Source organism: Trichinella spiralis (genome assembly GCF_000181795.1).
Source record: "Trichinella spiralis strain ISS 195 chromosome Unknown Scfld4, whole genome shotgun sequence".
In the NCBI taxonomy this organism is placed as follows: domain Eukaryota; kingdom Metazoa; phylum Nematoda; class Enoplea; order Trichinellida; family Trichinellidae; genus Trichinella; species Trichinella spiralis.
This window is the reverse complement of record NW_003526943.1, coordinates 8,351,547-8,417,876: the sequence shown is the minus strand read 5'-3', so window position 1 is coordinate 8,417,876 and position 66,330 is coordinate 8,351,547. Positions and strand designations below refer to the sequence as shown.

The 66,330-nt window shown below is 32.4% G+C and overlaps 17 protein-coding genes across 17 annotated transcripts in view; 11 read left to right on the top strand and 6 right to left on the bottom strand.

Moving 5' to 3' along the window:
- Tsp_02046 (conserved hypothetical protein) overlaps positions 1–2,227 on the bottom strand; it is a 2,247-nt gene extending 20 nt beyond the window's left edge. Inside the window, 5 exon segments of the mRNA XM_003377820.1 lie at positions 1–633; positions 851–1,324; positions 1,338–1,531; positions 1,855–1,917; positions 2,208–2,227. The exon segment at positions 1–633 is cut by the window's left edge and continues 20 nt beyond it. Of these exon segments, the coding sequence (XP_003377868.1) occupies positions 1–633; positions 851–1,324; positions 1,338–1,531; positions 1,855–1,917; positions 2,208–2,227 (1,384 nt within the window).
- A 226-nt stretch (positions 2,228–2,453) lies between these two features.
- Tsp_02047 (formin 2 Domain protein) lies at positions 2,454–8,343 on the bottom strand. Its single transcript, XM_003377819.1, has 17 exons — positions 8,269–8,343; positions 7,685–7,792; positions 7,521–7,625; positions 6,632–6,734; positions 6,139–6,361; positions 5,959–6,077; positions 5,706–5,896; positions 4,940–5,054; positions 4,795–4,884; positions 4,250–4,446; positions 4,083–4,169; positions 3,852–4,004; positions 3,545–3,730; positions 3,232–3,462; positions 3,035–3,170; positions 2,847–2,948; positions 2,454–2,713 (listed from the first exon to the last, which is right to left on the bottom strand). The coding sequence occupies exons 1-17, from the start codon at positions 8,341–8,343 to the stop codon at positions 2,454–2,456; spliced, it is 2,481 nt and encodes an 826-aa protein (XP_003377867.1).
- Positions 8,344–13,668: 5,325 nt separating this feature from the next.
- On the bottom strand, positions 13,669–15,276 carry Tsp_02048 (putative 3'-5' exonuclease). The gene has a single exon (XM_003377818.1). It carries the CDS (start codon positions 15,274–15,276, stop codon positions 13,669–13,671), a length of 1,608 nt encoding a protein of 535 aa, XP_003377866.1.
- Positions 15,277–16,079: 803 nt separating this feature from the next.
- Tsp_02049 (cAMP-specific 3',5'-cyclic phosphodiesterase) lies at positions 16,080–16,540 on the bottom strand. Its single transcript, XM_003377817.1, has 2 exons — positions 16,316–16,540; positions 16,080–16,250 (listed from the first exon to the last, which is right to left on the bottom strand). Exons 1-2 carry the CDS (start codon positions 16,538–16,540, stop codon positions 16,080–16,082), a joined length of 396 nt encoding a protein of 131 aa, XP_003377865.1.
- Positions 16,541–23,028: 6,488 nt separating this feature from the next.
- On the top strand, positions 23,029–23,938 carry Tsp_02050 (hypothetical protein). The gene is made up of 2 exons (XM_003377816.1): positions 23,029–23,083; positions 23,463–23,938. Exons 1-2 carry the CDS (start codon positions 23,029–23,031, stop codon positions 23,936–23,938), a joined length of 531 nt encoding a protein of 176 aa, XP_003377864.1.
- A 696-nt stretch (positions 23,939–24,634) lies between these two features.
- Tsp_02051 (Tau-tubulin kinase 2) lies at positions 24,635–26,384 on the top strand. The gene is made up of 5 exons (XM_003377815.1): positions 24,635–24,790; positions 24,869–25,125; positions 25,192–25,477; positions 25,542–25,728; positions 26,359–26,384. Exons 1-5 carry the CDS (start codon positions 24,635–24,637, stop codon positions 26,382–26,384), a joined length of 912 nt encoding a protein of 303 aa, XP_003377863.1.
- Positions 26,385–28,693: 2,309 nt separating this feature from the next.
- Positions 28,694–29,011, top strand: Tsp_02052 (putative chromo' (CHRromatin Organization MOdifier) domain protein). Its single transcript, XM_003377814.1, has one exon. It carries the CDS (start codon positions 28,694–28,696, stop codon positions 29,009–29,011), a length of 318 nt encoding a protein of 105 aa, XP_003377862.1.
- A 3,475-nt stretch (positions 29,012–32,486) lies between these two features.
- Tsp_02053 (putative chromo' (CHRromatin Organization MOdifier) domain protein) lies at positions 32,487–35,306 on the top strand. Its single transcript, XM_003377813.1, has 8 exons — positions 32,487–32,516; positions 32,602–32,694; positions 32,814–32,897; positions 32,966–33,166; positions 33,260–33,415; positions 33,681–33,710; positions 34,354–34,890; positions 35,058–35,306. The coding sequence occupies exons 1-8, from the start codon at positions 32,487–32,489 to the stop codon at positions 35,304–35,306; spliced, it is 1,380 nt and encodes a 459-aa protein (XP_003377861.1).
- Positions 35,307–35,561: 255 nt separating this feature from the next.
- On the top strand, positions 35,562–41,341 carry Tsp_02054 (putative chromo' (CHRromatin Organization MOdifier) domain protein). Its single transcript, XM_003377812.1, has 14 exons — positions 35,562–36,746; positions 37,187–37,213; positions 37,408–37,545; positions 38,010–38,192; positions 38,252–38,422; positions 38,624–38,746; positions 38,820–39,039; positions 39,298–39,372; positions 39,661–39,764; positions 40,491–40,577; positions 40,645–40,696; positions 40,761–40,938; positions 41,027–41,230; positions 41,287–41,341. The coding sequence occupies exons 1-14, from the start codon at positions 35,562–35,564 to the stop codon at positions 41,339–41,341; spliced, it is 2,802 nt and encodes a 933-aa protein (XP_003377860.1).
- A 1,075-nt stretch (positions 41,342–42,416) lies between these two features.
- Positions 42,417–43,874, top strand: Tsp_02055 (x-box-binding protein 1). The gene is made up of 5 exons (XM_003377811.1): positions 42,417–42,595; positions 42,667–42,854; positions 42,927–43,138; positions 43,198–43,634; positions 43,790–43,874. Exons 1-5 carry the CDS (start codon positions 42,417–42,419, stop codon positions 43,872–43,874), a joined length of 1,101 nt encoding a protein of 366 aa, XP_003377859.1.
- Positions 43,875–44,771: 897 nt separating this feature from the next.
- On the top strand, positions 44,772–46,489 carry Tsp_02056 (transmembrane protein 106B). Its single transcript, XM_003377810.1, has 6 exons — positions 44,772–44,883; positions 44,947–45,010; positions 45,308–45,392; positions 45,435–45,473; positions 46,087–46,286; positions 46,348–46,489. The coding sequence occupies exons 1-6, from the start codon at positions 44,772–44,774 to the stop codon at positions 46,487–46,489; spliced, it is 642 nt and encodes a 213-aa protein (XP_003377858.1).
- Positions 46,490–46,842: 353 nt separating this feature from the next.
- On the top strand, positions 46,843–49,692 carry Tsp_02057 (SAC domain-containing protein 3). The gene is made up of 7 exons (XM_003377809.1): positions 46,843–47,010; positions 47,108–47,317; positions 47,401–47,744; positions 47,782–47,908; positions 47,986–48,457; positions 48,504–49,121; positions 49,184–49,692. Exons 1-7 carry the CDS (start codon positions 46,843–46,845, stop codon positions 49,690–49,692), a joined length of 2,448 nt encoding a protein of 815 aa, XP_003377857.1.
- Positions 49,693–50,783: 1,091 nt separating this feature from the next.
- Positions 50,784–51,394, top strand: Tsp_02058 (hypothetical protein). The gene is made up of 2 exons (XM_003377808.1): positions 50,784–50,863; positions 51,058–51,394. Exons 1-2 carry the CDS (start codon positions 50,784–50,786, stop codon positions 51,392–51,394), a joined length of 417 nt encoding a protein of 138 aa, XP_003377856.1.
- A 964-nt stretch (positions 51,395–52,358) lies between these two features.
- On the bottom strand, positions 52,359–53,470 carry Tsp_02059 (putative chromo' (CHRromatin Organization MOdifier) domain protein). The gene is made up of 4 exons (XM_003377807.1): positions 53,351–53,470; positions 52,849–52,910; positions 52,582–52,632; positions 52,359–52,476 (listed from the first exon to the last, which is right to left on the bottom strand). Exons 1-4 carry the CDS (start codon positions 53,468–53,470, stop codon positions 52,359–52,361), a joined length of 351 nt encoding a protein of 116 aa, XP_003377855.1.
- Positions 53,471–55,158: 1,688 nt separating this feature from the next.
- On the top strand, positions 55,159–58,299 carry Tsp_02060 (hypothetical protein). The gene is made up of 17 exons (XM_003377806.1): positions 55,159–55,218; positions 55,567–55,646; positions 55,710–55,781; positions 55,874–56,060; positions 56,119–56,268; positions 56,328–56,506; positions 56,564–56,704; positions 56,776–56,914; positions 56,976–57,104; positions 57,170–57,313; positions 57,396–57,460; positions 57,534–57,652; positions 57,709–57,753; positions 57,848–57,943; positions 58,000–58,036; positions 58,133–58,173; positions 58,256–58,299. The coding sequence occupies exons 1-17, from the start codon at positions 55,159–55,161 to the stop codon at positions 58,297–58,299; spliced, it is 1,728 nt and encodes a 575-aa protein (XP_003377854.1).
- A 501-nt stretch (positions 58,300–58,800) lies between these two features.
- Positions 58,801–62,695, bottom strand: Tsp_02061 (hypothetical protein). Its single transcript, XM_003377805.1, has 5 exons — positions 62,399–62,695; positions 60,635–62,218; positions 60,334–60,581; positions 59,825–60,243; positions 58,801–59,258 (listed from the first exon to the last, which is right to left on the bottom strand). The coding sequence occupies exons 1-5, from the start codon at positions 62,693–62,695 to the stop codon at positions 58,801–58,803; spliced, it is 3,006 nt and encodes a 1,001-aa protein (XP_003377853.1).
- A 3,583-nt stretch (positions 62,696–66,278) lies between these two features.
- The window catches only part of Tsp_02062 (amyloid A4 extracellular domain protein), a 2,861-nt gene continuing 2,809 nt past the window's right edge, over positions 66,279–66,330 (top strand). Inside the window, exon 1 of the mRNA XM_003377804.1 lies at positions 66,279–66,287. Within this exon, the coding sequence (XP_003377852.1) occupies positions 66,279–66,287 (9 nt within the window). The remainder of the gene's footprint in view (positions 66,288–66,330) is intronic.

Below are 66,330 nucleotides of genomic sequence, written 5' to 3'. Positions count from 1 at the left end.
GTTCAGCACAAACTTTTCTAAAACGATGTACAAGTTGCTGTTGGAAAGCGGCTAAATTGTAATCCATGATCGAATCGTTCATCAATTTATCGCACTTGTCATCGGTCAACTCTTTCGGACAAGCATCTTTGTAGTGATTTTTCAACGCCACTTCAGCCGCAAAGAACAACGTCGGCTCCAGTGCAGTTCGGATTTTGTGGAATGGGAAATGGTTGAACGCCGTCTCGACATTGTCGACACGCATGAAGCATTTACTGTAATAGCCGGCATTGCTGATTTGACTGGACCGAAATCGATGCCTGAGCATGTGCATTCTTCTTGGGACGGATATATGCAAATTTCCACGCCCAGACGACAATTGGTCAAAATAGAAAGCATTACGCGCGCACAGTGCGCTGAGGTTGGATTCAGTTTTGTGAAGTTTAAAAGTGGTGAATTTTACAATTTCATCCCAATTACGATAACCACCAATTGGCACCAACAGTTCGTCCAAGTCGATCGGCAAGACGTAAATGTGCGAATTCAGGTGTCGATACAAGCAGTCGTTGTAAAGCAGAATTTCATTTCGTCGCTTCTGTTGCGAATTCAGAGCAATAAACCGACTTCTCTGCCAAGCGGAATGTGGTTGATTACCTTGAAAAATAGTAAAATGAAAAGTGTGATAAATTGAAAAAAAATCAAACAAATTATATTTCAATAATTGCAATTTCGAAAACTTGGTGCTTCTACTATAAAGTTACAAATTTATGAAATATTTCAAAATTGAATTCTTAAAATAAGTCAATTTCGAACCGTTTTAAACAAACTTACTTTTCTGAAAAGAAAAACCGTAAAATCACTCCATGCTCACCTGGCAAACTGGACGACACATGTAACACATAGCCTTTATTCTGATAATAGTGCAAAACTTTTTCCATATTTGGATGCACGTTGTAAGTGTAAACTGCTAGTTTGTCAGCACCGAGAAGCAAATTCGCTTCAATCCATTCTATTAGTCTCGCCGAACGGTCGTCACTGTAGTCGAGACCTTTGACACAAACAACAGTATGCCGCTTTGGGTCTACCGAAGCTGGCAGCACGACTGGAAGAAGGTTGGAATATCCATGTGGACACTGAGCATTTTCAATGGTCACGTATTTGGGGAAAACTTTTCCATTTTCCAAAGGACAACTGATCAAATAGGGAAAGTAAAAATTCGGTCTAGGATCCCAAGCTTTCTGCCAGATTTGCATTACCCGAGCTCTCACAACTATGGGATAAGTATCATTAACGGACATCCACAGAAAACAGAACGGAGTGGATCTTACATCATTTTCGCCCATTGCTAAAATTTGTACCACTGCTTTGATATTCTCTGAACGCAGTCGACTGTCCAGATAAGCATTGAGAAGAAAAAGTCCAACATGAAGACTGTTCACTGATTGCCAGTTGAAGTGATTCATCTGAGAAAGAATCCAAACTGGGAAAGAAGGCAGCTTCCAGCACCATCGTTTCGTCGGATTCAGATAGCAATATCCGACGCAAGTGTTTTCTAAATTTAAATTTTTAAACTTGTCTTTTTGTTGAATCTTTTCGTAAAGCTCGATGTGATTTTGTATCAGTAGCTGGTAAGTGGATTCATACGTTCTTTCCGAAAAATATATTTTATTAAAGTAACAATTCGAAATTAATACCAATAATATAACATTCAAAATTATTAATATTTTCAAATGCCTTCTTTGAACAAACTTCCATCGGATTAAATGCATTTTAAGCAATTTTATCAGGATTTATTGAATTTTTCCAAAATTACAGTAAGCTACATTCAAGTACAAAAATGTGTACAAGTACAACAAAATAGCTGTAAAAAATAACGGGTAGTTGCTTTGCGTATGTGGTGATGCAATTTTATTATCTTTCTTTGTTTCAAAAAGCATTCTACAATAAGCAGTACAAATTGAAAAAAGATAGATATTCTTTAACTTGCTTTGACTTTTTTACTGCATCACAGCAAATCATTTCTTGTGTATGTCAACTTTTACATTTTTATTCCTAGACTTTGTTACATCAATTTTATCAACGTTTAACAATTACATTAACTGTTTTAAATTTACTGTGTTTCTTGAATGAAAAAATTATCTTTTTCTTTTTATTCTGTTACTTTCATAATGAATGCAATAAGTCTGTAATTTAGCTAACTTTTGCACACCAATAAATATTACAATTACAACTGCTGTGAACTATGCATTTAATAATGAAAGCAGTTATCTAGTCGTTGTTACACTGCAACCATTGTAAAAAAATGCACATCATCGCTGATATTAAAACCAAAAAAATTATAATCAAAAAATTGTAATGAAGTTTTATTTTTACAAACCAGAAATAGCTTATATTATTTAAAAGTTATAAACAAAATCTCTCCTTGAAAAAGAAAGAAAATATCGTTTCCAATGAGAAGAAGAATAATAGTTCATTTAAAAATCACATTTCAGTCTTCTCAACAAATCTTCCAAGTCAGATGCATCCTGGTAATGAACTTCACTGTTATGACCATTGGATGCGTTAAATTTTTGCCCATCTGACAGAGGATCAACAGTCTTTTTTCCTTTTCGACGTATTCGCATTTTGGGCGCATCATTAGAATTCATCTTCGGTGTTCTTTCACGATCAGAAGATACTGTATCACCAGAAACATTCACTATTGTGACGTGATTGAATTGAGAATTACGTCGTCCTGAAAAATTCAAATTTTTTAAACTTATTTATCATTAAAAATACAAACAAATCAATGTGCAAAAAGTAAAGCATCATATTAATTTTTTCAAATGCATAAAGTTATTAATTAATCTATGAAGACAACAACATACGCATTCGACTTTTCTCTCTTGCCGGAGTTTTCGCTCTCTGCGGAAACGCTTTGCCACTACTCAAAGCTTCGAGTAAACTGTCCATCACTCCTTCTTGATCGCCTAAACGTGCAAATTATTAGAATTAAATTCAACAAAGAAAAAGAAATTATTGCACTCCAAACAAACAAACAAATAAACAACAATACCCCGAGTCATTTCAATCAGCTTCATTTTCTGCTGTTTACGTTCTTGCATTTCTTTCTCTTTCAACGCACGCGCTTCTTCGGCAAGACGAATACGATTTTCTTTTTCTTTCGCAAAAGCAATCTCTTTTGCCGTTTTCTAAATTACATCCCATTACGTGTACATGCATCATCTTGCTTAGAAATTAGCATAAATTCACCTCATAAGCAACTTTGAAATCACGCAAATCAGCCAAGCACTGATCAACTGGATACGTTTTCGAGTCAAAGGAGAAATATTTCAACAAAGATCTGCAAACGTCTTGCATCTTTTTGTGCATCGTTTCCAACAGTTGAAACTGTTCCCGGGCTACGGTCAAAAATGAACTCATCACTTCTACGTAATTATCATTCTCAGCCTGGCGATTGTAATTTTTCAAACTGTTTTCAAGCTAAAGCAAATTTGATTACAAAATTTAAATAGCACAATTGCAATTAAAAAAAGGGAGGGAAAACCAAACAAACCATTCTTACCACTGTGATATTGTTTTTCATTTGATTAATTCCTTGTTGAACAATTTCAGTTTTCACTTCTGCCGCTTTGTTGAGATGAATAAAATCATCAGTAAATTTTGCATATTCTGGGAAACTTTTCGAAAATATTTCATATAACACATGCATGAGCGTTACGTCCTGACGTATTGACTTCACTTCGCGTAGCTGAAGTAGAGTAACGAAGCATTAGCATGTTATAGGGGTAATGATCTTTTTTTAAAAAATATTAACCATTATAATAAAAAATTAGCATAAATTTCGATGAATTTTAAAATAAAAACATTACCTTAGATAAAATAGAGAACAGAAACCCGTAAGCAAGAGTGTTTTTCCCACATGAATTCATATAATTTCCTGCCAAAAGTACATATTCTAGAAATAGTCCAAAACCTTTGCTGGTTTTAATTTCATCGCACGCAGCAGTCACCGCAACTATACTCTGCAAAACAGGAGCAATACAAATAAATAAATTAATGTATAAAATTGTATGAAAAAATGAAATTGCAAATTGACATACTGGCTTTATATCTGCAATTAATTCAGAAAATTTTTTCTTAAAACACATGCACTGCAAACGAACGGACAAAGCCCGAATCGATGTCAGCTAAAATTATCATTAAAACAACAAATAAATTCAATTTCCATGTAAATTAAAACAAAAAACTTTTCTTCAAGCTAATATACCGTAATAGCGAACTGCTCAACCCCTGCCAAATCGTTGAATTCTCCTTGTATTGATTTCAAATTGGATACAAGTTCAGGTTCGGAAAATATTTTCCAGAACCGTTCAAGTATATTTTCTGTCAGCTTACTTTCGTCCAACTCAAGCAATGCATCACGAAATTCCGCGGCCGACATTTTCGTTGATCCATGAATTATTTCTACAAATGGCAATTTATGATGAGCACTTCTTGATTAGCATAACGTTTGAAATTCTCGAACGCATGCAATACAATTTTCTTAATTAAAAAAATTAAAAATAATGTAACAAATTTCATTTGAATTTAGTTTATTTCGAAATTAATTCTTACTTGTATTTCTAACAGCCATCGCATATCTACGAAGACTGTTAAGCAGTATCTAATAAAATAGTTGTTCAAACAACTACAATAATCGTACCTTTCAAATTATTAATTTATTACAACTCTCCATTGCTTTTACAATAAATACGGTAAAAATAATATACATTAAAGATGAATTTCTCTTTTTCAATTATCAGTTCAACTTACCCAGCGTTTTCACAGCATTCGGAGGTAAAACTTTCGCTTCTTTCACTTTTTTAATAGTTTTCTTTTGAAAACTGGTTAAATTCCCGTTAGCTGGAATATACAAAATACAATATAGAAAATATATAACGCAAAAATTTTCAAAAACCTGTGCTAGCTGTAGAAAAATGCTCTTCCAAATGATGAAAAAACGTTTTTGATTTAAAACGCTCTTCTTCTGCCTTAGCCCAGAATGATGATTCAATCATTTGGCTCGGATCGACCTGTAAAAATGAATAAATTTCAATTTTGAAAAAGTATGAAATATGAAATTTTAAAAATTAACAACTGCCAACCGCTTTCCAGTTAATTTTTCGCAAAGTTCCTTCTGTTCTGTAGGGTTTTTTCTCTTTCAAAAACAATGGCAACGTTTTAGCAGCTACTGGGGCGGCGGCCTTTTTTCCAAAAAATAACGGCGGAGGTGGTGCCGTAGGTGCGTTGGGGACAGGAAACGGTGGCGGTGGAGGAATAGCTGCAGAAAATCCATTCGGCATAGGTGGTGGTGGAGGGGGAGGAGGTGGTGGGGGTATCGTTGAACCAGGTAACGGTGGCGGCGGAGGAATACCCGAATCATTTGTCACTTCATTCGCTAAATAACATCGTAGAAGATGCATGAACAAATTGTAATACAACCCTTTTATATCAATTACGTACGATTGTACAAAGATATTCATTTTTACCTGATTTGGCGGAAAGTATGCTTCGCAGACTTTTCATCGAATCACTTCTGCTTAGAAACTGAGTAGTGGATGGCGATAACGGTTTCGTTTGGGCAGGCAGTGGACCCGACGTTTTCCCTTCAATCTAAAAGGCTTCTCTTTGCTCATTTTGAAATAAATAATAAACAAATAAATAAACAATATGCAAATACTCACGTGTTGCCTTAAAACGAATGTCTCGTTTTTGTATTCTTCAATTTTTGAAGCCAGTTGAGTCAATTTTGCTTCCAATTCTTGATTTTCTGTCACAACAGCTTCGAATTTCACCTTCATATCTTCTGAAGCCAGACGATCAGATGAACTACCGATACTGTCCAGATCGTGTTTTTGATGTTCCGTTACTTTTTCTACAATACAAGCCATTTGCACAATATTATTTGCACAGTATGTGTGTGAAATATTTATTTACCAAGAAGATCTTCAATATTGAGCGCCAACCGTTTCTGATTGTGGGCGTCCACTTCGTATCCACTTTTGTGCAACACAACTGATGATATCACATCATCCAACAATTTGTAGTATGATGTTCTAAATTAATCGACAACTGAAATTAAAAATTATCCAGCATAAATGCTCACTGAGTCACCACCTCAGTTCAACATCGTCGTCGCGTATGAACAACAAATGCTGCAATATGGACAAAAAATAATATGAAGTTGGACTATTTCTAAGCGAATGTTCCAGTGCTTCGTAACATTTGCGTGGACTATCCATCTCGATACGTAAGTTCTCATGACGTTGGAAGAGTTCATCTAAATCTGCATCTCGATTTTCTGTAAAAATTTTCACTTGCAATTTCAAGTCCTCATTTTCTGAACATTCCATTATCTATAATTTCAAATAACTGAATAAAAATAAACAACAACAAAAATGCATACTTCCAAAACATCTGTCATGCCTGTACGCATAAACTCATTGCGTAAGTGCATGCGATAATCCAAATCATCAGCAATGGTGATGATTGCATTAACCAGTTGCATGAACGCATTCTGCAGTAGAGAAAAAAATTATAAAAATACAAAAAGTTAATCTTTTATTTTCTTAATTTACTTGCAAGGCAGGATTCGCCGCAACACCAAGACCTTGAACAATGGGCACAAACCGTCTAATTTCTGAATGTTCTGCATAAGAACTCAATGCATTTAACACTTTTTCATGCCTCAAATAAAACTTCAATAAATAACGCTGAAAATTTATTTCAATAAATATATACAACTTTTTCTGAACGTATGCATTGTAAAACAGAAAAAATATACATAATGATAATGAAAAACAATTACCCGCTTTGAACGGTGCTATTTGGAGAAGGCATCACGCAAATAGCAGCAAGCAATTTCACAGCATCGATGGTGGAACTTTGGTTCACAACATTCAACGATTGTACTAATATTTCACAAGATTGACTGTGTTCCATAATTTGCCTCAAACCATACTGAAAAAATAAAATTATAATAAAATGACGTCAGTTTCTGTGAAACTAAAGAAAAATATTTACGTTGTTGTTCATAAATGCTCTTAAACATTTTATGCATTCGTGCTGAATACGCATTGACGATGCTTCAACAAGAGGACTGAAAAATAAAAAATTAAATATTAAATTCAAAAGAACACAAAATAACTTGCGAGAATTACTTACTTTTCAGATACCCATTGCAAAATGTTCAGCAACAAATTCAAACCACGCGTACCGAACTTTTCTATCCAGCTAAACAAACAAAGTAGGAACTGTTAGGTAAGTTTGATGATCTTCCTTTTTTAGAATTTTTCCATTCAAAATACCTAACAGGGTTGTTAGAAAGTGAAACTCGCAATGATTGCAATATTCGCACCAGTTTAGGAGAATTATCTTCCGATGCTGACAAAATACGAATATAATCACCCGGATCATCGCATTTAACTTTAGCGCCACGCTTAAACATCCAATGCCAAGTATTATATATCATGTACGAAAAATGAAAATATCAGCTTTACAAGAGTTTGATCGGTCCGAATCTTCTGCAAAATCATCACTCTTTTCTGTTCGATAGATGCCGTTCGAAGAGGCGCTTTTTTCGCTTCACTCAAATTCATATCATTCTGAAAATTGAAAATATAAATAAATTACACAATTGCAAATTATTTCAAATATAACTAACCAGCATATCTTCGAAAATCAAGTCCAACTCTTTCGAACTGAGACTGTCAATGTCATATTCACTGACAGCAGTTGAAGTGTTCGGTAGCCCGTGTAAAGTATTGTGCTCCTGGATGAGAAAAAAAATTATTACAATTTCAAATAAACAAATATACAGCATGACAGACATAGGCCGGCCGTTGTGAATCCGTTACAGTCCAGCTATCATCACCGTTTCCATCACACTTCGACGAATCTTTACCGTGCTTGTTTGTATGGCGGAAGGAATTACCAACTTTTCCCAGCTAAAGTGAATAAAAAACAACTGATGAGAAAAAAATATTAAAATTGACAAAAATAAAAATTGAAACAAATAATAAATTCATGTTTAAATTGCAGAATCTCAAAGAAAAGAAAAGATAAGCGTTGTTAAATGTAAAAAGGTGGTTGCAAGAATTGAAAAAAGATGCTGCTGCACAGAAAGCTACAAATGTATTCATTGTTCAAACATAACAAGTGAGTATATATGTTACAAATTGATGACAAACAAATAAATAATTTTTAAAATTAAAATTACGAAAATCACATTTGCACAAATTTACTTACCAAAAATCTTTTTCGCCTACGAAATACAAAACGAAAAAGCAATTCGGTCTCGTTCAACGAAAGACTAATACGCATGTTTCATAGAAATTGGCTTGTGTGAAATCAAGAAAATTAATTCAAATTTTTCAATTCAATTTAAACTTGCATAAGTTTGGTCAAAAGAGAATAAGATGAAGAAGAAAAAGAAGCAAATCTACGAAATTGCAAAATTCATGTCAATGACATTGGAGAAAACAAAAAGTAAAAAACAGAAAGTAAAAAAAATAACTTGATAACAACAAACGGTCACGCATCTCAATAGTGACAAATTGCTGAGATGCAGAAATTGAACAAACACTGATGATGCCTTGGTTAATAGAGAGAAAGAGGCCTGATGAACTGCAACATAGTGTGCCATACGGTGAAAATATCAAAGCATCAAAAAAAATACAAAAAATAAAGGATACGCCCCAAACAATACCGGATAATCAAAATAAAAACAAAACAAAAGGTATGTTTTCTCTCTATATATATATTTTTTCCAAGATTATTAAATAATGGTTCAGTTCAGCAGAACCTCGCACCTGAAGCAGCTAGCTAGTTAGCTAGCTAACAAGAGAAGCATGCATTGGTATGAGAGAATCGAACTGGACTAGCTTAAAATAGCCAATCATTGGAAACAAACAAATCACCATCGGTATGCTTGTGAATAATTTCAACAAAAGATCCGGGCAAAATTTGCACAATTATTATCGATTTTTATGAAATGTGCAAACGTTTCGCAAGAGTTGTTCCGTTAGATCCAACAGAACCAGACACAAGAAGACCATTTCGACATTTCACAAATGCAGAACAAATCTGGACAATTTTAATTTCTAATAATTCAACAATTATTTTATGATAAAATGAAATAAACTTTTAATTGACGACACACAAAAAAATTTACCGAAATTCACATTACATGAATTAATATGTTGTGAAAAGCTGAAACAATTCGGATATTTTTAAAATAACAACAACAACAACAACAACAACAGTTCATATTACAATAATTCATAAACGTTGTATCAAATTGCACGTGGAAATTTCATATGCGAGGAAAAAAAAGAATTAATAATAATTTGAGATAAATGTAAAAATAGATAATTTCTAGGATATTTGAAATTTCCTACTGATCTGATTTATCGATTCACGCACACGCTTCCACAATTTGTGCATGGCAATCAAACCGAAAATACACAAAGCACATATCGAATAAAAATTATTCACATAATAATTGGTGATAAAAATTCTTGAGAAATATCAATTTCAATTCAACGATATTCATTTTGTAACGGCTCCTATTTCCAATTGTCCAAATAAACGGACATTTCCGCTCAATAGTTATTTTTAACATTTCCATCTTATAAATAACAACAGCAACAACAACAATATTAATAATAATGATAACAATATTAATTCATTGTAATAATTTATTCAAATTGTTTGTATTAAATATAAAATAGAAAAAAAGAATTAAAAAACAAAATGTTCAACCCTGATTTGAAATATCATTAAATAATCAATATATCATTCATTCATTCATTCATTGCCTATCAGAAGTATTTAATATAAATAGAATTACACGGGATAAAATTAGTAACATCATTAGTAATAATGAAATTTTTAAATTAATAATTGACTATTATAAATAAATCAAGGGAAAATGTATTTATATCATTAAGCATTTCAATTATAAATAAAACAAAAAATTATTCCTTTCAAAAAATTTCTTTTCATTTTCATCATTTATCAATTAATTGTATCTATTGTCTGCCAATTTACGAAATACTAATCAAATATTAGAATTATAAGTATAATAAATTTTTTTTAATTTGTGTATTGATCATGAAAAATTGAAGTAAGAATACAGCAACCCTAAGCTTGAACAATAATGAACTGCTGCACTGTGCTTAGATAAAATTTTTTTCGATATTTAAGAAAAAGTAAGCAATGCAATCAACAAGAAAGTATGCAAAAGGTCAACAAAACATGTGCTGTCAAAAAGCGCACATTCACAAAAAGTAGTTCTTTCGGTCAAATAATGTCATGCACACACGCGCACACGCACATATATATATATATATATTTATTTATTCATTTAAATTGTGGATTAACAATAAATAACGAGATTCATTAAATTCTTAAATAAAGTTATAATCAATGGTCATGTGTTAATGTCAAATGAAAATTCTGTTTTAAAGGTTTCATGCTAAATTGAATTTAAACATCCACCATTCAACAAAATTGGACAGCAACTGACAAGATTTTATAAAATAATTTCCACTTTGAATTGAATTGATTTTACAAAAATCAGCCAAAATTAGTTAAAAATCAAATTCATAAATCAAAAGTGCAACATTACAATTCAAACTAAATGTAAAGAGATAATTGATTACAAAACAATTGTATTTATGAAAATTAATTTATTTATTTGCTAATAAAACGTATAAAAAAATTTGAAACAACTGAACTATTTGGTTAAAGTATATAACAAGCATAAAGGTATTTCATTCACACTTGTATTTTCAATAAAATTGCTGTTGCTATCATTATAAATAATAATTATTATTATTATATTGTATAAAATTATAAAAAGAAAATTATATTAATGCATTAATGAGCAGTGACGACAAAGTTAACAAAAAAGGAATGAAGCGAAATTGTATCTACTAACCTTGTGCCATTCAACTGTGATAACAATGCAGATCAACGCAAAATCACCAGTTCACAACGTGAACAATCAACCACAAATACAACATAATACAAGTAGACACACATAGCTACACAATACAAATATGATAGTAATAATCTTCAGTTAAAACTGGAAAATAAAAATTAAAAAAAAAGAAGCAAAACTTTTCACTATTACTACATATTTTTTTTCCAAATTTATCATAAAAATTCATTATTACATATATATAACAATTTATGGGATTTAATAAGTCCATAAATCAAAATGATGTGCTCTGATTTCAAAGTTTTAATAAAATCAGTAAAATTACTCGAAAACTGAATTCATTCACTGTTCACAATGGACGCTTTTTCCCTTTGCAATATCAAATAAAACCATAAAATACAAAATGTATAGATATATATATACTCATCATTTTATATTTCTATTTTGGAGATAAAAACGTTCTATAAAATTTCCAATGAAATGAAATGCTTGCATTATTGCACCTTGTGCTATATAATAATGAGCTAATATATCATCCATTCGCTGCATACAAAAACTTTTTTATGCGCCTACGGCATAAAACAGGAATAATTAGAATTTTTATGGATTCGCCTTTTCTGTCCATTTCTCTTTGCTCGTTAATGAATATCAAGTGCATTACAAAATCACGTCACTCAGCACTTTTGATTTTACTAAAAAATATTAATGAGCCCATTAGCTTTCAAATTAACAATTCGCCTTAGGATAAATAGAAAAGCCATAAATAACTGCGTTCTCATCTGATATTGCAAAATGCTTCCTGTCATCCAAAGCAGTCAATTAATTTGCTTTGAAAAATATTTACAGCTCTAGAATGATTTCAAAATGCCAATAATGCACAGCTGATGTTTAAAAATAAAAAAAATACATTGCAAATTGCAAATATTTTTCATTCATTAATTAGAAATTTACCATATACATAAATTTTGCAAACTGTCGGAAAAAGGCACATCTTCCTTTGTAAAAAAACAAGTTTATTTATTAACGTGCAACACTGAATTTTTTTATTTTTTAATTATTAATTTCCAAAAATACATAGATACATTTCTTTTCTATTATTCATTCAAATAGCTTTCGCCACCTACAGAAAATGGTAGTAGAAAATTATCAAGCGTAATTAAAATGAAAAATAAAATTTTAAGCTAGAATGTTGCTTAAACAAGTTCCACCAAAACAGCTATCATATGACACACCTTGCCGGAAGACTACTGATTAACAATAAGCGAACCTGTCTCGAAGAAAAAGCAAATTAAAATACAAGGAACTAGTGATCGTCAACTGAATGCTATGTGTAAACAAAACGATTTCAAAAGAAAAATAAACAATCAATAGCTCAGTGCTATGGACTGTACCAAGCTGAAATATAAACATCGACATTTGTGGCTAATTGTTGCTCTTTACGCGAAATTACATACACACGCACATTCAAGCTATCAAAATTGCCACCATAAATTCCTGACAAAATACTAGTGAATCATTAATTATTAATCATACGGAAAAATACACTATTGATCAGAACTTGAACTTCAATAAACAACCATTGGAAGACAAATATATACACATATGCAAATAAAATACAAACAATGTACGCATAAATAAACTACAAATAATGAGAAAAATAATTTAACTTACAATTGACCAATTTTTTTCACGTCTTTGATTCATCTCTTGTCAATAAAGTCACCGTCACAGCGAATGGTCAATTTTTCAAAATAATAAAATGTCAACGAAAGCAATGACCGTAATCGTTGCAGACAAGTGTCATTTCGAAAAATTCACCCAGAAATTTGAAGTTACAGTAATAAAAAAAGATGTGCATGGTTAATAAAAATAGTTCTTAGTAAAATTTTCAAATTGTTGAAGCGATAGCAATCATCATAAAGAAATAAAGCAAATGTGGAAAATTATTTTTCTGTTTAAATTATTTTGCATGATGAAATTGTTTTCTGCAAAGCATGACCTACTTCTTTGGGTACAATTAAGTTTTCAAAGAATTTTTCAAGAAAATTAATTCTTGACGATCATTTTTAAAAAAATTTAGCTCTTTTAGCTGATTTTATTTGTATTTTTCAATATTACACTTCTGAATAAATAAATATTAGTGTAAAAAACAATTTTCCGCGATTGATGTATTGATATTTTTAAAGAATATTGCTAAAATAATGTTCTTCTGCTGTTCGTGCGCAGTTTGTTTTTTTCAAATTGTTACACATTATACATTAATAGTTGAATTGTTCAAACGCAGCTGATACGTGCGCAAAGCGTATCGTAGATTCAACATTGTAAATAAAGCTTGTTGTCGTTGAAAAATGAACAATAAATTTGAAACTAATTTTTATCAACAGTAGTTGAAATTTGTTAAAGCAGATTAAAATAAAAAACACATTGATAACAATGAATAAGAAGTAAAAAATGCTAACTTGATTTGTTTAATGTGGTTGTAAGTAGGGTTGGCATAAAAGTTGCAAAATACGACGTTTACGACCTTACTTAGTCGTGTGCAACGGTAGAATTCCAGCATTCCTAGAATGTCAGAGATGTAGCAGAATAATTTCCTCGGCCTTGTAATTCATTTTCACCGTCAACTCTTGTCAACAACAAATACAACCGACAACATACAGTCAGCTAATTAAAAAAAATGAAAACAACAAAAAAATTCATGTTCAGTAAATGAATGACGCGTCGACAGACCAAAGAGAGGGAAGAAATTTCGGTTTCATCAGATCGACAAACCGTTTACGCCACAATTTTTCAAAACCGCTGAGGCCAATTTCTGAATTTGCATAATAATTCACAACACACTCCGCGTGCGTGTCGTAAATATTATTCCTATGCGTGGCGTTTGGTTTTTCCATTTCGATAGCTTTTTCAATCAAATCCAACTGGAATTTGTCTTGTTGAAAAAATAACGCCAACTGCTTTTGCAAGTATTCTCTTCGGTCGTCTGGCAATTGGTCGAAGTGAAATTTCAAAGTACGGGCGTAGCCGCGAATTTTGAATGCATCTTTGGAAAATTTGTCCTCTTGTTGCTCCGCCAGGCGCAGTGGAGCGTCGCATTGTTCGGCAAGTGACCGTTGGAAAAGCGTATCATAATATTCAGCTTTTCGATGGCAGTCGAAGCATAGAAGCAAAATGTCATGACTGCGGAAGGATTTCAATTCTTCAGGAAAAAGTCGTCGGTACAAATGGGGAATGATCCGCTTGCGCATCAGCAAATCCAACCGACCACAAACAACGCATTGATTTTCCTTTTCTTTGATGTAATAGCTTTCCTTGGAAGCGACCACTTTCGGCTGAAATCGCAGTTGCACCACAAACGGTGGATCTTCTTCAGCACATGAAAATAATTTCCAATGTTCATCCGACAACTGAGATACAACATCGCCCAAATTGTTTTTCACATACCACATCAGCTTCTTCTTCGGCAATCGGGACAACAAATCCCCGTCTGGTCCAATCAGAATGCAGTTCTGATAATGGGGACCTTTCAGAGCGAATCTCGAAGGAGATGTGCTTGCAATTTTTGGTTTCAACTGTTTGGAGCATGTCTTGCTGAAATTCTTCTGCCTGACAGGACGGTGATCGTAATCATCCAAGGCTTTCTGTGCAGCAGTCTGCGCGCATGAGCACCACATTGTCCAACTGTGATCCAAAAGTTTGTTGGAAAGAGATTTCAAAAAGCAATCCAATGAATACTGAGCATCTGAACTAGCATACTGAATCTGCGCTTCGGTCAATTCTGTTGCATCCCAATTGCTACAAGCAACTTTAGTCAGTTTCACTAGCACATGATCGAAACAATTTTTCACCAATGTTTGCAAAGATATATTGCGCTGATCCACATCCAACAAATACCGTACATCAAATTTACCTCGGACAACAATTCCATGATCGAGATAAAGACGTTTCACATCCTGTTCAATGCCTAAACCAACTTTCATCACTTTTGAATTTTCGAGAACCGTGACAAAACTCGACGTCGGTGTATTCATTTGAGACAGACGAACCAGAATGCAAACACCAAACGCGGTGGCAAACTGAACTAAGCTCACATTTCTACCGGTGGCATTCGAAGAGCAATCTGCCGACCACTCGCAATCCAATCCAAGTACAGGAACCTTATCGATGTCCAATTGCAAATCATTCAACACATTTTCCCATTCATCCCAACTTTTTACAATGTAAATATTTCTAACATTTCCCGGATTTCTATTCCATTTACAATATACATCGCAGCTTTCGTCTCGCAAATTATCACTTTCTTCGGCCATATATCATTTTCATCTTTTTTCCAATAAAAAGAAAATCAAGTTTAAAATACTGTAATCCATCATGATCATCCTCAGTTCAACCAGCTTGATGTTATAAATAATATTTCAAACTTTAAAAAAACCTACTAACTTTTTACATCATTTAATTTTAATTAAATTACTTTTAATTAAAATTTTTTGTAGAAAATATAAAATAAATCAATAGAAAGGCCTTTATAAAACTACACCTCACTTTTAATTAACTCTTTAAAAGTATCAGCAAAGATTTAAATTCAAAACATGAGTTTCACTCGTGAAGCACAGAAGCATTTTTTATTAAACAGTTTTTTATTACTTATGTAACGGTTACGGTTGCGCTACCAATTAAAAGAAAGTCAAGATCAAAAGGAAGAAAGTAACGTAGGCGCCAAATCAAGAATGATAATTACGTTGACCGATTAAAAAAGGGGAACAGCGTTTATCCAGCGGCACAAACATTTTCCTATATATATAGCGTGATTGTGGCGCTTAGAGTTCGTTAGAGCAGCAAGTGTGAGTGAAAGTGTGTGGTCAGTTTGTGTGTCTGGCGTTCGCGTATAAGCATTTCCAATACAGTCACCTCTTAATCCCGTTGACGAGGAGGATCTGCTGAGAAGAAGGTGACATGGCGAAATGAAAAAACTAAGCCAGATACGCAAGGCTACTGCTATTGCTACATTTCGCTGCTTTTCAATTTCGTACTGCAGTTTGTTGTGTAGCATCGTTGTCGGCAAACGACAGAACAAAACAAAGATACCATGTAAAAGATGTGAGACGATGGGCACTCATTCTTGGTCTTCGGCAGGCGGAAGTGCTTCGCGTTTAGTTGCAGAGAGTTTTTTGAAAAGCCAATCACGATTCTCTTCCAACTGATCTAGCACTGACTGCCCTTCGAGATAGACCGAATCGGCCCACGTCTCCATCAGCGGATGCACAATGTAATCAATAAATCCCACCTGAGATTTTTCCCGTGAAACGTTGCGCCTATCGCACATTGGACTGATTTCCAAACCGAGCTCACGTTCCCGATCACTATGCTTCCAGTATTTTTCAAGGAGACGATCAATCCACTGTTGGTAGAGTTGATCGGTTTTGCCGGATTGGATAAATCAGCAATGTGGATCATATTCTGAAGTACCTGTATCCGATCGCTGTACTTTTCCAGCAAGGGCATACCTGGACCGGATACTTTTTTCGTTTCAACCATAGTTTTCAAATCGGCTAATAGACTCATGTGCTTCGACATGTCCGTAACCAGTACCGTATCAATGACAATTCGTCGAAACAGTTGGCGATGCTTTTTACTGAAACCCGTCAGTGTGTCTGTTATGTATTACAAAAGATGTAGGCGATCTAAGGCGTACAAGATCGAAATGAAGAAATAATGTAGGCGCCAATTCAAGAATGATAATTACGTTGGCCGTTTTAAAAAAGGAGACGGTGTCTATCCAGCGGCACAAACATTTTCATTATATATATATGTATATATAGCTTGATTATGGTGCTTAGAGTGCGTTAGATTGAGTGCGTCTGTGGTTAGCTTGTGTGTGCCTATTGTTACTGTTTGTATCTGTGAATAAACGTTAAACACCTGAAATATGCCTCGCATGAATGACCGACAGAAGTTTACAGTAGCCCCGGATGTTGCACTTACAAGAGAGGCAAATTTGATTGACCTTTTTAAAAATATAGTAAGGCAAGAATTTTACGTCATTTGAACAAGTTTTACATAAATAAAGCCAATTTGCAAAGTGCATCACTTCAATAGTAGTAGTGGACTGAACATAACAATGGTTTCTTACGTATAAAATTCTTTGCATAGATAGCCAACCAATAAAGTATTGGCTAATCTACTGTTCGCAACTCATCGTAAAAACAAAGATGAACAATTGCCACTTACGCATCCATCACACTAACAGTTGTATAATTTTATATCTGAAATCAGTTGCCAATCTTTTACATTTTTAATGCATTTTGAATAATTATTTTATAAAATATTTTCAAGTATTTTTTGCTTAACAATTTTTCATTGAAACACTGGAATCATTTTACATTGATTAAATGGGAGAAAAGTTATTACTTTTTTGAAATTAAATATGACAATGAGAAGTGCAGAAAAGATAAATTTATAGCTGTGATTGCGACAGTTAAAAGGAGAAATCAATATTTCAAGTTGTTTACATTTATTTGAGCAATTTTGACTTTCGAAATTGTTTCCTTCAGTGTTTTCAATAGCTGTAATATTTTGGAAAAAATAACACGTTGCTATTTCTTTTTTTAAATTTGTGCATTTTATTGAAACTCAGAAAACATTGTTCGTGTATTTTTGTTGATAAATTTTCTAATATTTTTTAAAGCTTAATGCCATAATGTTTAAAATTTTATGCAGTTGTTTATTATGTGTGTTGCTTTTTTGTCTGTTCTCTTTGAAAGTAGTTAATTTACGCATTTTTAAAATTAATTTTCATAAATTAAACTGACTATGAATAAAATATGGTTATAAACTGTATTAACTGCTTTTCAAATAAGTTTAAACTAAGGTGAAACTGAAGGAAATTTAAAATGTTTTTAATGCATCATGCATAAAAATATAATATACTTATAATATGTAACTGATATTTATAAATTGCAATCTTTACGGCGATATTTTTTCAGTTTTATTAAAATAAGTCAAGATGATTGGAGGGTCAATAATTTCAAGAAAATCGTTTTATTATAATATGTAAATGTTAAAAAATTGGTGATACTTCTCATGATAAATACTAACTGTAAATAAATTATTGTTATACTTAAATAAACATAATTTTATATAGTTCCAAAATTTCTAATTATATTGACAAAAAAAGGAAATATATGAAATATTATGGCGCTCATTTTGATGGAAAATAAATGAATAAATATAATTAATCAGATAGAATGTAATTTTAACTTATTTTATGAATGCTTTTTTCTAAAAGTCTTTTACTTCGTTAAATAATTATTAACTAATTTTTACTTTTTCTATTGTTCCATCACAAAAGTAAATTTCCGTTTTGTTGAATAAGTAATAAACTTTGTTGCTTCTTTTCTTTTCATTTATTAAAAAGACATTTGCTAAAAGAAATTATTTGCTATTAATTATATGCAGTCATTTTAAAGCGGGATTTATTAAAATGCATTTAGCATACAAGTTTTTTTGTTGTCCTTTTGAAAGAATCATAATTACAATCAGATTGGAAGAAATCTTGCAAAATACTCATTATCATTAGCATTAGCTATTTGATGACATACTTGGCTTATTGTTAAGCAGAACCGCAAGAATGGGTTGTTAAGTGATGATCAAAAACGCGTTCAATAATCCAACAACTAGTTGCTCAGAGCAAAATGAACGAATGAGAAATGAAAGTTAAGTTTGCGGGTTAGAAGTCGATTAAATCTCTGGCAATCATCCTCTGGCTCATTCTGAAAGACGTCATTCTCCGCATCGAAGAATGTTCATTACGTGCCCTTTGCAAGGCCAAAAGCCTCTCTGTCTGAGACATTTGTAAAAGCACTTCCAAATTTCACTCGCCTACAAGCAACGGCTTCATTTGTGCAACCATAATTTATTAAAATTTTTTGGAATAAAGATCTGAGGTAAAAAATTACATTCATTATTACTTTTGTAATAATTACCCAATTATATAAAACTGTTTTTTTGAAATAGCAATGTATTTATTTAAATCATTATGAGATAATATTAAAATTATTCAATAATTAGAAGATGTATACGATGTGAAAAATTTTATTGAAATGTTTATTGTATCTAATGAATGCTGCATGTCAATTTTTGAAGAAATACTAACAGTATGACTTATTTTTGTTTTGTATTCAAATATCATACATTTAGTAAAATTAGCTTCATGAAAAAACCTTCATCAAACTCAATATCAACTTTAATATACGTTAATTGCAATAATAAAATTATTATGCTGAGTGAAATTGACTACTGCTAAAATTTTTATCAAAGACATTTCAAGAAAAATTCAACGACAAATTGAAATTATATTAGTGTTTATTGCTTTAATAAAACATAAACAACCTTTATAAGGTTATTATAAAGAGTTATTATCTGCTGACATAAAATATTTACAAAATCGTGAAATTTTTTGAATTAATAAATTCACTTAACAGATGCTCATAAAATAAATAAATTATAGCAATAATTATTCATTTTAAGAACATAAATGTAACTGAAGCATCATGATACTGCCCGTTAGTTTGAAATTAATTACATAAAAATTGCTATGAATATTGGAATAAAAAATGTGCTAAAAAAGACAATTTAGTATGAATATGCACAAACTTTAAATTCAGTGAAGAACCATTTAAATTATGTTTATGTTGAAATGTTATAAATATTCCAGCTTCATTTTTCACTTTATTCAGAGTCTCTGTTCTCCTTTATTATTGTATTATCTTTAATTCAAAATATATTAGTATATATTTAAATTATAAGATTATATTTTATATATTATAATGTATTATATTGTATTATTATATTACATTACGTTATTTTATTTTATTTTATATTTCAAATTCACTTTCAGAGCAGAAACCAGACATGGGGCTTTGTTCGTGGCTCATCATTGTAAATAGTAAGTCAATTCAGGCTTTCTTTGCTAGGAAAATTTCATAAATTACGCAATTGTTTTTCAAAAAAATATTTTCAACTCTGAAAAATTAAATCGAAAATCTTAACTTGCAAAACACAATAACAAGGCAATTTTATTAAAAAAATAACACAAAAACAACCACGCAAAGCAAAATATTGATTATATATTTACTATGAATTGTAGTGAAATTATTTGGAATTCAATTTCTATAGTTTAACATTTGTAATTAAGATTGCCCACACTATCAGTTATTAGCATATTAAATTATACGCTATCCAGTTAGTCCAGCTTTTTCGATTGCTTTCTGATTTCAAAGTCAATTATGATGAAGTGAAAGTTAAGAACCTAATTCAAAATTTACGTTTATCACATTAACGTCTTTTCTCGTTTGTAGAAGAGGGATATTCAATAAAGATGCTAATTGAATGCGTTAAAAATTATCCCTTGTCGCATGCCATCGCACAGCTTGCAACTGTAATTCAGACAAAGAGCATGGACCCTCAGTTTTACTTCTATTAATTCATTATTAGATGATTGCAATTTTTTATGATTCCCTAAAATTTACGAAAGTTCTGTGGTATTTTATAAATGGCATTTCAATTTCAAATATTATTTCTATAATATTAAAAGAAATTGCTTTATTCAAATTTATGTTAAAATTCAATTTTACTATGATGTTGCTCAATTGTCAATTTTTGAAGCGAAATTTTGTAAAAAAAATTACATTTTAAATAAATACTTCAAATACACATTCAAAAATATCTTTAAATCTGATTTAATCAAAAATAAATGTCTAATATGAAAAACAACATGATAATTTTTTACAAATAATTGTTTAATTTAAAATGAAAAGTAAGGACATATAAATAGATAAATAAACAAATTATCTTGTTTTTTATGAATGTGAAAATAAAATTTATTGTTGCTTTAACTATTAATATCAATTTTTACCATTTTGACAAAAAACATTAAAACAATATTTTGGAATGGTTCTTTACATTTGATTTTCATTTTTGCACACTATATATTTTTTATATAAAAATAGCAATTCAGTATTGTGTGTCAAAAATTGCAAATTCATAAAATGGATATCAAATTTTCATACTGTTCAGTTTGGTTATGCTTTTCAATAGATATAAATAAATTTTACTGCTGTACGAAAATTACCCCATTCAAAAACTCCTATTTTTATCCAGCTTAAAGTGAATTTATGAAATTCCAAATTGAACTGAATTCAAATCAATCTCTTTGTATTTTCATCATTAATGCAAATTTTATTGATAAAAATTTCACCCAAACTAGATTTAAAATTTTCATTAGATAATATCATTCATCTTAACAAAGGGAGTGTAACAAAGATTTACATACTTGATTCTGAAACTTTTTTGAATATGATCGTCTCTTAACATGGAAAACGCTTTTCTGAAAATAATTTTTATCAATAAATACATCAAGCTTGCATTAAAATAACTATTTAAAAAATGGATTGAATAAATTACTTAATTAATTGAATCGATTAAATTGACGTGTCCAGTTAAAATTGGCGTACAATGAGAATTTGAACAATAAGATGTAGTTATCATTTTGCTCCAGGAAAGAAGAAGATTGTGCGTAATTCATCATGCTTTAGACAGATTTTAATGACAAGCTGTTTTTCACTTCTTTTCAGGGTTTTGTTACTTGCTTGAGTTGCTGCTGGCATGCAATTATTGCATCTCTCAAAGGACCATTGCTTTCAGTTTCTTTTGCTTTTCCGCTTTCACTGATGCACATTCAGTAAAAATCTTGAAGCCAGCAAAATTTGGATGCAAGTTTCTAGCGATGTTTTGAATTGCAATAATCAATGAAACAATTATTTCATCTATATCTATAAGACATCTTTTATTTTTCTCATAAATCACTGGCTGATGTATATTTTTCGTCGAAAATAAAAAAATCAATGCAGATTTTCAATTTTCACTGCATCTCAACAATCCGAACAACATTTATGGTTCACTTAAACAGCTGTGATTTAAAATTTTAACAAGTATTATAATTTTATGAATTTTCAATGATTTTATTTAATTTTATGAAATTTCAGTTTACTGATTCATGAATTTTGAAAGATTTAAACTTATCTTTAAGTAATTTTTAAGATGCAGTTCAGTTTTATGATTAATGGTTTCAGAATGTCTTTATTTTGCTCATCTAAAAAAGGAGTAAACTTATTAGGAAATTGATATGATAATAAATTTTACCTATTCAAATTATGGACATAGATCATTTTTAACTATACTTTTATTTCTTTTTTAGTCCACTAAATTATCAGTGCATATTTCAGCAAAAGTTAAAATTTTGGAATTTTTCTACAGAATAATTGTTGCAACCATCGTCTGATTTTAAACAAAGAAAATTGATTTTTGAAATTTACATTATTGTTAAAATAGCATAACATGTCAATAATGCAATTAGCATTCTTTAAGCTAATCACAAATCAAATCATTTAAAGCATCAGTAGAAAATTGATCAAATTTTAAATTTTAAACTAAACAAATAAACAAATAATGATTTTTTTATTAAGAAATGAAACATCTCGGGTATTATTGCTATTATTTGTTCGGTTGCTTTTGCAGTAGTATTTATAAAAATAATGTTGGCAATGAAGCTATTATTGCAGTTTAATAATTCACGGTAATAAATTTTAATAAACGTTTCATTACTTGCTATTCACATAAATAACTAGGCATAAACAAGCGTGCATAAATTTGAAATTTGAAATTCATATTACTGTTTATTATTAGTTATTGAATCGAGTGATATTCATAAATATCACATTTTCAGCTTCATGCATTATCATTTGTGTTTTGACATTTATATGCATAGCTTTTTATTTTGTACATGCAACATGCAAAACAACAGCAAAAGATTAGCGGCATATATTAAAATGATTTGATGTTTTAATAAAATTTGCAAAATCTAAAATACTGTGACGCTGATATTGAAATTTTATTACAAATTAATCTATGTTGAAAGTGGAAAAATAAAATATTGTTAGACTAAGTTTTCATTCTGACCATTTCAATATTGTGATTGATAAATTGGCGCTTGTTAACTTCTGTGCATGGCCAATTGCAAGCCTCTTCAACACTTCAAAATGAGAAGCGATATTTCAAGGGGTAATTTTGGAATTTTTATTGCATTCTTTGGATAAAGCGACCAAATTTCCTGGGGAATTGGAGAATCAGAACTTTGAAGTAAATCAAAAAATCAAACCACTGCAGGAAAAAAGAAATGAATGAAATGTAAATTGCAAACGCACAGACACTAATACTAATACATTAAGGAAATTTTAATAAATTTTACTTCTTTTTAACTTTGCATTCTTACAGTATACTTAATTATTTCAACTTCATTTTGTTGTTTTTTTACAAAGTGATTGCTTTTTTTATAATCTTAAGTACTTGCACTTGTTAATATCTAATTAATTATAAAATTTGCATTGATTTTTTTCAGATTTCTTTTTCAATATTCGTATAATTGTGAAATGATGTTTAGTTGCTCTGTTTCCATACTTTTCTGCAACGGCAGACGAGATCGATGCAGCTCCGTCAGATTTTTTCATTCACACGCTTTTCTCTAAAGCAGCTACCCAAAAACGTCTCGGTGGACGCAGTTCTCCGGTGGTGTCGTTGGATTTGCAGCCGTTGATCCGAGCAGCAATAGCCCAGCCGGATGTTTACGTGCCGACGCCTGTGAAACGTCCCGGAGCTCGTTTTCGTGCTCTACCGCCCCAGCCGTGGCGTTTCTATTGGAAGAAGAATCGTCTGGTGAAACGTCAGCCGAACAGTTCACTAGTTTGGATTGATATTGATGACGACCAGGACAGCGTGGAAATGAAGAATGAACAAAAAAGGGGCGGTGGTCGTTATGTAAATTGGCACTTTGCCAATGATGCAGACTGGAAACGTGGTGGTGGTCGCTATTTTCCATGGTACGACGGACCTTGGTCCCACTACTGGAAAACAGTTTGAACCGTATCATCATTATTTGAAGCATTCATTTATTTTAAAAATTATCAATTTACTCTGTAATGATGCTGCGCATTGAATTTTAATTTACACAACAACAACAAAACAAATCACAAATTAATAAGTTTAACTTTTATTTATAAATAAAATTATGAACATATTAAAAATTTTAATTTCACGTAAAATATTTGCAAAGAAAAGTAAAAAAGATTTCAAAAAATCTTAAAAATGTATAAAAATTTACGACATTAAATGCATTAAGATTTAATATTTCTTAAATCCGCACTTTTCATCACTTTTTACGCTAAAAAGTGTATTAATTTATATGCTATATTCAATTTGCTATATAAAGCTGAAAATGAACAAATTGAATTTCATTATGTAAACCATGCTGCATAAAACAGTGCAAAATGCATTTGTATGCGTCGATGAAATAAATAATTTTTCATATGCATCTATGAAAATTGTCCCTACTTTATGATTATCAAAAATAACTAATAAATATAAAATTAAGAAATGTAAACATTATATAAAATCAGTACATTAAAGTTTAATGTTTGAAAACTAGATTGCGCAATTGTTTAAAATTAAAAAACAGTTTAATGCAGTTTAAAGCGTTTAAAATAGATAGTAACAGTTGCTTTGTAAATTGTATTCACAACAAGTGCCGTGCCTTGTTCAACGGTGCACTTTATCGCCATGCAAAATACTATACCGAATATTGTAGAAATTAATGAAGTGCTGGTGGGAATTAATGGAACCCCATGGCACGTGAAGAGTTACTTGGGTAAGGGTTGTTTTGGTGCAATAGTTGTAGCTGTAAATACGGAAACTGGGCAAGAAGTAGCATTGAAAGTAAGCAAAGAAAATTTTGATAAGCATAATAATTTGTTTTTGATTAGCAAGTAATTTGTTTTTTTCCAAAAGCTTGAGGATGCAAATCAAGAAGTACGAACACTTCGACTCGAAGTCGAAGTTCTCCAAAAATTATCCGAAATAAATTCAACACACTGTTGTGCTGTCTTCGACCGTGGTAGGAAAGGTGACAGATACAACTGGGTAGCGATGAGTCTGGTCGGCAAGAGTTTAATGAAGCTGCAAATGGAAGTGAAAAAAAAATTTACACTCCGCACAGCTTTACACCTTGCCAATGGGACATTGGAAGGTATTTCCGACCTTCACAGAGCCGGGTCAGTTGTACCATTCTATATCTTTATCCATATTTTATTAAACAAAATTTTTAAATATTATTTAAGATTTTTACATCGCGATATTAAGCCGGCTAATTTTGCCATCGGTCTTCCACCAAACTGCAAGCAAATATATATTCTCGACTTTGGTATGGCTCGTAAATATTTGAAAGATGACGGCCGTCATCGTCGGGCAAGAGAAACTACCGGATTTCGAGGCACTCCTTTTTATGCATCTCCAGTTGCACTCCAAGGAGGTGAACAAGGACGACGAGACGATGTCTGGGCTTGGTTTTTTATGATTATCGAATTTACCGTTGAAAAATTGCCTTGGGCTAAAACTATTTATAGAGTATTTTTCTTTCTTTATTTATTTACTTATTTCAAATTTTCAAAATGTTGTAATTTTCTTTCAGGGAGCAACCACAAGAGAAAGGTTGAAAGATATGGCAGAAGATCGTCAGTTTTACGTTGAAAACGGCGATAAACTTTTAATTGGCTGTCCAAAGCAATTTTCTTTAATCCATGAACATCTTAACAAGCTGCAATTTTCAGATGCTCCAGATTATGAAGCAATTATTAAAGCAATTCAAGATGTCTACAGTGATCAAAACATTGACATAAATTCACCACTGCAATATGAAAATGAGATACAATCTAATTAGATTTTTCATTATTCTTTTAAATATTTCAATTTAAATATGCTCACATTTCAAATAATAGTTTATTTTAACGTCTATTAAAATTTTTATAATAATTATGCACAATTATTTTCTGCTTGGAAAGAAAACAAAATCTTTTACTTTTAATTTGTCCAACAAATGTAACCTGAGCATTGTTGATGATACAGTATCAGAAAGGTTCCAAGGAAACAGAATGCATAATTTTGTTTCCTTGGAAATTTAGTTATCATTATTTTAACTTTATTACTCTTAAAATAGCAGCAAAGAATAAAGGTTGTCATGCAAAAAGTTCATGCATAAGTATTTTAGTTTATTACAAAAAAGTCAAGTAACGTTACACTGAAAGCATTTTTACATAATTGCTAGATAATTTAATGTAATCAGTTAAAAGTTGTTTCTTTTTTCTTTTAAAAAATTTAAAACAAAATTAGTATATAAATACTTTTGCCAATAGCGATAGGAATTGGTTGAAATATGAAAATTATTTAAAATTAAATTAATGCCGATAGTTAAATAAGTTCTAATAAAATGATAATTTATTTTTATTTAGTAAGGATACTCAAGCATGAAAGTTGACTTTCAAAAAATTCAATTTATTTATATAATAATTTTCTTCAATTCTGTTTATAAAATGTGAATGGCGCTTTTGGTTTCATGTACCTAATACTGGCAAATACTGAAACACTTTGATTGAATTGATCATTCACTTAACACACAAATAATTCAAATATCTTACAACTAATGTGTAACAGAACACAACATATTTTGGAACATTCCCATAATTCAGCTGTTCGAATGAATTTAGTATATTGTTCAATTATTACATGTTAGTCAAGTTGATTTATCAATTTCAAATTAATCATATGTTTTCTTCATTATACTTTTCAAATATGATTGATGAAATTATGTCAAGTAATTTACCATAAACATGAAATGTTTGCAACTTTAGTAATTTGTTACATATCTATCTATGTGCTTTATTGTCTGCTCATATAATCTTTTTATACAATTTATCCGTTTTTAATATTAACCGTTCAATAATTAAAAAGAACTTTGTTGCATTCTTATTTAATTTATGTCTAGTTATTAGATTCTCATTTTCTACAATTCGTATATTAATTGTTTTGCTTGTTCCTATAATGTGCGCCTTTGTCTGTGCTACAATAACAATAATACATGAGACATGCTTTCTAGAACAGTTCCTCTACAACACTACACTTTTGATAATAACAATAACAGTAATTTATTAATAATACTGAGTAAGATGAATGCAGAATAATATTTAAATACAATTAATGTTGTATGTTGTATTAATGATCACGGCAATGATAAAAAATTATATGAATAACACTGAGCGAGGATTAACAGAAAGCACTTGTAACTCTTAACCAGTAAAGTTATAGCTAGTAGATTCTAGGAAAAAAACATCTTTCACATTACATATCTAGCAAGAGTTTAACGAAATTGAAACCTGCTTTGTAACTATAATAACATAATTTATGATTAATTAAGTTAATAAAAATGACATAATCAATTGATTGAAAAATTAATTAATTTAATAATATTTAAATTATGAACCTCAGTTTAAACTTTCATTAGCTTATCTTTGAAACATTTTTCCAGTATCAAAATTGAACTCTGCTTTTATGCTATTTTATTTTTGTGCAATATAAAATATTAGTGCACTTTTAATTTGATTGAGAACAATATATTATGGCAGTATAGGAAACAATTAATTATGCACATTACAAAATAAAGGTGTAATATTTAAAAAATTATAATTAATATGTCAGTTATTATAAGAAATATAAATGTTGAGCAATTCAAAGTATTTAGTTGTTGTTTCATATGAGAGATTTGAAAATGCTTTGATTTAAATAGTTTTTTGATTGAATTGAAAAGCTTTTCATTTTGGTTTGTTGAACAATTTCAGCTTTTACAAATGTCACAAATGGAATAATAGTCAATGCAAGCATTTTTCGAGTATTTGATTTCTAATATAACTTCATAATTGATAACTGTAATTTTACTGTCCTTCAAACAGAATTAAGAGATTAATCACCCTTTTTCCATACAATAGAATGGACATACCATAATAAGCCGTACTGTCAATATTGTTTCGATTTTGAAGTGTAAACAATTAGCAGAGCAAACCAACTATTTTCAAGACCAACAAAAGTGCTGATTTGAAAATATTAATATAAACAATAAATTAGAAATTACTAAAAAAAAGAAACGAAAAAAGAGAATGTTAATTTATCATTGTTATTGTGATTTGAAGCTTTTATGTTTGTATTAAATGTTTTATGATTCAATTTACAATGAACATTGGTGATTTGATTTGAAATGAAAATGTGTTTTAATTAATTGATATAAGTTTCGCTTTTTCGATGTACATCAATCATTTTGGAAGGGAAGTATTCTTTGTTTTGTCGCTTAATTAGCCAAGAGTTTCCAATTGAAGAAATATAAAAATGGCTTGTCTGTATATATATGCATATTTACTTGTTGCATGGAGTTGATAAATTTGCTTGAAGAAGTAAGTAAGTGGTCGATTGGTCGGCCGCTAAAGTAGGTTTCTCGTTGACAACGTTGTCGGGAAGTAAACTGTTAGCAGAGCTGTTCAATGCAAACATTCTTGTCAAAAGTGTGCATTGATGGCAAAGTGTGCATTTCTGCTTTCTAGATTTCTCACAATCCAATTCGGCAAAACTACTAACTTGTCAAAATGACGTATTTGTAAGGGGTAAACAAGGGGAAAAAATAGGCATTCAGCATGTTGTTTACAACCGCTTCAAAAAGCAACCTCCTCCTGTGCATTTTGCAGTGAATATGGAAAAAATCCCACTACAAATAAACGTATCGTATATTTTGCAAATGAATCGATGAATGTGGGGAAAAGTCGAGCTGGTTGTCGTGGAATTGTCTGTTCAAATAGAAGAAACACGCGTTTCGTTAGCGTGACAACAAAAAAGCCAACCACACCATTACCACCACCACCACCACCAGCAGCAGCATCTGGTGATATATATATATGTATATGCTGGCTGGTAAAAGTGATACATGAGAAAAATATGAAAATGCTTCGGCTGATTGATGAACCGATGTGGCCAGTGGGCGTTGTCGAATTTCGGTCAAAGGTGAATCAGGCTCGTGCAAGTTCCCCAATTATAAGTACTGCTATTATAATGCCGCCATGTTGATGAAGTTGTACTTGAAGTTCGGTTGGTGAATTGATTTTATTGTTCACTTAACCTTGGCAAGATTACTCATGCGACAGCTATGGCACAATTCAAAAGCTCCAAACCGGACCAACGTCACGGGAACTGGTAACATGCGGTTGTCAGATGAATGTGTCACTTGAGGACAGTCTACATTCCTGTTCTCTTCTTGGAGATAAGCATCCGAAAAGCGGGCGCCAACGCCTGCCAAGCCTGCCTGTGATTTTTGCAGCCAGTCCATGCATCATCGCTTTCCGGCTGTATTTATCGTTCACTTACAGTGATCGTCAAGTTCCATCGAGCGAATTCCCATTTTCCACGTACAAAACGTTCCACACTGGCGACGTCTGTCGGCTGTCAGCTGGCCAGTTTATGTCTATTTATTTTTGTCATTTATTATTATTCTTTGTATAAAATTCCAATTCGCATCGCTTTTTCTCCACACATCAGCATCCAATTCACCCCCTCACCGGCTAAAATTCTCTCTCTCTCTCTTTTATCCTACCACGAACGTGTCGCGTAGTTTTCTTGTTTTTCTTTTCTTTTTTATTAACAAACTCATATTCATAATCAAAAAATATTAATATTATGGAATTTATTTGTTTATTTTTTCTTCTCCTCAAAATATAGAAAAAACTGCATCATTTCTGCTTCACTACAAACCTAGCAATTACTAAACCAAATTACAACGTGTTATTGGAAAACATCCTAATTTTTGATTATTTTGTCAACTGATGACCCAACAACCCATTTTCACCATGCAAGCAGCATTCTTACCAATACAGACAATCATCTTCCACTTTGGAGCAGCATTTGTCGATGAATTTGTGTTGCAGAATTGCCGTCTGTCGTCGTTGATGAAAGCATACTACTAAACGGTCCTATTAACTGGAAGAACAAGAAGCGGAAGAATTGTCTGTCTCAAACGTGTATTATTATTATTATTATAATTATTATTATTAATATTTTTATTATTATTCTTCTTGTCTGTTGTTGTTTGTTCAAATTTCGACACTTTCTTGTCAATTGCTGGTTATATTCTAATCTAAATCGTTTCCTCAAGTGCATTTCAACTTGTTCTTTGTTCAATTCAATTTCAGCTTCAATTTGTTCAACACATCTTTGCTAGCTGGTTTGCTTGTTGAAAAGCTGAAAAAAAAACATTCTTCTTCCTCTACTACTTCTTTCAACATTATAATTCTTCGTATATTTTAAGCCTATTTTTCTACACTTTAAATAATTTCCTTCTTTACATACAGTACTCTCTGTCCGTACAATTGTTCTCCAACGCGTTCGTTGTTCATATCGATATATGTATATACAGAGCTTGGAAATTATTTCAGAAATGGAAAGCGGTGGTTTTACAAAAGAATGGAGCACTGAACCGAAGACTATTATCACTGGACAACCGCCGGATGAGGTAATTTTCTCATTTCTAATTTGGTTTTATTTGAAAATTGCATATGATCGAGATCACATTTTATCGGATACTTTATTCACCACTTTTTCTACCTTGTCTGTAATAAGAAAACAAATCGATCAAAAGTTCACATTTGAAAATTTTTTTGATATTATTTAATACAAATTGAAATTCAATTCACACTAAAGTTCACCTCTGTTCAATTACACTTATTATCATAACTATTAACCTCGTGTTCTCTTCACATATTAAACTAAATTTGCAGAATTCGACAATGTTAACAGGTCGTGTTTTGCACATTTGTACTCGAGTTTCTACTGTCGAAATGGAACAATATATTTATCAAAGAAAATTATCATTTCCAAAAATTTATGTAAAAAATTTTTATAATAGAAAAAAACAATTAAAAAAATTTTTTTCGATTTTTTTACAGTCATGCAATAAAATTTAGATGTACTGTTAATGAAGAGGCAATCAAGTTCGACGAATCTAGTTTACAGATGTGTTGAATTGATGGTTGACTTTTGTATGATAATTTTAAAAATTTTCTCATCTTCTTACTGATATTCTATTTGAAAATTCACCTGGTAATCTTTCTGTTAACTTTTCAAGTATTATTTCATTTTTTCTATTTACAATCGCGCAGTTCATAAATTTGATTATTATCTTTTCACTTTACTGACTACGTGGTTGATTTGATTTGTCTCTTTTATTTACTAGTTTTTTTAATGTTTTATGAAAAAAAATAATTTTTGTAATATTAATTAATTAATTAATATTTTTTGAAAAAATTATCAATATTTATGTTGTTGGAAATATTTGTTTTTGTTGTATTGTTGCGTAAAAATACAAACTCGGTACAATTTTTATATACTTCAGATCTTACCAAAATGCTAAGTAAATTTTTTGTTTGGTAAAAGGAAATTGATTTTGTTTAAAAAAAACAAAAAGTGCAATATAGAACACTTTATTTGTGGAATTAAAATTTAATTGTAAGAATAAAAACTTCTTTGGCTAAATTGAGTAGTTTAAACAGAAAACTTGTTTACACTTATTCAACTTGAAATGGGTTTTCGAATTCAAGTTCGAACGCTTCAAAAAGTGGTTAACTTGTCCAACCGTTAATTTTTATTACAGCCCAATTCGAAACTGCAAAACTGAATCATCGGCTTAATTATTAATATTATTCTACCGTGAGAAAGCGATTTATTTGTAATTTTTTTTGTTTTTTCATCAAAGCACATACTGTGTGACAAAGTTTCGTAGCATCTAAAAGCGCATACCACTTTTTCTGTTCCACTTACCTAGAATAAAAGCGGACATTTTCAAATGTTAAGCAGTTTGAAATTGCCTACTTGACTGCTTTTCAGAAAATTAAAGTAGTGCAGCTTTTAGAAATTGGCCGCGAATGCATTTTTCAAAGCTTTTCTAATAAATAAAACGGACCACAGTTTGAAATTTGTTTTTGAATGAAAATTAAGTACCAATCAATTTTGCATATAATGGTAAATAAGAAAATTAATTTAATTTTTACATTTTATTGCGTGCGATTGTTGTAGTTCAGGTGCAAAGATGAATTTGGCTTTTTGAATATTTTTGCCAATTGTGGGGAGAATTTTTTCATTCTCTGGAGGCCACGCCCAAAGAGCATGGACGTCCGGATTGAACGGCATAACTGAAAAGAAATGAACAATGGCGGGTTCAAGGATAAAGTAAAATGCAACTAATGAAAGTGCCATAATTTCTTTCAACGCGCATTGTCGTCAAACTTCCACTTTTATTTATCGAATGTCTCATCGCTGCATAATTGATTTTCAAAATGAATTTCACCTTAAAAAACAGCATTCGCGATATCAATTATTCATACATAAGCAACACTGTTTAGCACGTTCTATTTATGACCAAGCGTTGAGACATAATTGTGTGTATATTTTTTTTAATTTACACGTTTAAATTTGTAATTTAATTTTGTTTATAATATATTGTGAAAACTTATCTACAGTAATTTGAAACAGAATACAAGTAAAGTGTTATTTGATGAAAGTTGTTTCACAAGCATGTTACAAGGTATGCGTAGAATGAGATTAATAATATTTTATTTAAATTGTAATAAGAACTTTCAATTTTTGAATGTTGTTCTTTGTAAAAGCAGAATGCAACAGAAAAGGAAACGACCACGTCTGAAGTGCGGCGCCACGATATGCGGTTCATTACGCCATTTTATAAAACAAAACAAAGCTCAGAGGTATGACTTTTTTTAATTTTATTAGTTTATTATTTTAAAGCCATCAATAAATTGAACTGTTCATTTCATGTTATTAATTTTTTTAAAAATGTTCTTTTACAAAGTTGAATCTACTTCAGAAACCAGGCATTGATTCGGAACTGAAAAGAGAAACAACTATGCAAACGAATTATGACCAGATGGATCGTCCGGCTGATTATAAAGTAATATTTTTGAATAAAAAAATTTTTTTTAATATTTACAAAGTTAAAACAAATAATTTAAATTCAAGGTGGAAAAGCAGGCGGAATATTACAAGCTGAGAATGATTGATCCAAAAGCTGAACCGCCGAAAACAAGCATCACTTCAAGTCAGACGTTGCCAGCTGAATTTTTAAGAAAAAAGAAAAACACCGATTTTCCGTCAAGTCACAGCAAACGTTCATTTGTCAAGCTGAATCCTTTGGAACGTCCGCAACGGCAACGACTTCGGGTACCATTTCACAATGATCAATTTCATAATTGATGATAATTCTATTATTATTATGTTTTCTCACACATTTCACATTTTATTAATTTTTAATAGAGTCTCGAAGTTCGTCCAATTACTCCACACGATTATTTGTCTGAAAGTTTGGAACGTCACAGAGCAATGTCACTTTCACCATTGCGAAGCAAACTTAAAATTAACGAAAAATGTGTCAACGAAGCTTGGGAAAGGCTACCTCGACCAGAGAAAAGGGTAAGTTTCAATTTTGCCTAAATTTTTAATATGCAATTTTTCTTTGAAATTTCTTCTACATTTTAATTCCAATTTTGAAATTTATTCCAAATATACTGAAACATTTTTACTTGGCTGTTATTTTTAATTGATTCGCTTCATTTTATTTATTTATTTTCAAATTAAGCATATTTTAAAATATGCAAACAAAACGTAATTGTGCAATGATGACTGAGATACGGATAGCTGGAGTGACTTTTAAATCATTATTTTTATTTCATTTCAGGGATCACCATTGGACTACAAATTCCAAAGAGTAAGTTGATCAATTCAAAACAAATGTAATATTATTATTTTTATTTTTTATTCATAAAAATGCAAGGTGTAAAAACAACAAATATGAACATTTCATTGTTTCAGTTTTCAGTTTATTGATGTTATTGAAAACAGTACTTAAATCTGATAATCATAAATGAAATTTACAATTCCACTTTCCACTTTAAATATTATAAATATACAGCAGGATGTGTTCTTCTTTCTTTTGTCGCATAATTTTGCCCTGAATTTTCCATTGGAAACTTATTCATTCCCAAAATGAACGATTTCAAGTGGTCGAGACTGTTTAAATAATGGAATATTGAAAATTTTGAAAAGTCGAACGAATAAACTTGCTTGCAGAGGAGAATTTTCAAAATTTAAATGCTATTCATCCAACACTAGCAGCAATTCCATTCTCTCAACTGCTATTCGTTTGTTTATGCGTGATTGTGAAATTTTTTTCAATTCATTACGAAAGTAAGACATTTATTTAATATTATTTATCATTTGTACAATCTTTTCCTTCTCTCTGCAAGCCTATTTTCCAGTAAAGGTAAGGATGAAATTGATTAGCATTAGTAGTTTGAATCTCGCTAGCAGTAACAACGGATTGATCCATGTTGTTATGCGTTGATTTTAAGGTATATCATCCTTCTATACCTAAATTTTATTCGTGCGAACAGTTGGTACTTTCGCCAGACGTGTATTCAGAATACAATGCTTATTGTTCACAGTATGGCTCAAATGCGACTCTGCCTTTGTGCAGTGAAGCTTCTCAATTTGAACCTTCGAAATCTAGAGTTCAGTCGAGTTTGTTGAGAAATAATTATTGCGGATCGCAAAGTGAAATTGACCGACAGAGGAAAAAGCTTCCCCACGAAGTGCTCACAGATCTTGTCGGTCGTCATCGCTCATTTTACAAATTGGACGGGTATCAATCGGCGGATGTCGATCGAAACAGATCCCAAGAAGCGGATACTTTGACCTCTTATCCAACAATGCAAAGCACACTGCACGGTGAACCGATATCAGTGAATAATTACCCCTGTTATTCTTCTGGTCATGTGATCGGATCGGCTATGCCTTGGAGGAGACGAGATGGAGTGGCATTTTCAAGAATTGATTCGCCCTTGTTGTACAACAGTTACCGTCAACGATTGCCTTCTGTTTGTGAAGAGGTAGTTTTGCTTAATTTGCTTGTTAATATTTCAATTTTTCTGGCTTCCATGATTCAATTGTGATGAGAAAAAAAATTAATTCACCAAATGTGAAGCAAATGACTGATGGATGATTATGCATATGTATATGTGTATGTGTGTGTATGTTGTTGTTGTTGTCGTTGCAGAAAGTGTGGCGCTGTTCAAGTGCAGTACCGTTCAGTGAAAAAGGCGATGCATTTGATCAAGTTAGGCATGAAACGAAAGATTTTGGTCAAGTGTTGTCAGGCTCTCGTTATGCACAATTGCCATTGAAAAACACGAATAATTATCTGTCCAAAAGAGGATATTTGCGCCATGGGAGCGAAACATATTTTGATAACAAGATTTTAGATAAAAGTCAAGCAGGGGTAAGAGTGCATGTCAGTTGGCGATGATTTCAACAATTTTCTCTTTCCAACAACATTTTCCCTTTCTCCATTTCAATTTACTTCTTTGTGTTGGGTATTTTCCTGGTTGCTTTGTTGTTGTTGTTGTTGTTTTTGGCAGTGGAATGCGAATAAGCTTGCCCTTGTTTCAAGCATGAATAATTGTGCTTAATTATTTTACGTGTGCGTGTGTGTGTGTGTGTGTGTGTTTTTGTGTGTTTGTGCATATTTCTGTGTCAACAGCTTGGAAATCAGCTTGGAAATATGCACTTGAAATTTCAGGAAACATCTGGCGCATCAACTTGCACAGAACTAGATGAGAACTTGCCTGAACAAACGGGTTCTGATGCAAAGCGCTTTTGGTACAGTAAACCATTTCACCGTGCTCATTCAGACAAATGTAGTGATGATCAATTTCATTTGGTGCATACCGATGGTGGTCGATATGGTAAAACTTGTACCGTCGACGCTGCTATACAATGTGAGCCGGTGAAATTGGTGAACCGGGCTTTGCAAACGCCCACTCTGGATGAATTTTTCTCCTCTTCTCATTGCATTGCAAATGAAAACCAGCATATCGATCAACAGCAGCACAACCAATGCCAGCGACTACCTTTGCTTTCAGATGAACAGAAAATCAGTAAAGAGAAAGCAGCTTTTTTGTTCAATAATGGACAAAGGGATAATTTATCAAATTTAAATGAGAATGAAAATGCTCAATGGCAACGAATTTCCGCTAAAAGTGAGCATCCTGAGGATTTGATAAGTGAAAATATTGCTTTCGGTAAAGACAATTGTCCGAATAATTTGAGCACTGGGATGGAAAGTTTCAGAGAACAATCACCGTCTGTAAGTGAACTTTTCCGAAGGCGAAAACCGTGGAAACCGCCTGTTGAAGAGCCTTACAAATTTCCACAGCCCAGGGAACAGTTCAAGTGTTACGATATTGTTGACGACAAGGAATATTTTTGGAAACCTGAGATTGTCGAGCCTGTATTTAAGAGGGAGACGAAAAATTTCACCCCTCCACCTTCACCGGATGTGACAAAATTTCCGCACGACCAATCGCAGTGTTCGAGAAAAAGTTCCAAAGTGATCAGTTCAGATCGACCACCTTTGAAGTGTTTTCAAAGTAGCTTTTTGAATTGCAATGAGCAGAAATCATTTCTCGAAGCAAGGCTTTCTGCTTTATCTTTAGCCGATGAGAAACAGATCTATGCTAGGAAAAACAACAGGACATCTGAGATCAATCTGTCTCAGTTGCACGGTAATGAGAAATTGACGACTTGCGATTTGATGAAATCTCCCAGGTTTGCTGCATTCGGGATGAAGGATCATTTGAACGACAGATTTGAGAGGCGATGCGTCACGCCACTTTCAATCGTAACGCCACATAATCTTCAACACAACGTGCAACAGAAAAGTTATATAACCAGAACAGAATCACGGGTATGTTGGAAAATTAATAACAGCTATTCAACTGTTCCCAAAATTCTCTCCCAGCTTGAAACACTTAGAACAAAGCATTGTTTGGGATTTTTTGTTTCAATTTTATTTTTGGAATGGAAATTTCTGCTTTCCTTTTGTTATTTCTCCTCATACTATTTCCCTTCTTCTTCTTCTTTTTCTTGGTTTTTTTTAACTACTGAAAATATATCATTATTCAAGCATTTACAATCAATCGATTAATTTCTACAGTCACAACTTTAAAACAACATGAAATTTAATATATTATTATTTTCATTAATGCTATATCATATTTTAATGTTTATCGAGACATTTAAATTTTTATTTATGAAATTATACAATGATATATGAATTTAATCTTTTTGAAAAAGAAATATTTTTTCAATTCAATATTTCAGTGAATGTTTCATTTTTTATTTTAGTCTTTACCGAAGCCGAGACAACATCAGGTAAAAAACAAAATTCCCACTTCTGTCTGCATGATACAATCAGTAGTCCGATGTAGCTGTAGTAATTTTATGTTTTGTTTATTTTTTTATTTACTTGAAATTTTTTTAAAAAATATTTTTCAATTATTGAGCACAGCGTTAAATAAATAAATAAATGTATGTATACAGCAAAAAAAACAATTAAAATAAATTAGGAAGCACAAGATTTGTCTGAAATGGCTCAGATAAGGGAAAAATTGCTCGAACGTGCAAGAAACAGATCAACTGTCAATGTCAATGAAGTGAGCAAAGTGGAAGCTGAATTATTGCCCATTCCACCTTTGCTAACCAAGGTCAGTTTATTTTCAAAAATAGCAAAACAGAAAATATATTATTATTGTTATTATTAATTTTCCTAATTAATTCAGAGTTGAGATTGTTTCAGCTCATAAAATATAACGTCAGTAGTGTTACTCATTTAACAGATATTGTTTGCTAGGAACAAGTGTTTCAAATGAAGTTGTTTTGATATATTTCTCAAATAATATAATAGATTATTTTAAGAACAATAATTTTTTTAATAATTTAATTGAAATCACATCTGAATAGTGGATAGAATAGCACAAAATTGATTACGTTCTGTTTTTCATCAATTTCATTTCAGTTTACTTTTTTCTTTTATTTTCTAGTGTGCGCAATTGTCGAATTATTTGTATACAATAGCTTGTTTAGCTGATTAGAATAGAATTTTGTTTTCTGTTGTTTTTGATGATAAATGAATTGAAAAATGTGAAAAATTTCACATTGCACTTTACAGAGTCAATCACAAGTGAATTTGTCGTCGTGGGAATTCAAAAACAGCTTCAGCCCTCGGTCAATTGTCAGTGTGAATGGACACATGCAAAATCCAGGCTTGTTGCGCATTCGAACAGACTTGAGTCCAGCACTGCCCAAATCCCTTCCTCGATCCAACGTCTCAGTTCAGACTGTTGATCAGACTGTAAGCAGTAACTTTATAAATTCGAAAAATGAACAAAATTATTCATTTTTCATTTATAGAACACGTCGCAAATGTTGCCATTGCAAGCGGTGCTTGTTCCAATCGACGCTTCTGCATTGACCAGAGAATGGACCAGAGAATACCGTACCACGCATGAGATTGACGGAAAATTATCTTCTGGAGATACTGAAGAAACTGAAAGTCGACACAGTACTTTGATCAAAATAAAAGTAAATATATTTTTTTGAAAATAATTTTATCAACTGATCTTTGTAATTTTTAATAATTAATAATGGGATGATTTTTTTGAAAATGAAAATCAAGTAGCGTACTTGTAAAATGTTTTATTCTGCAAAATTGCATAATGCCTGTGGTCAAATTAGAATTCTTTTTTCTTGTATATTTCTATATCAAATTGTCGATTTATTAAGGATGAAAAGGCAAAAAAACCCAAATCAATAATGAAGCAACAACAGAAACGACAAGAAACGCGAAAACACGAAAGCAAATGGGAAAAAGAGACGGAAAATGAACAAAACCGAGTGATCAAGGAGGTGAATTTATAAATCACTTTATCGTATGAAAAAATTAATTTTAATTTTAATTTTTTTATTTCATTTTATGCAGAGCCCACAAGTGACTGAGACGATTGAAAAGATCGAAGAGACAATGACCACAGAGGAAATTGAACGCCGAGTTCGTGGCCGAAGTAGAAAAGAAAAGCGAGACAGACACAGACGGAAAGGTGAGCACAGTCACCATCGAGAAATAGATAAATATGGAAACAGTATAAATTGGCACTCCCGTCACGGTGTTGCCGACGACCCGCCGTGGACTGTGCCTTTCGGTAAGACTGGCCGCTTCATTGGAGGGAAAAATTCTGCTTCAAAAATATTCATATTTTTTAAAAATTATCTTCAACTCTTCTTCTACAGTATGTCTTCTTTTTCAACTCTATTCGTCAAAGCCAGTGCATATGGTTGACTTTGTTTTTCATCTTCTGCTTGTATCTCTTAAGGATAGGAAAAAGAATAGGAAGGAAAATTGGATGCTAAAGCATAAGTATATATATATATATATATATATATATATATATATGATGGAGAAAAAGCTGCAACTTTAGCAAAATTGCCTTTACAAACAAATAATGACAAACGCAAATATCATCAAATTTACACGAGTATTTAAATAATTGTCAAATGCACTATTTACAATGTATTGATTTGTATTTTCAAATTTTATAATATATTACTTCAGTGACTGTTTAAGTTGTTCACCAATTTAGAACCTGTGCATCTCATTATTGACATGATTGTTTTTCTGTTTCCAAATCAAAGGTGTTAGTGTGCACTTTTTCGTGCAAGTTTATTTCGTTCAAAATTCATATTTAGCAAAATCGATTATTAGTATTATTTAAATTTCTTAACGAAAAAATTTTTAAATTGAAATAATGCCATCTTGTTTGAAGGAATGTCGCCAGATTCGCCATGGAGAAACAGACCAATGATATCCGGTACTACTGAACAACGTTATTATTCTTCACAGCCTCAAGTGAAGGAAAGCTATCATCGTGTATGATACTTTGCACTTTCAGTGTGATTTTTTATTCATAACAAAATGTATTATTATTTTCAAAAATAAACTGTTTAAATAGAAATAAGCTTATTTGATTTAATAACTGCTTCAAGCTTTCTTGTCGTCGTTTTTGAGTGAAATAAACTTATAATTCTGGACATCATTCTAAAACATACTAAAACATTCTTCAAGAATACAATTATTAATTTATACATATTGTATAATGCTTGCAAATTTTAATTTGTTACACCTAGAAAAGATTTGTTTCTTTAATTTTAATTTTAATTTTAATTTCTAGCTTTGTAATAATATAAATTGCTGTTTGTTAAAGTCGTATTATATAATTTACTTCTGCAATAGTTGTGCTACAAATAAAGCATTAATTGCAAGGAAAGATTTGATTGAAATTATTTTATTCTAAATTTATATTCTTTATTTTAAATTTTAAATATTTTTTTAAACTTTAAGAAAGTGCAGTGATGGATATTAAATGTACTATTTCCTTTCATAATTCCATCAAAACTTATTATTAATTGAATGTGACATTAATGAATTAAAGCCCATTCTTGTAATGTGATAATTTCATGATTTTGGGAAAAAAGATTTTTTTATTTATAAACTTATTTTTCTGAAATGATATATTAAAGATTTTTTTAAACATACTACAATATTATTGTAAATATGCTGTTTTTTTAACAGAAAATGATAATCTTTGATTTTCAGGAAGTAAAATCAAAGCGAGTGAATGATACTTCCTTAAATGGCTCAAATTATTACAATGCTCCTGACAGCCGCCGTGACCATTTTTGGGTAAAAGTTTTGCGTCAATTACTAGTGTATATATCATTATGAATTGAATATTTTTATTCTACTTAAGGATGGCGATTATAGAAGAAACGACAGTCATTTTCATAAAAGCCATTCAAGCCGTATGATAATAATATAGCATTTTTATTCAGTTGGAACAACATAATTTTATAATATTATTAACAGGCAATGTATTTCACAATGAATTTGCCGACAGTTTTGATAATCCATACCCAATAGTTGAATTTCCACCAACGCTGCCACGTGAAGATTATGACAGTCGAGAACATCACGTGCCAAAAACCCGCTCATTGTCTGATTGGAGAGAAGATTCACGCGCTTCTGATATGTCAAGGTTTCGAAGGTATAAAATAAAGTGTTTTTTCTTTTGTAATAGCTTTTTTTTAATTCATTTTATAATATGGCACCAATTTTTGACATATTGCCTTTAGATGGGATAATGAAATGAGTGGTCTTGAAAGAGAATTTCACCAGTCATTGTTGATGCCTGTATCACCAGGCCAGAATTTAAGAGAATGCCAATATACAGAACAAGCAATTCCCGGTGGCCATGAGTCTTTTAGACGTGAAGTGACGTCCCATTCTGGGATCCGCCCAAGGTCGCACAGAAACGACGGTCAAACTACACATTTCAGGTGATGAATTCATTGAAAATATTTCCTTTTATTTTATGAAAACTTTGACATTGTAGTGAATCGAAACAAGAAGTCCATTACAAGAAAGAACATACTGCTGATCATTTTTGACCAAGAAGAGTATAATTAGCGGAAATTAGAGCTTAAAATACTGTAGAATGCAGTTTTTATCAGTTTGAAGAAAATTTATAATGTGAACTTTTTTCTGAATATCTATCCTGTTGATGCAAAGTCAACATTGCTTGTCATTGGCATTGTGGATAACTAACTCTATTGAGCAATTACATTTTCATAATTTGACGATGAATTTTTATATTGAATTGGATTCATTGTGATTCTAGAATGCTGTAGACTAAAAGAAAAGATAGCCTAAGCTAATGTCATATTCAACACTGCTTCACAGATGTTGACTGCTTTTTTTCAATATCTTTTCGACAATAAATGCAAGTCCGTTCAGTCAGTCATTTCGAATGTTATGTTAAAGTTATATATATTTAACTTAGACAAATAAATTCTGATGAAATGACGACATGCATTCTCTGTTACAATCGCTGTTTACAATGCCTATACGAAGAACAATGTTCCCATTGAATGCAAACGGAAATTTATCATGATGCAATATTGCATCATTTACATGTCATTTATTTTGCGTTGACGTGCCCACTAAACGTTGCCAACATCTTCATATGCTGACCATTAAACACTGATTTATTTAATTTTTTACTTTAATTTCAAAAATTTATTTTTTCAAATTAAAAAAGCTTTACTCCTCGAAATGTTGAAAAATCAGTACACTTTTTCAAGTTAGGATTTTGAAAATGGCATTTATTATTTTGAAATTATCATTTTAAAAATGTATTGTCCCAGAAATTTATTTTGGTTTTTACATTTACACCACAACAATAAGAATATTTGCTTTTTGCTGGGATAAATATCACATAATGCTAGCTTTTTTATTTTAAAAAGTAAAATAAAATATATACAATATGATCGATACAATTAATATTTATTTTACGTAAAAACAAAAACTGATAAATAATTTATACTTATTTATTTTGCAAATTTGTACTTGATTATTTATTCTTACTGTATCACAGTAGCAAATAACATTACGACACGTCGTCTTTAGTGTCGCTGTTGTGTTGGCTGGGTATGTAGTGTTTCATAACTTTCTCTGCGCGCGAAAATGGAAAGCACTCTGTTTCCGAGTGACTTTGTGTTTTTAACGAATCAGCCATATCTGACACTGTATAGTGAAAATGATATGGAAGAACTGAGCAAAATGAATGTTGGCGCCAGTCGGTTGCGGCCGAGAAAGCGAGAATGTTTGAATAATTTAACAGTGGAACAGAAGCTGCAACGAAGGTATTGATAATTGAATTTTGACTTTTACTGTGTACGTTGTATTGTTTTTTTATTGTATGTATAATGGACAGGAAGTTGAAGAATCGCGTTGCTGCGCAGTGTGCACGTGATCGTAAAAAGAAAGCGCTCGCTAATTTGGAAAACAATGCCGCATTGTTGCAGACAGAAAATTTGTATTTGCGTACTAGTTTGAAAGAGCTGGAAATTACGAACAGACAATTGCGTGAAGAAAATGAGCGCTTGCAAGCTTTACTGGCCAGTAAATACGGAAAAGAAAACTTTTAATGAATAGTTGTCTGTGGATTTTTTAATTAAAAAAATTTTTTTACAGGCAAAGGCGAATCATCCTCGTGTGGTGCTGAATACGTTGCGGCAGCCGTTGAATCTGCAGAATTCATTAATGCACCTCTGCCGAAGGCGCAGGTTGCCCGATGTATTTTGATGCTACGGAGTCTGTTTTGCCTGATCCCTACGATGGGACACAGTTTGAAGCCGTCGAATCAATATCTAATCCAGCGACAACATCAGGGGTGCGTTGAGATTGTTTTCAATGACTATAGACTTTTTGACGATTGTAATTTGTTGTGTTTGCCTTTTTTCAGCAAGCTTTGTGTGAAGAAGATGTTTGCTTTTTTGGAGAAAATGATTGCCAAAGAAAATTCCAAGATTCGGTGTCACCATGCAGTCCAGCAGCTGTGGCCACCATAATGCATGACCACTGTTACCTGTCTTCAAGTAGCGCGAAAACAATGCATGCAGCAGCTTTGGACATGTCGAGCGCTTTGTCACCTCTTTCATTCGCGGACTCCAGAGATTTTGCTCTGCTAAATTCACTGGCACCGTCTGACTCTTCTGTCGAACAATCGTCCATTTCGCCTATTTCTTTTGATACGCAGTGTGAATTGGACATGGTGGATTGGACGCAAATTTTTGCTACCGGTCAAGATGATTTTGGCTTAGAAAATAATGATGCAGCTGGAAAAGAGTGGACCGATGATTCATTGAATCTCGATTGTGATGATTTCAGTTTTGATAACATGTTGTTTTGCATTTAAGATTCTTTCTTTTTTTATTTTGAACAACAGTTAATTAAAATGCCGGTAGTTGAAAGCTTGCACATTTACTACTGCTGTTTGCATGTATTGTAAATAATTATAAATAAAAGGTTATTTATTCTCCAAATGTTTTTTCAAGGCTGTTGCAGCAAAATGGGGTGCTTTCACCGGTGAGATCTACAGAATTTTTAGTTTTATTTTCATACTTCCGTAGTTTTGAATGAATAAAGGAAAAAAACGTTATCTTTAATGCGTAGTTGAATGGTTTTTGATGAGCATACTGCATTGTAAGTAATGTTTGGATAAACGAGACCATTTCGGGTTAAGGTCGTTTATTGTTGTCGTAGTAGAGCGAAGTATATTCGCACATTTTATCAACTAATTGTTCAACTGCTGTGCTGCAAACAAGCTGCAATTATAATTATTGTTTTAATAAATAAATACTGGCAATGTAAATAAGGAAAGCTTAATTGTTATGTCGTCAATTTGACGTGTTTGTCACGACTTGAATGAAGCCCATCCAGTATTTTAGCAAACATTGAAATCCTGTTATCTCAAATAATAGTAATTAATTTAAAAATAAACTATAAAAACCGCACTTAAATTTAACGCAATGTTTGTTTAGTATTTGTTTAGAAATTTATTGTTTTAGATTTTCTTACTTGAGTTTTATTTTTACTTTCATTACCAAGCATACTGTGACTACATATGTATGTATTTTTAACTATTTTGTTTGTCAAAGTATTTTACGTTAAATGAAAATGTAAAGTAGGTGATCGTTTCAATTTGTTATTGTCACGTTAAATAAGAAATTTGAAATAAATTTTTAATTCTGATTGAATTGTTTTGTTTTTTCCATAAAACGAAAACATTTAAATTTTTGGAAAAATGTTTTTTTTATTTTTTGAAAATTTATACTTGATGTTCAGTATTGAATAAACTACTGTCTGATGACTGACTTACATAATTGAAGCAGACTTGTTTTAAGGTAGCAATACAATTAAATGTCGGTTATATTTACTGTTGTTGTAAATTGCGGATGAAAACATACCTGTTTTTTTTATTTTTAAATTAGCAATGTGCGATATAGAAATTCTGAAATCAGATTGGTGATTTGAAAGATGCAAACAATAGTAGTTGATCAAAAATCACCAATAGCTGCCATTTCTGGCTCTGAATCGATGAACTGCATAGTATGTGCATCGTGTTCAGGAAAGGGATATATTCCAAGAGGTGAGTGAGTATGACAAGCTCTGTGGTTGTTTCATTTTATTTCGATGAAAATTTGAACTGCAGATCGAGAGGATGAACTGGTGGCTCTGATACCATTTAGTGACAAACGTTTGAAACCTTCGAAAACGTATGTATTTATTTCCGTTTTATAGTGTTTTTATTTGAGAAAAGCTGTTGACTTGCTTAACTCATCTTTGTTGTTACTTGCTTTTCGATTATTATTTAGACAGATATTCTGTGCTTTTTTAAAAATCAGCCATATGAATTATTCTGTAAACTGAGTTTTGCTTATTTACTGATTTTTGAATATCATTTGATTGACAGTATTTATAATAAAGAATATTTTTTTTATAAATAATTGTCGTTGATTAATTATTATAAGTGCAGGAAAAGCAACTGTTGCGTTAAATTTTAATAATTTTAGTTGGATGTGGGTTATTTCTTCAATTTTGATTTGTTTGTTACTTTCTGGGCTGGCGTTGTACTTCTTGCTTCCAAGGACGATCAATGTATTTTCAAATAGTTTGGCAGTTACAGAAGTATTTTTGCAGTCCTATGAACCTGGAAAAACGATGAAAGTGAACTTTATGGTAAGATGGAATAGAATAGAATAGAATATCATTTTCTTTTAGTACAAATTTAGCGAACAATCAGTCATTATGGAAGCTTATCTGAAGTTTTTTATCTTATAAAAGTATAACAAATTTCAAACTTGAAATTGAAGAAGGAGATGTTGAAGTTTGATTCGTGAATTTCTGTTGCAAACTAGTCTTAACAATTACTTGATGCTCTTCAAAAAGACGCATTATAATTAAATTTACGCCAATTTTGTTCCAATTATAATTTTGTTGTTATGTTAAAGTTTTATTTTGTAACATTTTCTACAGAATGAAACCAGTTTATTAGAACTTTTCATACTTTGTATTTGAGTTGTAATTATCCTGCATATTCAAATGTAAAATGTACTGAAAATTCACTAGTAATTGCTTCAGCAGCAAGCGTGTAAAATTCAAAGCAAAATGATTTTTTTGAAAAAAAAATATTTTGCTCCAAATAAGAACAAATTAATTATTAAATTGTTTCTCAGTAATAATGTTTTTATTTTGAAAAACAAGAAATAAATATCTGTGTATAAAAAATGTATTATATTTGTTTGTATAAATGATCATATTTGAAAATTTTTTTTCTGTTGTTTTAATTTAGACATTTGTTAACGTGTCGAATGAAAATTTTTACGATATTGAAGTGACAAATGCATCGAGTAAAGTGTCGAAAATGGTTTTCCCAAGCCGTAGTGAAGTTATTGGATACGGGTTTAACAAGTCGACTGTTGTTGTACCGAAATTGTCAAGCTTTTATCCGATCGGATTGAACGTGACAGTCACATTATCAGATTGGGCATTGTATGTTTTATTTAATTTTATTTTATTTTATTTTTGGTGTGTTTATAGTATTTATTTTTAGAGCTATGTGCGAACTTTCTTATGGATACATTCGCCTGTATTTTCAGTTTACATTAACATTTTCTTATCTACTTCATCATCGTGAGCAGAATACTTTGGAAACATCTCAGCTAGTTTGTTGCAACCAACGTGGCGAATGTTAATGAATATATTTGCTTTTTTTAAAAATTATTATAAAATAATTGATTTCAAAGAATGTTCATCGTAAAATATTTCACCTACACACACCAGTAAGTGTGTGTAAGAGGGTGTGATGTTTTAGATCTCCGGTTTGTTGTTGTACGTTATGTGATTAGTGATTGTTAGGTTTCATTGAGGTTTTGTGATCGAGTGAAAATTTGATTGATAATATTATTAAATGTTTCAATTCGTGGATTATTTGATTTTCAGCGTATGTATATATGAATTGGGAAAAGTGATGTTTCTCTTCATTTGCAATATCTTGTGTGAATGAGGTTCGTAGTTGCAAAATTGAAATGTAATTTTTTTTGCAAAGATGCCTTGTTCGATTCCATTTCAAAAAGTGCTCATCTATGAAACTCCTTCCCGTTTCTATTTGACTGGAGCGCATTACGGTGATGATTCGTATCATCTGTTGAAAGTGGAAAAAGCAGAAACGCTAACACTAATCGAAGATGGACACTCCTATTCGCAGCAAGAATTGGTAATAATAATAATAATAATTATTATTATTATTGTATGCAATTTGTGGAAGGATGATATTTTTTCTTTGAAACAAAATGCTGTTTTTAATTTTGAAGAATGAAATTTTGACTTGCGTGGATGAATGTACCGTGAAGAGAAATTGTCAAAAAAATGGCGATCCAGGTGAAGAGGGAAATTCATTGGAAAATCGCACCCTGAGTTGTTATGGCATTGCTGGTTTCGCGCGTTTTTTGAACGGCTACTACATGCTGGTAGTGAGCAAAGCGATACCGTTGGTCGAGATTGGTTTTCATACAATATTCAAAGTTGAAGAGACTGCAATGCTGGCGTTGTTCGACGAAAACAGCAGATCAATGGAAGAATTGAAATATTGTAAAATTTTCCAAAGTATCCTGTTGTCGACCAGCTTCTACTTTTGCTACACTTACGATTTGAGTCGCACGTTGCAAAGCAACGCGACCGAGCCGACCAAGCACTGGCACGATCGCTTCGTCTGGAACAGCTATTTGATGAAGCCGATGGTCGAAGCCGGCGTCAAAGCCGAATGGCTTTTGCCTCTGGTGCACGGTTTCGTGGGCCATTTTCCGATCAACTTGCCGTCCTGTTGTTTGAGGTTGGTGTTGATTGCCAGACGGTCGAAAAAATTCGCCGGCACCCGATTCCTCAAACGTGGGGCCAGTTACGACGGGGACGTGGCCAACGAAGTGGAGACCGAACAAATTTTGTACAACCGTTCGGTGATGGATTTCAAATTGGGCAGCTTTTCCAGCTTCGTTCAACTGAGAGGTTCTGTCCCGTTGATCTGGTCTCAGGATATTACCAAAGTGGTCGGCAAACCGCCCATACAAATCGACCTGGCTGATCCGTTCGCCTGTATTGCTGGCAATCATTTCAGGGTAATTTCAGTAGTGTTTGGATTGATTTTTCTTCTCATTTTCCGAATAATTTGCATATCTCTATGCTTTGTGTGTAGAATTTGTTGGCCAGATACGGTGGACCGATTGTTGTGATCAATTTGGTGAAACGTCGGGAAAAACGTCGTCATGAGAGCATCTTGCACGAAGAGTTGCAGGCGTCGATCAATTATTTGAATCAATTTTTGACTCCATCCAAAGCGATACTTTATTTGACCTTCGACATGGCCAGATGTCACAAAGTGGCCGACTCGATGGCCAAATTGGAAGAGATCAGCTATTTGGTGTTGCTGTTGTGCGGTTGGTTTCAGTCGTTCTGCATGCCTTTCTGTTGTCGGCTTCGTTGTGCGGATTTTGTCAAACCCGAAGAGCATCACACCTCTTCGGATGGGACATTTCTGTTCCAGTCCGGAATCCCACGAACAAACTGCGTCGACTGTTTGGACAGAACCAACGTGGCTCAATTTGTAACTGGAAAAGTCGCTTTCGCTTATCAACTGTATTCAATGGGTAAAGATGGCTTTTCGATCCGTATATTTTGATTTGTCAGTTGTTGTTTAAAAAAATAAAATTTAAGGTATTCTCAGTGAACCGTATTTGAGTATGGATCATGAATTTTGTCGTCTGCTTGAGACGCTTTACGATGAACACGGCGACGCGTTGGCCATGCAGTACGCCGGTTCGCAGTTGGTTCACAGCATCAAAACGTACAAAAAGACGGCAAATTTGCAAGAACGCAGTCGGGATGTTATACAAACACTGTCCCGTTATTATAGCAATAATTTTGTCGACTTTGACAAGCAGAACGCGATCAATTTGTTCTTGGGCGTTGTAGTCCCTTGTACTGGGAAAACGTTGCTCTTGCCCAAAGAATTGACCACTTGCGTTCGCGAAAAGCCGACGTTCACCTGCTGCGTGGATTATTGCTCCTTTTTCAGTGATCTTGAAAATCACTTATCATACGGTCATTTGCCAATTGGCGAACTGCCACCGTGGCAGCAGCGGTTGGTGGTCGATTATTTTTACAAAGTGGAAGAGTTGACCGATTTCAGCGAACTGCTTGCATTGCCGAGTCGATGGATTTCGACCGTCGCCAACACGACGGAAAATACGATCGCTTCGGCGTCGATGGTTCAGTGGTTCAAAAATCGTCGCACCGGCAAAAGCAGGGCTGAACGGGTGGAAAATTTTTCAAGTAAATTTTCTGTTTGTTTTTTTTTCTGATTTTTGTGCCCATTCATCATATGCAATTTTAAGAAAACACGGAACAAGATGGTGAAGATGAATCCAGCAGCGATGAAGAAGGTGCCAAAAGTGACGTTGAAGTTATCTATTCGGCAGATTGGAAAGATGCGATGATGAAATATGAAAATTCGAACCTAGACAAAGGGATATTACAGTGTAAATTCTCCCCTTACAAACTTGCATCCTGTCGCGATTGTTACGGCTTTGAATTGCACTCGTTGAGTCGGGATGATTTATCAAAGTGCCAACAATATGTGGACATATACTTGTTCACTAAACCGGCGGAAGCGGAGAGAAAACTCAGCGCACCGTTTCGTCTGACAAAATCCGCCTCCAATTTCCACTACATCCCAACTCCGTTGGCCAACTATGACAACTGTGGTTCAGCTTACGAAGTTACTGTGCCTGTACTGTTGGAAAAATCCCTCTCTGTTTATGAACAGGTCTTCGATCCGTCCAGTTGGATGAATTCCGGCAACAATGTGAAATATTTGAAAGCGGACTTATTTAGAAATTATTGATAATTATTGTTGATAAGTTGCAATAAATAAATTCTAGATGTAAAGAATTTTATGGTAGTAATAGCATTATTAATAATAATGTCATGTGATGTCACGACGTCTGAATGCAGAATCAACACAGATGCTCTTTTGAAGAAAATAAATGAAACATCTTTCATTTTATTTAATAATTGAAAAAATTTTTTTTTAATTACTAGTATTTCATTTTATGAAGTTTTTTGTCATCGATCGAAATAATTAGTTTTAATTTTCTGTTGGCCAAATTATTTAAATTTACAACTTCAAAGCAACAAATATATTCCAAGCTATGAAGACATAGTATTTTAAAATGTCAATAATCAGTTTTGATCAGATGTTGCACCATTATGATGCATAATAATTTGTAAATAGTTATGCATATTCATGTTAACTGTTAGATTTTATTCTGGTTGACCACAAAAGGTAGGTCTTTGTAATAAGCAAGGAAATTCATGCATTTCCTGTATGTTATTCCTGAATTTAATCGTGCATATGCATGCACTTTGAGCACATATATCTATCTGTTTATTAATTGTTGTAAAGCTTAATTCATATCAATGTGTTCCTTTAAACGAATTTTTTAAATTGGTGCTTTTACATTCATAAATCTTAAAGAAATGAGCAAAGAGACTTTCCGCAAATTTGCTGTTTTTTAGCATTTTGAATTACTCTGGCATTTTGTTTGATTATAAAAAACAAGAAGCACCATCATTAATTATTATGATCGTAAGTAAATAGAAGGAACATCAACAAAATATTTGAAAAATTGAAACCTTGTTTTTTGGTAATATTCAAATTGAGTTGCAAAAGAAAACACATTAATAAAAATTGTAATTTCATGAAGATGGAATTTGTTCATGTTTCAAATATTAACTTTTCTTTTCAATTTTTTCACATAACAAGTGTAAGTATAATTTTTTACACTTTACACCAGTTTGAAGCGCATAAGAATAAGCTTACTGTACTTTAAAACTACTGTTTAAACATAGTGAGCAAAATTTTAAAGTAAAAATGCTTTAAACAATTTTTCCCTTATATAAACTCTTTCATTCGAGCAAACATCAGTGTCAAGGATGGATTTTCCTATGGAAGGTGCCATTTATACTTGTCTCGCGGTAATCATCTGCTGGTTCATGTTCTGCCTCTTCCGCAGGTGAATTTTTTCATTCTGATAATTAAATACTTTCAATCACGAAGTGTTAATTATTTAAGTAATGATTTATTATTTGAATAAATTATGTAATAATCTTTTAAATGAATTTGTATCAGCTTCTTACTACTACTATTAATTGTGCATAATTTTTCAAACATCATGTAAAAACAGTAAAGAAAAAAACTTTATTTTAGAATTAGAACTAGAAGTAAGGATGTCGAGAATGATTTGAAGGAACCTGAGACAGATGTAGTGTCAGAGAATTCTCAGATCGAACAGAGTGAAAATGTATTAAATGAGGAATTGGACAGACGTGGAAAGAAAAAACAAAGATCGAAGCGGTTTGCACTGTTGATTCCCATTGTATTAAAAAGACCAAGATCAGAATTTGATGCAGAATATACATTTGTAATAAAATATCGAATCAACGAAAGAGGAATAGTTGTGTATCGACCAAAAGTGAAGAAAATTGTGAATGCCCCAGATGGAGCAGTGAATGCCGTACGATTATCCGCAATAAAAGATGAATGATTCATTTCCTTTTTTACTACTCATTCGATTACGTAAAAGTAATCGAAACTTATGTTGACAAATTTCATTTTACTATTTTAGCATTCATATGTAAAACATTCCTTCAATTATAAATTATAATGTTCTTTTTTTAAATATCATATTCATCTGCACGTTGCACTTTTTTAAATAAAATTATTGTTAAAAGCAATGTTTTTTTCCCAAATGTTAATCATCGATAGTGAACAATAAATTGCAATATATCCTAAAATTAAAGTGATTTTCAATACTGTTTTCTTCTATTTTTATATTATGTTTATGAATAAATGATTTTAAAACAATTTTTATATTAATTGCTTTCAGTCCAATGTTCTCATTCATTTCACTTTAAGCACATACACATATATTTGTTTATTAATTTTTGTAGTACTTAATTCATATCAATGTATTCCTCCTAACGAGTTCTACAGATTACTGTATTTCCAATATCTTAAAGCAGTGAGCAGAGAGCATCATCATTAATCATGATATTGGTAAAAAGAGGGAACACCAACAAAATTGTATTTGGTTTGGTATTCGTCTTTTTCTTAGCACGCTTCATCTGCATGCATTGGAATTTGAATGTTCATCCAAATGGGAACATTAGAAACTTCCCTGGTCAAAACTATTTTCGCACATATACTTTGATTTACAATGGTTTCTGTCGAAAACTTTGAAATTTTGCCAAACTGCTCACCTATGTTTGGGTGATGCTTTCTAAAATGTTTGTGAATCATTTTGCAAAGTGGTGGCTATGATTGTAAATTGCTGCAAATTGACATGCAATTAAAAAATGAAAAATTTCCCGAAACTAAGTTACGTCAATTTTTCAATTCTACATAAACAAATTTGATGAATTTCTAAATGAAAATGTTGCTGCTAATTGTTTAATATCATATACCTGAAATTCATATGCAAATAAATATATTGTAAGAAATGATGAAATTCATATTTGTGCTATGGTATTATCATTATCCTTTACTACACAAGTCAAAATAAGCAATATCACAGAGTTGGATGTTATTGGAAATGTAATATTTTGTTGCATTTTCACATATACGCATCTGAAACATTAAAACTATTATACAATTTTGACTTACACACAAACAAAAAATCTTGGATAAAAATTAGTTTCACAAAAATTCATATTTTGTTGCAATATTTTTAACAAGTTTGTTGAACTTGCTTCAGCAGTTATTTTTATTTGGTAGCGATAGATTCTTCAGTAATAAATTTACTTGAATAAAAAATTCAAAAATATTTTTTGTGTAAATTGTAAAAGAATTGCTTCAAGATCCAAACTGAACTGAAAAAAGTATTTCATAAAATCTGTCAACAGGTAGGCTGTTTTGCTGATATAAATGAAAGAAAGAAAATGAATTCATGAAACGAGAAAACGATCTTAATAATCTGTATTGAGAATTTGCCTGAAAAACAGATAATGCGACGTTAGCTGATTCGAAACATGGCATCCGCCAAGAAGATATGTAAGCAGATGCTGATAGATAAATCAATATATGAAAATGATAGAAACAGAGAAGAAAAGAAATCTTAGAATTCATTTGTCAGATAAATTTTGGATTTTGTTCCTTCTTGTTCACCAGTAACATAAATTACTTGCAGATGTAATGTGGTGATGAGTCTTTCATCTGAGCACTGAGAGCAATCTGTGTAAGGCAAAAAATATGGGGCACATTACCTGCTATTAATGGTCAAGTAATGTAGGAATAACAAGGCTCCAAGGCCTTAATTTTCACACAAATCTTGAAATCAGTGTAGTCTTCGCTCAACAACAGGACTCGACAGTGTACCAAGATCTACAGACTGCCTGTTGCAGCGTTTTAAATTTATAAACAGCTAAGTATAATGTATACAAATCGAAGATAAAGCTTCATAAAACTGTCAAGATTCACAGATTCCTAACCAGTTTAAAAGAACAAAGTCCGGAATAGACATTCTGCTCCACCAAACTGCAGGAATTTGCATCTTGCAGTTTTCTACGCTTGATAACATTAGACTGCTAGCAACCAGCATAATTTGCTGCACGGACGGTTCCATTCAAGATTATACCTCATTGGTATCAACAGCTTTCACAGCTAAGTTAGGACTTTATGAAAGAATTATATAGTCGTCATGTGTACAATTACTCATTGCTGTCTTTTTTTAGTAGATCAAACTGTTCCGTCTTCTCATTTGTAATATTCAAGAAGGTGACCTACCAGTCAACGGATCCATGTCTGCTTGAATCAACACCATGTCTCCCATGTTTGAATGTTCGTATCGAAGTATCCATTTATACTTAGATTCACAAAATTAACGTTGCAATCCACTCGACAATGTTTCAAGAAGTTGGCAAATGTCTTCTGTGGATAATTCCCCCGATTTAATAGCCCATCTTTCATGCTCCAACTGATCTGCTTCCTTTGTTCTATTCTGGAAAACAGATACGCATTCGAATCAACTGTTTCCTATACAGAAAACTTTGCTCCACGGGGATACTATTGTTAAGATGAAATTGGCCAGTTTCATTAATCTCTGAACTCTTTCATAAGTTTTTGAACTTCACCTTCAAACAAAATTTCGAACAGTCTTCTCACGATGCTTTAGTACCACCACAGTATACGAAGAATAAACATATAATTTCAAACGTTACTTTTTCAAATATACACGCGCGTGAAGCCTTCTACTTGACACTTATTATTTGGCATTACTGGAAATTTCGTGTTTACTGACTGACGAGACGCTAAAGTGCAATAATTTAGCTGTTTTTCCAGATCCTCAATTTGAAAATTCTCGGGAAAGTTTCCCAATTCTTACCTGATCGTGTAGAAGAGTAAAATCGGTTTCAACCGAGGTGCCAATGATGAGTCAGCTTAAAAACTTCATTTCTCATCGGTTGCGAGTGCTGTTCGGAAACTTTGGCTTGATAATTTCTCTGACAATCGCAATTGTTGGAAACATTTCGTGCATACAGATGTTAACCTTACTAACTGCGGTGTGAGTTGACAAGTTTCGACAAATCATTTTGGCTTGACTTACATCCAGACGTCCGAAACGAATGCACAGAATTTCGAGAGCTGTTTAATATTTTCTGTCTGACCAGAAACGCTTTAACCGCATCACAAGCTGCCTCGATTACTGCTCTCTGTTTCCTCTTCAAGATCACAAATATAAGTGCAAGTTTTCTTCAATTTCTTCATAGCATTCGTACGTTTATGACATTGGACTTATTGCACAACTGACGAATGTCCTGTATCAAATTTACTGAATAAATTTCTTCCTCAAGTTTTCAATCACCATCCATTAAGCAACTGCTGGTTTGATATCGTTGCGTTCAGAAACAATGATTTATATCTTTTCAACTGTGCAATCGGTGACAAACAGTATTTCTATGAATATTTCATTCACTACATACTAATCAACAAACTGAAACAGCAAACATGAAAAAGTCACAGCAAGCAACGCTCGATTGTACGTCGACTTCTGAAAAAATACGCATCCACATCGTAACAATAAACTACTACGTCATTATTGCTGCGCAGGTTCGATTTATCAAAAAATATTCAACATTATTTAAAAATGCATTCCACTGACACTCCCAGTGTAAAAAATTAATAAAACAAATATTAGAAATGCTTTATTTTTGTTTTGAATAGAATCTGATAAAATGCTACCTTTATGCTTTTGGCATGTTTAAATGTACTGTAACTTGTTTCTAGTGTTCGGAAAATTTATTCTTTTTAAGCATGTTTTGGCAATCGAATTTGGCACCAGAAACAGATTTGAACGAACTTCTTAAACGTGATGTATGTAAACATTTTTTTACAGTTTTTCTATAATCAAGGTTGTGTAAATTGTTTTATAAATGTTATTTTTCACGTATTCGCATTTAATATTTTTGTATTAATTTTTTAAATTTTATTATGGGAAATAGCAATAGTAATAATAATAATAATAATAATAAGATTACTGTTCCAGTTTCACTGAAATGTGTTAGTTGAAAGATGATATGTTAATTTTTGCATTGTACCAGGTTTAATTTCGTGTTCATTTATTCATTACTAGTATATAATTTATTTTGTATATATGCATGTGTCTATATGGAAAATTATGCGTATATATATATGGGTGTGTGAAGACGATTTTTGTTTTAGAATGTGGATATTTGGGACATTTTGGCTCATCCCAATGCTGTGCAACATGCTCACTTTATGCCTGATGAACTTTTCGACTAGTAAGTGGAAAATGACTCTTTTTCATTTTAAATTTATTCCACACTATTGTAATCATGTTGCAGTTTTTCAAATCAAATTCGTGCCGAGAAATTGGTGAAAGCATGCGTTTCCATACCACCTAACAATCGATTCCGGTAGGCATTATTATAATATATATTTATTTAAACTGTGAAAATTCTTTTTAAAATGAAATTTAGAAAAAACATTTTGTTTTTTTGTTGTTTAGACTTTGTCGAGTAGCTGCCGACATATTGACCACACCTACGTGTAAAGTGGCAGAAATTGTTTTAAAAAATTCACACTGCCTGAAAGTGATTACAACTTTTTTGAAAGATTCCGTTTCTCCAAATTCATTTCTTGTCGCTCAAGCGACTCGTGTTTTACTATATTTGGCAACTTACAGAAATATTGAAGTAAAGTATTTATTCAAAAAAAATAATTATTATTATTATTATGAATTTTCTTTTTCAGCTCTGTTCACGATTGAAAATGATTTCGGCAATTTGCTCGTCAAGTTTTTCACAATTGGAATATTTTCCCGTTGCAGATATGATAGCAACGATCATTATTGATTTTGGAATTGAATGCAAAGATAAAGGTGTAGCTGATGAAATGTTTCAAGTAAAGAATAAATATTTAAATATACTTTATAATATTTTTTGAATATTTCCCTTCCATAGTGGTTTGAAGAAGAAGATTATATTGGTGCAATTCTTTCTTTATTCAAAGTTACCGCTTCAGAATTGTTGCTGCAAAATATTACATTTTTCTTTGGAAAAATATATGCTGCCATTGAAAATTGCGTTGCCGTTCTGGAAAGCGATTACGTAACTAACCGTTTGATTGAATACTTGATAAGGTGAAATTTTGTTCATAATTTTTTTCCTTTTGTTTTTTCAAAACAATTGTATTATAGTGCCCCGTTTGCGCAGCACATCATGGATAGAATAGTACAACTGGAGCCGACGTGCTTTGATCATGATGTATCGAAAATATGTTTCTTAAATGCTTGTAAAATTTTAATCTGTCTCGTGCAGGCGAATCAAAAAATTGGGAAGTAATTATTAATTTTCAGATGAATTGGTTTCTTTTTTTATTTTGCAAAAATATTTCTCTTTTTCATCACAGTATGTACATTTCTGCAAAGTTGCTCGGTGCTGCTGGTCCAATAGAAGCGCTTCATCCTTATTTAAATAACAACTGCGAGGAAATGATAGCTCGGAAAATATCCATCTTTATTAATATTTTATTCAGATCGCTTGAAAATGTTTGTATTGTACTGTAGTGTTTTTTTTGTATTTTATTTTATATTAATTTTGTATTTTTAGGCAAATGAGAAGAATCAGAATCGTGAAATGCAGTCAGTAGTATTGAAATTAATAGGCAGTCTGTTGTACAGTCATTCGTTGTTGGTTCATCATATGCTGAATAAAGGACGTCTAGTTGAAGCTTTGCTAGTATATATTTTTTATTTATCATATATTCTTGATATAATTGATAGAGTTTTTTCAAAATTTTCTAGAGTTTAATGGAAAACTACACGTTGGATTGGATGATCATGGTTAATGCTTGCCAATTGATGTCATGCATTGTATCTGAGAAGCCAATATGCAAAAACTTCTTCAAAACTCCAACGGCAACTACATTCTCGTTACTTTTGAAAAATGTAAGCTTCTTTGTTTCATTTTTTACATGTTCAAAAAAAGAATATTATACGATAATTTGTATTCTTGTATTCTTTACTTTAGCTGCTCAGCAATGATAAGCTGTTCCGTTTTATTGAACGACAAATTGAAAAAATTGATGAATACAAGTAAATAATACTTGCATACTTTTTTATTATTGTTGGAAATGTGTAATTAAAAAAAGAACAAATTTTCTTTTAGACAAAATTTCAAAATTCATTTTTCACCGTTGCAAAGTTTGCTATTGCTAGCGCACACGATTAATGAATTTTTCAAAGCAAATTATTCTGAACCGCTACGCGGAAGTGGAATCTTTTCAAGTAGACATTTATTGAAATTAAATTTATTAATAATAATAATGTTGCTTATTTTTCAGATTTATCCACTGTTTGCACCAGCGAATGGTTGCGCAATTTGGACAGTAAACTTTCCAATTATTGCAAATCCAGTGGTCTCTCGGCTTTGTTAAATGCTTTTTTGTTCTTGTTCTTTTAATATAATTAAATTTATTTTAGAATTTGATAGAGACAGTGTATTGGGAAATGTAGTGACAAGTTTATCAAATTTGGAAACTGGCGACTCAAGCGATGACTTTGATTTTACAGAATTTGGTATATATATATGTATGTATATGTTGTACAAAAATTGAAATGTTGCAATTTTTCAGATGCATTTCCTGAAGAGCCAGATACGAATAATGGAAAGTAAGAATTCTTTTTTTTGTTTTAATATTAGTGATAACAATGTGAAATGAAGTATTGTTAAATTTTTTTAATAAATTAATTTTTTCATAATTTCAGGAAATCAGACCCGTGGCCAAAAACTGTTCCATTTAAAATTGGTAACTATTTTGAAATATTGTCTGTTGCATGATTGGAGAAATTGTGATTGATGATTTTCATTTGCGTCTTTTCCCATTGTAGATCCGAACAATTCCAGCGATGACGACTGGACTGATTATTACTGACGACGCCTTTTTAATTCGTTAATTTACCACAAGTATATTTTTCAAAATACTTGTTGAAAAATTTCTGAGCGACGAAATAGTTTTTAATTAAAAATAACAGTTGGTTTGTATTTTTTATGCACGAATTTTATATTATTTTTTAATTGAATAAAAAAAATAAATTCATATGAAAGAAGAATTGCTTTTTTAATTGAACAAGAACCATGATATATATATATATATATATAAATGTATACATACATGTATGTATGTATTAACGTATGTATATAACAAAAGGCGTTGAGCACGTAATAAACAAGCTGTTTCTGCGATTCTAAAAGAACAATATATATATATATATAAAATGTACACGTATTTATGTCCGCCGTGTGTGTGTATGTATGTATGCATGTTTGTTTGTTTGTTGTAAATTTGAATAAATAAAATAATATACACCATAACATGAACATAAGAAACGGCAAGCGAGAAAGAAAGAGAGCGTGTAAAACAACAACGAGAATGTTACAAGTCATTTCTCGCACCTATTGGTTCGACAGTAACACGATAAAATTTGGAGCCGGTCGGTAGTTTGTATCGGTTGGATTCCTTTTTCGCCTGACAATGCTGCTTTCTTATAACTCGACCAAAATTCCACTTGCCTTGGTCAGAGGAGCCGTCTTTCGAAAGGTCCAAATTTTTTATTGAAGATTCGGTCAGTACGTGAATTGTGGTCGGCAAGCAGAACACGACGAACGATTCGATTTTCGGTTCGAAAACGACCAATACAATATCTCCAGGCTCGATATTGACGACGGATATTTTACAATCGAGCTTGGTCTGCGTTGAACGGTCGACTTTTTCGGCGCCAATCCTCTGCGGCTGCACTTCACAACTCACGTGACTGAGAATAAATTCCACACAACTGGAAACATCGTTGGCAACAACAGCACTGCTTTTGTCGCTCGAAGAGCTGTCCAATTCTAAATATACATGGGTAAAATTAGAAATTTTGAAAATGATGATTTTCAAGTTCAAATTTTACGATTACTGTAAACCGCCTGTGAGTGATTGTCGTCGAATGGGGTTGACAACAACGAGCCGTTGCCGTTAAACAGGCGAACAGACGACGAGAACGGAAACGATTCGAAAGAAGCAGCCAACGAATGTTCACTAATGCCAAATTGTTTCAATTTTTCAATAACTGATTTCAACTCGGTCGCTCTCTTTTCGTATGTTTCTTTCAAATAGTTCACCAAGTTGTGGGATTCTTTCAAAATCACATCCTCATCGTTGTCATTCTCCTCCACATCGCCATCATCAATTGGCAGTAGTAGTTCAGTTGATGAACAACATGCAGCCTTTCGATAGCTTAAATAATAATAATAATTAATAAGCCAATTTTACAACTGAAAATTGATAAATAAAACAGAACAGAATTTTTTGCATTACTTTCGCTGTTCAGTTTCGCAAACTCTGTCGACCGATTCCATCTGAAACAAAACAACATGTCAAACAGTAAATAAACATCCCCCATTGAACTTTAAACCGCATACTTGAACTTGACAGTGGAAATCGACAAGTGATGTTGTTTTGTTGGCACTTTTCATTTGGCTTATTCTAGTGTTGACAGTGTGATTTAAACTGCGCTCCAGGTTGGCTTTCAACAATTCCATCTGTTCGTTGCAAGAACGTCTGACAGATTGGAGCTCATCTGCCACATCGACTCTCAACGAGCGAAATTCCGCCTTCCAAGAGGACAGTGAATCTTTCAACAACAGTGCCGTCGAAGAGATGGACTGCAGACGTTGGTGCAAACTGACCGCATCCGAAGAGCAATTGTTGTTCAACTGTTCGTTGATGCGTTTCATGTCGAAGACGAGCTTACGATGAGCCAAACTACCCGGTGTACTGATGTCCAACGATCTGGTCAACGAAGAAGCTGAACCGACGACCTGGGGTAACATGCTGCAAAAAAAACAAAAAAAGAAGGAAGCTGAACTATCCAATATATTACGGGGAAAAATAAAAACACAATACTACTGGTAGAAATGATACTTTTCTTGTATTTCAGTCGGACAAGGACTGACTGAGATGAAATCTGGCGACAATGGATGGACTTTGTAATTGCGTTGTACGAACGCTTCGCATTCCGCCGTCATTTCACCACCAAGACCACCACCAGACAGCCGTTCGAAACTGTGGGCCGCCCGGGAACAACACATCGGATATGAGCCGACTCTGCTATTTTCACGAGTCCGTGGTACGACGGTAATTGGTGTAGATCGCGTTGGCAAGCATTCTTTCTGCAACAGAATAATTGGATTTGAAATTGTCCGAATAAATCAGTATAAAATACCTCCATTTCAATGGTGCTTTCTTCTTCTTTCATTTTCAACGATTCTTCACAAATTTCAATTTCACTAACCGACCTCAAATTCAACGAACTCGGCGTGCCGGACACGTTATCCATGCTGTGGAAAAACGACGGCGAATTCGTCGCCATTTTAAATGGTACTTCTTCGACCAGAGGTGTCCGACCAGCCGAAGGGACCATTTTACCGCCACTGCAGTCGGTTTTGTCCACGTCGGTGGAACCAAGACCGACTTTGTTGTGGCCAAGTTGTAAAAATGGCGCCAATTCCGGAGCCCCGGTGCGAATCTGTTCAATGTGCAAATCGTCTATGTTCGGCAAATAGGAGTCGACACTTTCGGGAGTGTCCATCGCGAAAGCGGGAAATGGCGAATCCAAGCAGGGGAACAGGGCGCGCAAAAAGTGTCGATCCAATTGCATAGCGATATTTTTTCGATGTTGAGTTTCTTCGGTGAACAGTTTTTTCGCTTTTTCCGAAACTTGCCCAGCCCAGTCGAGAAATTGATTTCTCAAAATTGTGCGACGTTTGATTTCCACAACCGACGACGCGTACAAAACAGGAGCCAATCGTAGCTGTTTCAACAGATCCAATCGTCGATGAAGCATGTACATTCGCTCCCTGTGAATGAAAACTTCCCTGTCGGTAGTTTGAATATATTCGTGCACTTCGTGCACCCAGTCCAGTCGACGTCTTATATTGTCCAACAGTTCAGCTTTGGCTTCGCTGAAACGTACGGCCGTATCGTGAGTAGCTTTCTGCTTCGACATCATCTCCGACAACGTATTGATAATACTACCGTAAACCCCTTCGAGTACGGACGCGTCGTTGCATATTCGCATCTGATCTTCACGCGAGCAGACAAATTCGCAGAACAAATTCACATCCGTCACGAGCTCTTTCATCTTTTCCACACAACCTTCCAATTGTTGGAATCTCAACGCGATACCTTTGATTTTTTTCATTTTCACATCATCTTCGCGAAAAACACAAACTTGCGCCCAATTGTCCAAACATTTCTGCACTGTCGGATTCAGAATAGAATCCAGGTCGGTTTGAATTTGTTCTTTCAAATTGTACAAGTTGATCTCCTCGTTCAAACTGTCGATCCAGCAGAACAACGTGGTCGGGGTTTTGGGAGCGAAACAAGCGGCCGGCTTTTCAACCGACATATCCAAATCGACCACCGCCCCCGGTGAACAGTGGGCCAATTTGGAATTGACCAACGGTTCGACTATTGGTACGCGTTTCATCGTTTCCAAAATGTCCGGCAATTTGGTCAACAGATCCCGGATGCCGGCTTCGCAGTTGGCCAGACGTTCACGTTTGCGTACCAGTCGTTGGATCCGCTTGCGGAACAAAGCCAACGTGTCGTCGAGATTCGCAACCACGGCGCACCAGCCCTGGTAGACGAGATGCTGTTCGTCGAACATGCGGAAGCAGGCGTTCGACAATTGGGCGAACATGTTCTTGATTCTTTTTGCCAAATTGATACAACAAGTCACGGCTTCACGGCTGCATCGCATCGTACGACCCAACCGTTGCAATTCATTATCCGCTTCGACTGCAATCTGCAAGAAAAAAAATAATTCAACAATTGAAAATTGCATTTCATTCTTGCAAAAATTTGCAAAATAAACAACAATTGCACAAGCTGTTGGTGCCCAATTGATGGAAATGATTCAAATGACATTTACCTACTTTTAAAAATAGCAATTGTGACAATAAATTGCAGTTTCTCCACAACTCACCTCGGCAATGCTTTCAAATTCTCTGTCGTTAAGCTGCTTGTCTTTGGCTATGTCATCTTTGGTTGTGATGCGGGAGACGACAAATATCGGATTCGACTCGGTTCCGGCGCTTGTATAGCTCGACAAATTCTTCTGCCCACAAAGGACAACTCCGCCGCTGAGGAGCAAAATCTGCTCACCGACCGGCACCGCAGTTTGCAAGGCGATTTGCTCTTGCAACACTTCAACACTTTTCGTCGCAAAGGATAAATCGAAATTGAGCAGTCGTCCAACATTGAGAAAAAATACGTTGATCATCCGCGACTGAAATTCAACACCAAACCGATATTCAAGCAACCACGTAAAAATATACTGTTAACAGCGAGATGCTTTGGGAGTAGGAAGGGGGAAGAAAGTGAAAGAAGCAAATCAAGCAGCGTACGCAAGCAAACACTTTGCGCAACCAACGTCTGTGTCTCAAATGTTGACGTTGACGGTTCGTTGGAAATTATAAATTTCAAGCATCATCTGACTCGAATGAAAAATTAATAACTGAACAACGCGTTTCTCCACTAAACGCAATATCTCTCAACTGGCGCAATTTATTCTTACCATCAACAACACAACTAACTTTTTATAGTTTATTTCAATTGTACAACATCATTGGTTGCACACACTTGAAAATGGACATATTTAACATCAAATGGATCAACAGCTTTTTTTTTCAAAGCATACGTGACTTCACAATATCATCAGTTTGGAAAAAGAAACTAACATGAGGCAAAACCAAAAAACTTTTTTCAAATAAAACGTAAATAAGTACTAAACTGTCGAATAATTCACATTTCTACTCGAGAAGAATTAAAATTAAACTTTACTCTACGCACTTTCACGTCCCGTAACCGTTCACTCGCAACAAAAAAACCAAACTCGAACAAATACAAAAAAAAACAAAATACTGTAAAAAATGTATAATCTGCCTATGTGCTTATTAATTTATAATAATTCAATCTCAAAAACACTGAAAACAAATTATATAAAAACATTAGCATGCGTAAACAAATTAACCAAATCCCCTCTTTATTTTTCTAAACTGGAATGTTATTTTTATTTGTCATTTGAACTGTGCAAGTGTTGCAACTTATGTTTCATCAAATAATAATGCACCAGTAAAAGATATAAACATATTACTTCTCTATAATATTTATTAAAAACCAATTAATACAACCACTATTAAAAATGACATGCTGGAATTTTTGCCAGAACTTTTTCAACAAAACGAGGCCAAATTGTGCTACAGAATAACATATTGATAAGTAAGATTAATTTGACAGTCGTTGTTCAATAGCGCAATTCTTGCGCAATTAATCACGCGTGAAATTGGAACACCATTATTGGTCCAGTTGATTTTGAGATTAATTATTACTGTTCTGTGGTTAAATTTTTCAAACAAAACTATTGCGTTCGCTGATTAAAAACAAATTTTGTAAAATCATCCACCTGTCTACCATGCAAAACAGCGTACCATTTCATTTGTAATCATTTCGTTATTTGACATTGTAATTTATTGGATAAAAATACATTATAAAATAATAAATAATGATAAAGTGAATTTATAAGATGAAAGAAAAAAGGTGATATTGTACAACCATCGTTTGATGATTTTAATGAACGAAAAATAAAAAAATGCTGGACAATATTTATTTTTTAGTTATTTGAAGGAAATTTCAATTCTACTTTTGAACTGACAAATATCTTAACGAATGAAATGCAAAATTTATGTACCGTCGCGAATAAGTTGAGCAGTGAAAAAAACATTGTGGTTACTTCATTTAATGATTAAAGCTTAAAAATTTATAATTCATTTTGAAAACATGAAATAAAAAAATAGAAGTGAGAATTTGTGCAAAAAATTGAAACTGTAGTAAGCAATTTATCACTGTTTTCAATAAAAATAAAAGAAATATATAAAATTCATGCATATTAAAAATTGAATAATATTTTTAAAATGAAATGGAGTAAATTGATCTAAATTAATTTTTTTCATTTTATTTTTATTCATATGTGATCTTCAAGATTTACAGTATGACAAGAAGCTTATCGATTGGTTGCTGTGACACTTAGCCATCATACTGTGCCATGCCAGTCGGTCTTTAAGCTCGCTCGTGCGGTGGCTGATGGTGAAAATGCTACTTAACTTGGCATTTTTCCTTCTCTCAATCTGTCTGCATTTTGCAGTCGGCTCTATCGAGGTAGATATCAAGCTTTCATTTGGTCAGCTTTTCATTTAATCAGCTGCTTAAATTTCATCGTGAGAACGTTTGTTTGATGTAAATATTTGCTATAAAAGTATTTAAAAAGATAAATTTTTCGATTAATTCATGTAGTTCATTCATCAGCATGCATAACTTTATGCGCATTTAGTTTTTCTGCATATAACAATATGGAACTGCTATTCAAGATACACCCAGACATGTATATGTGAAAATTTAATTCAGTTCAGTTGTTTCTTTTTTAATTTGAATATTCTATTAAATTATAAATAAGTTAATAATTAAATTTTGTTGTTGGTAATTTTTCCCAATTTATAGTTGAGAAGAATGTTCAGTTATGATTGTTGTTGTTGTTGTTAACCTTTGTTCAACTTGGGCACGCGTTGTGTGATTAGCGCGAAGCTTTTGCGACGAATTTGCAACGTTCAATCGTGTTGCAATTTATTCGTTGATTAGAAAAGTGTGATTCATTGTTGCGCCGAAATGCTTGTCGTAGTTTTATTTGCTGAGCGTTTTCCGAGGATTAAATGCCACTTTGTGTTCTTTTCAACGCTGACAAAAACGTCCAACACTCCGCTTATCTATTTCTCCATAAATCTAATGCACACATTTATTTTCCTTGATTGACAAACATGCGGTAGTGTTTATTCTACATTTTCAATAGTTTTTTCTTCTTATTTTTGATTTTTCAAGTTCACCCAGATTTTATCAAAGATTTATTTGCATTTGTTTTTTTTTTTTGCTTAGACTGCAATTGTAAATGCAAACATTGCGTTTGCCTATTTTTTGATATTATTTTGAAATATTTTCAAATAATGAATGGGAAATGATTATTTTTTTTCTATTATTGTTATTTTCTTGTTGTAATTGATAACTTTTTTCCGTTATGCTTTTGTTTGTTCAAAACTCATGAATTTGTTATTCTTCTTCTTTGCAAAGCTGCTTTGAAATATGAGAGCATTTTCAAGGTTGAACACTGGGAAACAGCTTGGAAATCATTTTTCAAAGCCAGCGTGAAAAGCATTTCAATTAGTGCATTGGTTTGCATTTTTGATGTTGTAAACTTTAGCATAAACTTACTTTTTTCATATTGATAATGTTTTGAATTGTCAAAGCACAGAAATCAGTAACATTTCGTAGATGTTGTAAATGAACTTTGCAATGGTTATTAACTTTTGACATAAACTGTACAAAAGACAATTTTCAATTTTTATTGAACAATTGAAATATATCTCTGAATTGTTTATGCAATTCTTTCCCTGGTATTTTGGCATTTTTCTTTTGAAGAATTTGTTTAATAACTAGATTTTCAAATTGCGGCTAATAATAAACTGCAAAAAGTTATTCTAATTTCATTGGTTTAACGCTTGACCGGTTAAATTGCAATTACAAGGTTACATTGAAACCTGTTTTGATAATTTCAGCTTGATAACGTTGCTTCTTCTTATTCATCTCCACTGTTTGCTCATGGTAAAGATATTTAAAAGAATACATTTTTATCGATACAATGAAAACATGTTTTTCTCATTTCTTCTTCTTCTTTCATCTGTATGTTAATGCGCAGTAATTAGTATATTCAGTTGCTGTCAATATTATGTCAATTTTTGAATTGCAAATCAATTTATCGAATGACATACGTTTGCATGCATATTAATTATATAGAAGTAAAATCTAGGCAAT

What these genes read in the sequence shown, in the direction of transcription:
- Tsp_02047 (XM_003377819.1), bottom strand. Translation starts at nt 8,343, where the DNA reads ATGCGTATTAGTCTTTCGTTGAACGAGACCGAATTGCTTTTTCGTTTT. An exon ending in GTTTGTGCCCATTGTTCAAG is followed by an intron (nt 6,362 to 6,631) that starts GTCTTGGTGTTG and finishes TGGAATGTTCAG; the next exon opens with AAAATGAGGACTTGAAATTG. An exon ending in CATTCGTTTTAAGGCAACAC is followed by an intron (nt 5,055 to 5,705) that starts GTGAGTATTTGC and finishes TCATTTTTACAG; the next exon opens with GTCGATCCGAGCCAAATGAT.
- Tsp_02048 (XM_003377818.1), bottom strand. Translation starts at nt 15,276, where the DNA reads ATGGCCGAAGAAAGTGATAATTTGCGAGACGAAAGCTGCGATGTATAT.
- Tsp_02049 (XM_003377817.1), bottom strand. Translation starts at nt 16,540, where the DNA reads ATGTCGAAGCACATGAGTCTATTAGCCGATTTGAAAACTATGGTTGAA. An exon ending in GAAGCATAGTGATCGGGAAC is followed by an intron (nt 16,251 to 16,315) that starts GTGAGCTCGGTT and finishes GAAAAATCTCAG; the next exon opens with GTGGGATTTATTGATTACAT.
- Tsp_02050 (XM_003377816.1), top strand. Translation starts at nt 23,029, where the DNA reads ATGGCCAATTGCAAGCCTCTTCAACACTTCAAAATGAGAAGCGATATT. An exon ending in GAGAAGCGATATTTCAAGGG is followed by an intron (nt 23,084 to 23,462) that starts GTAATTTTGGAA and finishes AATGATGTTTAG; the next exon opens with TTGCTCTGTTTCCATACTTT.
- Tsp_02051 (XM_003377815.1), top strand. Translation starts at nt 24,635, where the DNA reads ATGCAAAATACTATACCGAATATTGTAGAAATTAATGAAGTGCTGGTG. An exon ending in TCCGACCTTCACAGAGCCGG is followed by an intron (nt 25,126 to 25,191) that starts GTCAGTTGTACC and finishes ATATTATTTAAG; the next exon opens with ATTTTTACATCGCGATATTA. An exon ending in AGCAATTCAAGATGTCTACA is followed by an intron (nt 25,729 to 26,358) that starts GTGATCAAAACA and finishes ATTTTTATTTAG; the next exon opens with TAAGGATACTCAAGCATGAA.
- Tsp_02052 (XM_003377814.1), top strand. Translation starts at nt 28,694, where the DNA reads ATGAATGTGGGGAAAAGTCGAGCTGGTTGTCGTGGAATTGTCTGTTCA.
- Tsp_02053 (XM_003377813.1), top strand. Translation starts at nt 32,487, where the DNA reads ATGAAAGTTGTTTCACAAGCATGTTACAAG. An exon ending in AAACAAAACAAAGCTCAGAG is followed by an intron (nt 32,695 to 32,813) that starts GTATGACTTTTT and finishes AATCTACTTCAG; the next exon opens with AAACCAGGCATTGATTCGGA. An exon ending in TGCCTTCTGTTTGTGAAGAG is followed by an intron (nt 34,891 to 35,057) that starts GTAGTTTTGCTT and finishes TTGTCGTTGCAG; the next exon opens with AAAGTGTGGCGCTGTTCAAG.
- Tsp_02054 (XM_003377812.1), top strand. Translation starts at nt 35,562, where the DNA reads ATGCACTTGAAATTTCAGGAAACATCTGGCGCATCAACTTGCACAGAA. An exon ending in TAACCAGAACAGAATCACGG is followed by an intron (nt 36,747 to 37,186) that starts GTATGTTGGAAA and finishes TTTTTATTTTAG; the next exon opens with TCTTTACCGAAGCCGAGACA. An exon ending in TTCAGACTGTTGATCAGACT is followed by an intron (nt 38,193 to 38,251) that starts GTAAGCAGTAAC and finishes TTTCATTTATAG; the next exon opens with AACACGTCGCAAATGTTGCC.
- Tsp_02055 (XM_003377811.1), top strand. Translation starts at nt 42,417, where the DNA reads ATGGAAAGCACTCTGTTTCCGAGTGACTTTGTGTTTTTAACGAATCAG. An exon ending in GAACAGAAGCTGCAACGAAG is followed by an intron (nt 42,596 to 42,666) that starts GTATTGATAATT and finishes TATAATGGACAG; the next exon opens with GAAGTTGAAGAATCGCGTTG. An exon ending in ATCAGGGGTGCGTTGAGATT is followed by an intron (nt 43,139 to 43,197) that starts GTTTTCAATGAC and finishes GCCTTTTTTCAG; the next exon opens with CAAGCTTTGTGTGAAGAAGA.
- Tsp_02056 (XM_003377810.1), top strand. Translation starts at nt 44,772, where the DNA reads ATGCAAACAATAGTAGTTGATCAAAAATCACCAATAGCTGCCATTTCT. An exon ending in CGTTTGAAACCTTCGAAAAC is followed by an intron (nt 45,011 to 45,307) that starts GTATGTATTTAT and finishes TAATAATTTTAG; the next exon opens with TTGGATGTGGGTTATTTCTT. An exon ending in ACATTATCAGATTGGGCATT is followed by an intron (nt 46,287 to 46,347) that starts GTATGTTTTATT and finishes ATTTATTTTTAG; the next exon opens with AGCTATGTGCGAACTTTCTT.
- Tsp_02057 (XM_003377809.1), top strand. Translation starts at nt 46,843, where the DNA reads ATGCCTTGTTCGATTCCATTTCAAAAAGTGCTCATCTATGAAACTCCT. An exon ending in CCTATTCGCAGCAAGAATTG is followed by an intron (nt 47,011 to 47,107) that starts GTAATAATAATA and finishes TTAATTTTGAAG; the next exon opens with AATGAAATTTTGACTTGCGT. An exon ending in TAAAGATGGCTTTTCGATCC is followed by an intron (nt 48,458 to 48,503) that starts GTATATTTTGAT and finishes ATAAAATTTAAG; the next exon opens with GTATTCTCAGTGAACCGTAT.
- Tsp_02058 (XM_003377808.1), top strand. Translation starts at nt 50,784, where the DNA reads ATGGATTTTCCTATGGAAGGTGCCATTTATACTTGTCTCGCGGTAATC. An exon ending in ATGTTCTGCCTCTTCCGCAG is followed by an intron (nt 50,864 to 51,057) that starts GTGAATTTTTTC and finishes ACTTTATTTTAG; the next exon opens with AATTAGAACTAGAAGTAAGG.
- Tsp_02059 (XM_003377807.1), bottom strand. Translation starts at nt 53,470, where the DNA reads ATGGAACCGTCCGTGCAGCAAATTATGCTGGTTGCTAGCAGTCTAATG. An exon ending in GAATGTCTATTCCGGACTTT is followed by an intron (nt 52,911 to 53,350) that starts GTTCTTTTAAAC and finishes TTTATCTATCAG; the next exon opens with CATCTGCTTACATATCTTCT. An exon ending in CAGCTAACGTCGCATTATCT is followed by an intron (nt 52,633 to 52,848) that starts GTTTTTCAGGCA and finishes TTATTACTGAAG; the next exon opens with AATCTATCGCTACCAAATAA.
- Tsp_02060 (XM_003377806.1), top strand. Translation starts at nt 55,159, where the DNA reads ATGTTTTGGCAATCGAATTTGGCACCAGAAACAGATTTGAACGAACTT. An exon ending in GAAAAAATTGATGAATACAA is followed by an intron (nt 57,461 to 57,533) that starts GTAAATAATACT and finishes ATTTTCTTTTAG; the next exon opens with ACAAAATTTCAAAATTCATT. An exon ending in CGGAAGTGGAATCTTTTCAA is followed by an intron (nt 57,653 to 57,708) that starts GTAGACATTTAT and finishes CTTATTTTTCAG; the next exon opens with ATTTATCCACTGTTTGCACC.
- Tsp_02061 (XM_003377805.1), bottom strand. Translation starts at nt 62,695, where the DNA reads ATGATCAACGTATTTTTTCTCAATGTTGGACGACTGCTCAATTTCGAT. An exon ending in AATTTGAAAGCATTGCCGAG is followed by an intron (nt 62,219 to 62,398) that starts GTGAGTTGTGGA and finishes TTTTTCTTGCAG; the next exon opens with ATTGCAGTCGAAGCGGATAA. An exon ending in AAAGCACCATTGAAATGGAG is followed by an intron (nt 60,582 to 60,634) that starts GTATTTTATACT and finishes ATTCTGTTGCAG; the next exon opens with AAAGAATGCTTGCCAACGCG.